The 60,948-nt window shown below is 35.8% G+C and overlaps 11 protein-coding genes across 16 annotated transcripts; 4 read left to right on the top strand and 7 right to left on the bottom strand.

The window, feature by feature from the left end:
* Positions 1-2,586: 2,586 nt before the first annotated feature.
* LOC106365749 (F-box/kelch-repeat protein At5g60570) lies at positions 2,587-4,776 on the bottom strand. Of its 3 annotated transcripts, none has more exons than XM_013805225.3 (2): positions 4,523-4,776; positions 2,587-4,212 (listed from the first exon to the last, which is right to left on the bottom strand). In XM_013805225.3, exon 2 carries the CDS (start codon positions 3,941-3,943, stop codon positions 2,804-2,806), a length of 1,140 nt encoding a protein of 379 aa, XP_013660679.1. In that variant the 5' UTR covers positions 3,944-4,212; positions 4,523-4,776; the 3' UTR covers positions 2,587-2,803. The 3 variants fall into 3 exon arrangements, with proteins under 3 accessions (XP_013660679.1, XP_013660680.1, XP_013660681.1); XM_013805226.3 differs by having other exon boundaries at positions 2,587-4,186; positions 4,523-4,757; XM_013805227.3 differs by having other exon boundaries at positions 2,587-4,183; positions 4,523-4,757.
* Positions 4,777-5,144: 368 nt separating this feature from the next.
* LOC106365748 (serine/threonine-protein kinase GRIK2) lies at positions 5,145-8,395 on the bottom strand. 2 transcript variants are annotated; one of them, XM_013805224.3, is made up of 13 exons: positions 8,248-8,395; positions 7,651-7,929; positions 7,191-7,565; positions 7,029-7,103; positions 6,888-6,932; positions 6,733-6,807; positions 6,567-6,654; positions 6,337-6,461; positions 6,160-6,255; positions 6,029-6,095; positions 5,808-5,929; positions 5,634-5,712; positions 5,145-5,536 (listed from the first exon to the last, which is right to left on the bottom strand). In XM_013805224.3, exons 3-13 carry the CDS (start codon positions 7,482-7,484, stop codon positions 5,358-5,360), a joined length of 1,245 nt encoding a protein of 414 aa, XP_013660678.1. In that variant the 5' UTR covers positions 7,485-7,565; positions 7,651-7,929; positions 8,248-8,395; the 3' UTR covers positions 5,145-5,357. The 2 variants fall into 2 exon arrangements, with proteins under 2 accessions (XP_013660678.1, XP_048623287.1); XM_048767330.1 differs by having other exon boundaries at positions 7,658-7,929.
* A 4,557-nt stretch (positions 8,396-12,952) lies between these two features.
* Positions 12,953-14,947, top strand: LOC106365747 (probable pyridoxal 5'-phosphate synthase subunit PDX2). Of its 2 annotated transcripts, none has more exons than XM_013805223.3 (6): positions 12,953-13,281; positions 13,793-13,880; positions 13,983-14,056; positions 14,129-14,320; positions 14,413-14,510; positions 14,618-14,947. In XM_013805223.3, the coding sequence occupies exons 1-6, from the start codon at positions 13,102-13,104 to the stop codon at positions 14,751-14,753; spliced, it is 768 nt and encodes a 255-aa protein (XP_013660677.1). In that variant the 5' UTR covers positions 12,953-13,101; the 3' UTR covers positions 14,754-14,947. The 2 variants fall into 2 exon arrangements, with proteins under 2 accessions (XP_013660677.1, XP_048623288.1); XM_048767331.1 differs by having other exon boundaries at positions 12,956-13,281; positions 13,962-14,056.
* Positions 14,948-19,598: 4,651 nt separating this feature from the next.
* On the top strand, positions 19,599-21,395 carry LOC106363952. Its single transcript, XM_013803603.3, has 2 exons — positions 19,599-20,252; positions 20,381-21,395. Exons 1-2 carry the CDS (start codon positions 19,700-19,702, stop codon positions 21,103-21,105), a joined length of 1,278 nt encoding a protein of 425 aa, XP_013659057.3. The 5' UTR covers positions 19,599-19,699; the 3' UTR covers positions 21,106-21,395.
* A 576-nt stretch (positions 21,396-21,971) lies between these two features.
* On the top strand, positions 21,972-23,772 carry BNAC09G35810D. Its single transcript, XM_013803602.3, has 2 exons — positions 21,972-22,820; positions 22,904-23,772. Exons 1-2 carry the CDS (start codon positions 22,547-22,549, stop codon positions 23,626-23,628), a joined length of 999 nt encoding a protein of 332 aa, XP_013659056.1. The 5' UTR covers positions 21,972-22,546; the 3' UTR covers positions 23,629-23,772.
* Positions 23,773-23,874: 102 nt separating this feature from the next.
* LOC106363950 (dehydrodolichyl diphosphate synthase 8-like) lies at positions 23,875-24,920 on the bottom strand. Its single transcript, XM_013803601.3, has one exon. It carries the CDS (start codon positions 24,845-24,847, stop codon positions 24,032-24,034), a length of 816 nt encoding a protein of 271 aa, XP_013659055.2. The 5' UTR covers positions 24,848-24,920; the 3' UTR covers positions 23,875-24,031.
* Positions 24,921-26,497: 1,577 nt separating this feature from the next.
* Positions 26,498-30,142, bottom strand: LOC111198155. 2 transcript variants are annotated; one of them, XM_048767328.1, is made up of 9 exons: positions 29,817-30,142; positions 29,523-29,725; positions 28,335-28,614; positions 28,123-28,237; positions 27,911-28,035; positions 27,490-27,782; positions 27,257-27,414; positions 27,062-27,182; positions 26,498-26,990 (listed from the first exon to the last, which is right to left on the bottom strand). In XM_048767328.1, exons 2-9 carry the CDS (start codon positions 29,712-29,714, stop codon positions 26,658-26,660), a joined length of 1,617 nt encoding a protein of 538 aa, XP_048623285.1. In that variant the 5' UTR covers positions 29,715-29,725; positions 29,817-30,142; the 3' UTR covers positions 26,498-26,657. The 2 variants fall into 2 exon arrangements, with proteins under 2 accessions (XP_048623285.1, XP_048623286.1); XM_048767329.1 differs by having other exon boundaries at positions 27,490-27,601; positions 27,701-27,782; positions 29,523-30,137.
* A 1,625-nt stretch (positions 30,143-31,767) lies between these two features.
* On the bottom strand, positions 31,768-37,734 carry LOC106363949 (dehydrodolichyl diphosphate synthase 8-like). Its single transcript, XM_048767327.1, has 5 exons — positions 35,013-37,734; positions 34,344-34,407; positions 33,024-33,123; positions 32,448-32,846; positions 31,768-32,260 (listed from the first exon to the last, which is right to left on the bottom strand). Exon 1 carries the CDS (start codon positions 37,649-37,651, stop codon positions 36,839-36,841), a length of 813 nt encoding a protein of 270 aa, XP_048623284.1. The 5' UTR covers positions 37,652-37,734; the 3' UTR covers positions 31,768-32,260; positions 32,448-32,846; positions 33,024-33,123; positions 34,344-34,407; positions 35,013-36,838.
* LOC106365746 lies at positions 32,060-33,035 on the bottom strand. The gene is made up of 3 exons (XM_022709506.2): positions 33,024-33,035; positions 32,511-32,846; positions 32,060-32,260 (listed from the first exon to the last, which is right to left on the bottom strand). The coding sequence occupies exons 1-3, from the start codon at positions 33,033-33,035 to the stop codon at positions 32,060-32,062; spliced, it is 549 nt and encodes a 182-aa protein (XP_022565227.2).
* On the bottom strand, positions 33,177-35,094 carry LOC106365745. The gene is made up of 4 exons (XM_048767326.1): positions 35,013-35,094; positions 34,344-34,407; positions 33,956-34,252; positions 33,177-33,873 (listed from the first exon to the last, which is right to left on the bottom strand). The coding sequence occupies exons 2-4, from the start codon at positions 34,365-34,367 to the stop codon at positions 33,313-33,315; spliced, it is 882 nt and encodes a 293-aa protein (XP_048623283.1). The 5' UTR covers positions 34,368-34,407; positions 35,013-35,094; the 3' UTR covers positions 33,177-33,312.
* A 3,095-nt stretch (positions 37,735-40,829) lies between the features above and the next one.
* Positions 40,830-41,471, top strand: LOC106363947 (protein transport protein Sec61 subunit beta-like). The gene has a single exon (XM_048767325.1). The coding sequence runs from the start codon at positions 40,990-40,992 to the stop codon at positions 41,317-41,319; it is 330 nt and encodes a 109-aa protein (XP_048623282.1). The 5' UTR covers positions 40,830-40,989; the 3' UTR covers positions 41,320-41,471.
* Positions 41,472-60,948: the final 19,477 nt, after the last annotated feature.

Genomic DNA, 60,948 nt, shown 5'->3' with positions numbered 1-60,948 from the left:
GAGTTATTGATGACTTTTTGACAAACTATATAAGTTTCTGTATAATACAAATGATAAGTGTGTATTCGATCTAATCTTTTTTTTTTTTGCTAAGAATTTGAATTGCATTACTTGAATGGGCAGTTTGCATATTACAAAGAGTTTAAGACAGGTCAGGAACAAGCTTCATGGCAAAAAAGATAAAACATGGAGATAACCTGAGAAAATAGTGCTAATTGATCACCTTGCTGTTAGGCAAAAGTTAACCATTTAGCAAGAAGGTTTTTGAACTTCTTACGGTTCCTACGAGTGAGAATGGCGTCTCTGATTCTGCGATCAAGTAGTTTAAAGATGACTTCTGAAGAGGAGGAGATGTTGTTATGCAGCCTATTGTTCCTCTCATGCCACAAAGAGTAGATAACTGCTTGAGCAACAAGTCTTCTTAGAGTTGTTGGACAGATTGAATCCTTTGATCCCAACCAATCAGAAAAAGCATTCCAAGAGTGAAAGGAGAGAGTTTTGTACCGTAGCCTTCTGATGATCATGGCCCATAGATGCTGGCTAACTTCACACCTGAGGAAGATGTGATCTTTATTTTCTTCAAACCGATCACAAAGGCAGCAACTTGTTTGAATCTGTAAACCCCACGCCTTGAGTCTTGATCTAGTAGGGAGCCTGTTCAAGTGGGTAACCCATAAGTGAAAGGCGTGGCGTGGAATAGCTCCCTTATACCAAACATTACTTGTCCAAAGTTGGATAGGGGCTCTTGGTCTCAATGACTCCCACGTGAGCTTTGTGGAAAAAGCATCTAGTTTTACATTATCAACTCGCCACAAAAATTCATCATCATGAGCAGAAGCACATGGGAGACTAACAGAGGCAAGGTCATGCCGTGGAAAGTCATTGGTCGCAGTTTATTATCGATGTGAGCGATTGGATGGGGTTCAGAAAGAAAAAAGATAGCTTCGTATAGTATAAGTGATAGTTAAAACAAAGTAACAAGCCGAGACAGAATAGCCTAGTGGTAAAACACTAGAGTGAACTGGATCCCAAGGCACACGGATTCGACTCCTCCGGGATTCCAGAGAGCGTCCAGTGACAAAAAAAAAAAAAAAAAAAAAAACAAAGTAACAAGGAATAATAAACAATAATACAAACAAAGTGTGAGTAAACGTAACATGGGTAGACTAATTATGTACATAGACGCGAGTACGTATCATGCTCGACGACCCACATTGTTTGGGAGAAAGCACCCACTACAAGATTCTATAAAATAAGACTTAAATAAAGCCTGCATTAAAATGACCTTAGTGGGATTTTGACGAACCCATAAAATTTTGTCTTTTCCGAAAATTTTAAATATGTATTCTTATCTTTTAACAAAATTATTATTTCAAAGGTAACTTTGTTGGACTGTATTAAGCATTTTGGTCTTTTTTTTTTTTTTTTTTTTTTTAACCTAGGGTATCCCGGACCTATGGAAGGGCCCAGACTAATCCCCAAGGGGAGGTGCAGCCCACGGATAGACCCTTTCTCCGGGTATGCAAATGAGCCCTACAGCATGGACCCATATCCGTGTGGGGTGTCCAGAGACATCATGAGGTAGTTCCCTCCGGCAGGGTTCGAACTCGCAACCTGAATGCAGGAAGGAGCTCGTCCTTACCATTGGGCCATATGTTCCGGACATCATTTTGGTCTTTCATTAGAGTTTTTAAAATAGGTTGGATAATAAACTCTAACATAATTAATAGTTTGTTTATTTACTTTAAAGCTATTATATATTTGTTCACTTTTAATTAGCAAAAATCCCATGTAAAATTCATCAACCTACCACAAATTTCAATTCTTTTTCTTAGCCATGGCAATACATAACATTTGAAATTCCCCCATTAATTATTTTTCATACGTAAACTCATCATGTGCTGAATTACTTACAAGTATGTTCAAATTCAGTTTAGCAAAAAAAAAAAAAGTATGTTCAAATTCGTATCACACGTTAAGTTTTCTCACGCATGCAAAAAGCAAATGTTATAAACTAAAAAAGTTTAGCAAATACAAGGCATGTATGTAAACACGAAAATCAAATTCAATAGATCATGTAAACACGAAAATCAAATTGATTAACCAGATCCCACACGTCATTGTCTTAACTTTGGGACTACTGAGAAGTTCGGACATGAAAACGATATCTACATCATACTTTGTCGCTTGTACGTCTGCTGACCTGTCGATGAGCAAGTACTTTAGATGTACAGAATTCTAAATGATATCAAATCTTAAAAGTATTCTTTATACTGCCGACAAAAGAAAACTTACTTCGATCGTGTAGACTGTAGACTGTAGATGTTATTAATTAAAACCAGTTTTAAACGTCCAATATGGCTAGTGATAGATAACTCACAAAGCCCGTTGTTGATGGGCTAAACATGTGAATCATGAAGCTAGTAGTTTCAGAGAGTTCATATTATTTTGTAGCAAACACTAAACAGTTTTTACATATATAGTTTTATTTTTTCACCAAAAACAATTACATCAATATACATACTGGGGAATTTTCTCCCTTTTTATTCAAGTAAAATGATAAAATAAGCTTAAAAAGGAGGTACATTTTGAAGAGTAATGAATTTTCTTTCTTTTTTCCAGTTTACACAAATAAAATTAAAAACAGAATCAAACGCAAAAGCATGTTAATCCCAAGCAGAAGAAAATAAAACAACAAAAACTTCCAAGTTGAAGACCGAACCAGAGACAAGATCTGATGTTGTAATACAAAGAACCGAACTTCCAAGTTGAAGAAACCAAAAGAGATTTGATTTCTTTTACTTTAACAACCCATCACCGCGCAGTTATAAACAAAGACACCAACATTCTCTTTAACACCAATCACTTTCCAATCCAAGTTCCCATCTCTAGCTCCCGTCTTCGGACACCAAGCATTCACAACAACACCCTCACCGTTACTCCCTCTCTGCCCACAAACAACCAACAACCGATCACCGCACGGCTTAAACGCCAACCCCCAACCGTTAGACGAGTCCACCATCGGCGGCAATCTTCCCATCACTTCCCACTTGTTCCTCTCCTTATCATACCTCTTCACCATGTTGGTCAAGTACTCCAGCGTGAACAGCTCGTTGTTCACCACCACAACGAGAGGTGGAGCCTGCGCCGCTCTGTTCACGTTCGGATACATCCCTTCGATCTTCCTCCACTTCCTCGTCTCAAGATCAAACTCTTCTCCGCAAGTAACCGATACATTAGGGCTCGACATCCCTCCAACCACATAGAATCTCCCGTCCATGAAGAACCCTGAGCACAGTCTCCGAGGCGAATGCATGTTGGGAAGCATCTCCCATCTCCCAGAAGAAGAATCGTAAAGCTCAGCAGACGCTAATATATTCCCGTTCATATCAGTCCCTCCGGCGACTATCGCAATCCCTCCTAAGCTTCCGGAGGCAAACAAGCAGCGAGGACGGTGCATCCCTTCGCATTTGACCCAGCGCCGAGACCTCAGACCGTACTTCCATATAGCGAACTGGAACAGCTCTCTCCCGAAGACGAGAAGCTCGTCGTCCACGGCCAAAGACTCTTTGTCGGCGTGGTTGAAGCACTCGTCGCAGGGCATTTTGGGAAGGACCATCCATTTTTTCTTCGTGGGAGAGAACATTAGCCAGCCTCTAGGGTCGCAGACCATGAAGACGAGATACTCCACTATCCCCAGCTCCTTTCTGAGGCCAAAGAGGTGACCAGACTTGATCAGGTTGTTGTACTTTTTGCTCACGCAGGAGAGGGAAGGGTAGTCTGTTCTTGGAACCCAAGCGAGACAGTTTAGAGCGACGTCGTCGATGAGACCGGGGAGAAGCGAGTCGCTTGATCCCAACCGAAGGCGTTGAGCATCATTCTCTATAACAGAAGCAGAAGCAGAGACTTGGCTTCTCTGAGGAGAATGTTCCTCAGCCGCCATTATTGGATAAGAAACCTAAAGAATCCAACCAAAACCCCAAAAGACCAAAAAAAAAAAAAAGAAGGGAAAAATACAAACAACAAATCTTTGGCAAGAGTCTTATTCAGGTATCATTACAGGTGATTCTCAGTTGGGAAACTAGTGTCCCAGTATCAATAGACAGATTGCGACAGTTGCTCCAAAACAATCTCCATCTCTTTACTTGTTCCATTAAATCCTCAAACAATCTCCATCTCTTTACTTCTGACCAATGCAAAACCCAAATTAATCTGTAGTAATAATCAATAAAACACACACAAACTCAGAATCTGGAAAGCTGTTTAATCAAACAAAAAGTAGAAAGAAATGTCAAAAATCGAATATTTTTATTCGGATTTAGCACAAGTTCGATCCTTAAAACTCCGAAAAATAAATGAACAAGAAGAGAAAGCAGATCCGAATCAGAGACTTGAAAACTCAATAAAAAAAAAATCCGAGATTGGGAAATGCGCCCCGCCCAGATCCGAAATTAAGGATCTCAGCAACGGAGCACCGAAAAGAGGATTGAAAAAATCAAACCGGTTACTTCCACATGCTTACCCGAATAAAAGTTCCAATTCGTTGAATTAGATCTCGTTGTCCCGTCTTATTCCGGGGAAACTATTTACCCGTTCAAATTTTCGCCGGCGACCGTCATGGAGTCAATAAAAAAGAAAAGGTAGAGAGAAACTGAAAACTTGGTTTTGGAGAAGAAGGTTTGCGTTGTAAACAAGTGTGTGGTGTGACCAAGCCGAAAATAAAAAAAAGAGACAGAACTGCTGTACCTAAAGCAAGCAAACAGCTTATGTTTATGTCTTTTATTCTAATCCTTAAACTTTTTTGATATTTCTATTTTGACCCCCCCAAAAGATTTGTTATGCCTTTTTTCTTTCTAAATCAAGAATTTATACCCCCCCCCCCCCCGTTTTTTTTATGAAAGGATTTGGTGGAAACTTTGAGATACATTTGTAGTTAATAAAATACGAACAAACAACTGACACTAAAACGCCTCACTCAAGAAACGGAAGGAAGGAAGGAGCCAAGGTGTTTTCCCTTGGATTCTTTGCAAGAGTTTAAACCATCTCCATAACTAAATCTCTGTAGCAAGTGATCTTACCTTTGCGTCTTTTTGATCCATACATAAAAGCAGTTTTTTACCAAGAGAGTTGCATTCTTTATTACGTGGTGCAAATGAATCTTTGTATATATATATATCAAACCCGTCCATGGAAACAAAAATTCAGAGCCTTAAAAATCAAAGTATCACTCGTAATTCATTTTAAAACTTATAAAACAACACATAAGACGAACATGACACTTATCTATAGTAGTATATTAAAGAAAGGAAAAAACAATAAGTGCAAAGTTTTACGTTGACATTCTCTGCATCTATTCTTTAGCTAGCATCTGAGATGTTAGAGATCCCATTAGCTTCTTCTTCTTCTTCTTCTTGCTCAATCTTTAAGGCAGAATTACGTCGTTTGCAGAAACAAATATACTCAGGGACATGCCCTTCTTCTTCCATGACCCATGGATGCTCCAACACATTCTTCAGTGTCATTCTCTCACTCGGATCTGCAACAACAACCAGGTGATATTCCACCATTAATCCACTAGCATAAATTCAGGGTATTATTAGTTAACTACACCAATAATGATGAAAACAACTCACTCTTGCAAAGGAGACCTTCGATCAAATCTCTTAGGAGAGGATTCAATCCATCCGGGATGGTCAAAGGGTTGTTAACAATCTGTTTAATAGATTAATAGTAGGACGTTTAGGGTTCTATTCAAAAACATTCCTTGAGACTCAAGAAAAGCATTGGTCAGGGGCAAAAACCCTTACCTTGTCGTAGGTGTCCTGAAGAGTATCAGCAAGAAACGGGTATTGTCCCAATATCATATGATACAAAGTTACTCCCACTGCCCATGTGTCCGCAGCTCTCCCACTATACGTTACCCCTGACACTGGAAACAAAAAAAAAAAAGATATTCGCTTATACTCTCTCTCTATACACAAATAATGACTTAGGACCAAGCTTTAAAGAGATTAGAAATGAAGCTGACCTAAACAACATTCTGGAGCAGTGAAGACCGGAGTCCCCGGGGATCGACGCAGTTGATCATCATCATCCTGTAATAACAACCAATTGGATTATACATATCATGTATCAATGATTAAAATGACATTTAATTACCTTGAATACTTGGCTGACACTGAAATCTCCTATCTTCACTGTACCACTACTAGTAACCAGCAGATTGTCGGGTTTAATGTCCCCGTGAATCACATTCTGTTTATATAATAGTATTAAGACATATTAGGTGATGAACCATGAATCGAGAGAAGAATTGCTAAACAAAGAAGATCATACATGAGCATGAAGGTACATGAGGCCAGCAACTATGTCCCGCAAATACTTTCTAGCAGTTTTCTCCCCGAGTGCACCCGGCGGTCCAGAGCCGTCATAAACCCATTTTCCATCAATGTATTCGAGAACTGTGTGAAACCAGAAAGATAAACATTACAATATAAAGAGGCTCTTTCCATGAAGAGTTAAAAGTAGCCAAAAAGGCAGAAAAGAGAAGAGGAAGATGAGCGTACCCATGTAAAAATGATCTGTTTCTGGGTCATCTATCACCTCAATGAGATTAACAATGTTAGGATGCTCCAAAATTTTCATAATCATAACCTGAAAGTTATTGAGATGAAAAGGAGTCTAAACACAACTTCTCTAAAATGGAACTTTGATGCAGAAAACGCATGATACCTCACGAAGAACATCACTCATAGCAGTCTCTGAAGGTGCAACCCTTAGCCTTACTAAATGCGACTTGTGAAACGCCTAGAACACAAGTATTAAAACAAAATACGTCAGAGATCTTTAACCCCTATAAGTGATCAAACTAAACAAATTAAACTTACTTTGATAGCATAATGCTGGCCATCTACGGTGCTTCGATATAAAACCTGAGTGCCAAAAAAAAAAAGATAACGTTATCGAATGCTTTGGGAGGATAGACTTCAAAACGATTCGACAGAACAGTAAATGAGTTTCACACTTACCACTTTACCATAGCTACCGGATCCAATTTTACACACGCGAACATACTCATTGATCATCTTGTTACCATCTTCATCCTGAAAACAAATCAAACAATAAAGATAAATGCGAACCCTTGCTAGGCAAAGAATATGAGAGAGAGAGGCAAGAGAAGTCACATTTACCTCTCCACGGATAAGTTCATTAGTTTCTTTGACAGGAACTTGCCTGCAGATTAATCCATTATCTAATCTATATTTCAAAATCTCCTCAGATCGTTGAGAGCGGCTCTTCTGCTCAACTTCCTCATCATCTTCCTCGTCTTCTCCTCTCACAATGCTAGTTACATCACTATCACATGAGTACGAATATGCATCATCATCGTAGGGCTCTGGAGATTGTCGGGTTCTAGTAGAGGAAGTACCAAAGCATCCAAAGCAACCCATGGTACGGGCAAACCAAAAATTATCACGAAACATGATCCACTCTCCTCCCCCAAAATTAAAACAATATGTGTTCTTGATTAAAAGATATAAAGTGCTGAAATTTAATAGAAGAACCTGTACACAAAAAGTGACATTAAATTAACATAATGACAACTTGAACATCGATAATAATATAATCAAACACACAAAAGCCTCTTACCAGTTACCCCAAGAGATGAAAAGGGGTATAGATGAAGTTTAGCTATTCCAAAGGATGCCACTCAGCGAGATGAACAGAAGAACTTGAGAGATCATAACCACTGCATTCGAAACGCGACATGTGTGATGAAACTGCAACCTTATGAAGAAATTTTTTGTTTTTTTAAATATCCTTCTTCACGTTCAGGAGCAGCAACAACAACTCGTTGACCCCACAGTTAATTAAGAGCTACAGAGCTTCAACAACCGCCAATAAAGTCAAGATGAGAAATAAAGTCTTCTGCAGAAAAAAAAAGAGAGAGGTCAACCAATAAGACGGCTTCTTTTATTAAAAAAAAATTATAACTTTGTGATTGATTAGTCAGTAAATCCATGATCCCAGACGAAGAAAGGTGTAAACTTGTTCAATCCAAGCGATCGAAATCAACTGTCTAGATGTAAATCGAATAATGCGAGAGCATATAACAAACCCAGAATCTCCCTGAGGAAACCCCTAATCTCGGAATCTCGATTGTAGCAGAAGAAGAAAAACTTAAAAATCCCTGAAGCAGATTACGAAGGAGATTGAGAATATCCGGAGATAAAGATTGAATCTTACATTCAGACTGGCTTTGGGGATTCGATCGGAGAAGAAGAAAATGAGCGTCGTCGTGAGATATTCTCTCTCTCTCCCCTTCTGTGTCTTTTTTATTTTCCCTTTTTTGGGTTTATATATTTTTTACATTAAATTTTTAGAAAAGGAGGAGTTATATATATTCAAACTTTACCAGCTAACGTGACAAATATTTTATGAACAGTTTTTTTTTTTTTTTTTGTTCTAAAAGTAAAAAGTACCACCTGCTAGGCTGCTACCTACCTGGAGTAGTTTTTTTCTTTACAGATCCAGCAACTATAAAGTAAAAAGTAGGTTGTTTAAAGAGATTTATATCATCTTCTTAACCAAAAGAAGAAGAATTAAATAAATTTCTCTCTATATATACTTCAGTTTCACTAATGTTTTTGTGTTTGTTTTTGAACATTAACAGAATAATTTAATTCAAAATTTGATTATCTTTAATTCTTTAGTAGTAATGGTCTATCTCACACTCACAAATGAAGTAAAGAGTGGAAAACTGGAAATTATTATACTTTCAATTTTTTTCATTTATATTTAATTTTTTTGTGAGGTTTTTAATACACTTTTCTCATATTTTAATTGGATATCTGAGACTACAATTTGTAAGATTGATTGACCGAACATTCACAAACAAACCATAACTGAAACTGAAATATTTATGTTCTAATACCATATAAATAATAAATTTAATTTACACTTATAAATTCTCTTAAAATGAAGCATTGCTTATTTTACAAAATTCACGATTTTCTTGTAAGGCATATATATATATGTAATGAAATATTTTTTTATAAATATTTTCAAATATACCACTATATAATAAAAATTGTAAGTTACATTCTATTTTTTTAATTTTCTAAATTATGAGAAATCATGTTTTACAAGCTTGTTAACTTAGAATTTTTCACGAATTGATTTAGTGTGTGAAACATGATAGTTTAAAACCAGTGTTTTGAAAACTGGATCGACCGGTCGGACTGGTTGGACTGTGACTCGTTCATCTAACCAATTTCGGATTGTGTTAAAAGTTGGATTTGAGTTAAACTGGCAAACCTGGTAAAACTCGGTGATCTGGTTTGATATTAAAATTCTGTTTTTCTCAAATTCAAGTTAAAAATGAAAAAGTTACAAATTTTAAAAATATTACATAAAAATCACACTTTTTTAAAAATATATATATATAAAAATAAACTAGTTTTATTATATTTTTATATTATTTATGAAGTTTTCATTTTATTTTTATATCACTTTTAGATACTAATAATGATATGAAGTTTTATCAAAAATAATTTTATAGTTATATATATTTATTTAATTTAAAATTAGATTAATATTTGAAATCCGGTCTGATTTTCAAAATACTGCCTAAAACTATACTTACAACTAATTAAGCTTTTCATGTGAATAAGATTGTAAAACTTGTGTTTATTTTACAAATCACAATAAGGAGAATACCATTAGCAGGGAGAGCGTCCACGTCATCAGTTTTATTTCACCAATCATAAAGTTCTATGATGCCACATCATGCTCTCATTAATCGATAGCAGATTAATAATGGGTCATTTTTTTAGGGATGCTATGCTAATTTTTAAACCAAAAAAATCACTCTAAAGGGCCCATACGAAACCCAAACCTCGGTCGAAACCTGATTTCCAGAGCACTGCGATTCTTCTACTACGTCTTCTTCGTTCCAAATTCCTCTCCAACCGTTTGTCCGTTTCTGAGTAGTAATCAAAATCCACTCTTAATTGTTCATTTATGTTCATTACTATTATCTTCATTAGCGATGAAATCCTTCCACCTCCCTCTCCTGCTCCTCCTATATTAACCATCTACAAGGCTTTCACGGAATCATATTCAACAACTTCAATCGATGACCTTTCAATTCTCCAGCAAGTCTCCTCTTGCATTGTATTTCAACGACATCCTTTTTGGGAGACCATAAATGCTGCAAAATTGAATTCCTATTAGAGTTTTGATTCTTCTCCGAAGCTTCAGAGAAAATTCAAACGTCCTCAGCCATGGTGATTACATAATTCCAGCGGATTATGAACAGCCAATCGTATGTTTCCCTGGATTTTTCTCTGTTTCATCTATTTGTTGTTTCATCTACTTACTCTCTATTTTCTGACAGAATTCAATTTGTTTTCCGTTGGTTTTGCAGCGGCTCCATAACTCCATTTTAGGTTTCTTCAAGTGTAAGCTCCAAAATCATAAATTTCCATTTTAAGTTATCGGTCTTTTTCATTCGTCTTCTTCTCTGTACTTGTGGTGCAGAAAGATTGATCCAGGTTTGCCTATTTGAGAATAGATATCTTATGATTGAGGAATAATTAACGTAAGTGATCATATATTATTTTTCGCTATGCATTCTTTAGCTATGAATCTGTTGCTCACGGAGCTCCATAAGCATGAACTATGTAATTCTTAGCTTACTTTTCTTATAAAATCGAATTTGAATACATCTGTGACCATCTCTCTAATTTAGTTTCTAGAAAATAATAGGTCAGTTAATTGACCTATCTTGCCAGATCAGTAAAAATATTAAGCATTGATTGTTTTAATTTTTGGTATTCTTTATAGTTTATGTGGAAGTTTGAAGAGAATGTAGATCCTTCCGATCACCATGATTCTTTGCTTTGGTAAGTCTATTCTGACTCCCTTTCTGTGTGTGTGTTTATAATAATTTAGTCATTTCCATAATATTTGAAGATATTTTTGATGTATTTTTTCAGGTACCAGTTTATAAGAGTACCTTCTAAGATATGCTTTAAGACGTTTTGTGTTTGTTGTTTAGATGAGCAACTACGACCGCGGTACGCGTGGAGTTCTGGTGATTCTAATTCCAGTTCATGTAAACTTAGCGGAGGACAAAGATTTGGAGAAAGTGATGTCTACGATGGTGTCACATGGCAGGAGAAGTTGAGGAGGGGTTTGTTCAACTCACTCCTCCGAGTTGGGGCTATGTCTGTCATCCACATCCTCTTCCCAACTCATATATTCGTCGCTTATTGCAAAAATCCATAACCTTTCTTTAACATGGAAAACTGTGCCCCTTTGTTCACTGGCCATAAAGTAAGCATATACACTCATACATATATGTGTTATCTATAGTCTTTATATGTGAATTATATGATGAAACATTTTTTTTTTGCAAGCCAAAGCCCTGGAGTGTGTAACAATCATCATTACAAACAAAGGTCAATGTATTTTCTTTTTTTTTTCCTTGCAAAAAAAAAAAATACAATTATACAAGTTCAAACTTACTTTTTTTTGCTAAGTAGTTCAAACTTTTGCTATATTCGCAAGTTTTATGTCTAAATGTAGAAGAATCTGAGAGTAGAGGAATATGGGATCTGAGTGTCAAGAGTTTCACCTATGCCAGCGATGGGCACAGTGTACAGCCATGTGCTGAAATGGCTACGCTGTCTGCATTTTATTTTAAGAAATAGATTAAGAGACGGATGAGGAGAAGAGTGGACAGCAGAGATGTCTGAGGCTCCAAGGGTTCCATTAACACATTCAAAAACTAAACGTACATAATGTATTTGTCTTTCTTTCTTATTCTTTTCTCTTTACTATATGAGTTTGCTGTTCTTACGATTAGGGTTCGTGGTCTACAGTAAGTGTATTGATGGAGTGATGGAATCTTTCAGTGACTAAAAGAGCAATAAGATAGTCATGACCAGTTCATCTCTATGTTTGTTAGTTATATTGACTTACCATTCAATGATATTGTAAAATTTTTTAGCCAACTTCTTGTGTTTTCTTTCCTGATGTTCGAGTCACAAAGAGTCAGAACGAGACTGCTCAAAAATCAATGAATCTGTTTTTAGGCTTCAGATATCAAATGTGTTACTTTGATTCAGGGGAAGTGTTTTAAGCATCCACTTTAGTTTCTTAAATGCAGTGTTTGTTTAGCACACACTTTAGTTTCTTAAACGCAGAAACGAAGTGATAGGGCACCTACGAGTAAGATTTGGATTTGTTCCACATGGACTTTGTGATAGAGTTTGCAATTTCCTCAGTTTCCACGTCTATAGATATATATTTGGTATCTATCACTTTGGTAAGTGGAAGCTTAAGATCACGAAAGGATATCTTGATGGGGCTCAAACTTCTGAACCAGATGACTTACCTTAAAATTGTACTGGTAATAGTGGCAGTTGTATCCAATCACATTTGTACACATGAAATGTCAATGCTGGGTTTTAAACTTAAGAAAACTCTTTTATTATATGCACGGAACAAATGGAATAAAACAATACACTCCGTAAAGAAATTACGTGGGTTGAGCATTACTTATAACATTCCACCAGTTCAGATATTTATTTTGTCTCAATGTGCTCTTGCTTCCCCCTTCCCCTCCACCCTCCCCTTCTTTAAACCATTTAATCTAATAGGTAAAAGTTTGAAATGTAAAATTGTATTAAAAATAACGCGGTAATGCATATAAAAATAATTTGAAGAATAGTGAATACATATTTATAAAAACAATTAAGATATTTTTTTAATTAAGATTATAAATTTTATAGACAAACAAACCGCGCTACGCGCGGTAAAATCTCTAGTATATATAAAAAGGATTTGCTTACATTTTTAATTTGTGTTTCAAAAAAAAAATTACATTTTTTAATATATTTTCCGGAGAAAATATTAATATAGTGGGCGGCGAAAGAAACACAACAAATGGGGCAAACAAATTGTCGCCACTCACAACAAAAACCTTGCCTTTGTCTGAGTCCATACACACAAGAGCTCTATTTAGTGGTGTTCATCTGACACACACACACTCTCTCTCTCTCTCTCTCTCTCTCTCATCACGACGCCGCCGCAATGACCGTGGGAGTATTAGCTTTACAAGGCTCTTTCAACGAGCACATCGCGGCTCTGCGGCGGCTAGGCGTCCAAGGAATCGAGATTAGGAAGGCGGAGCAGCTTCTCACCGTTTCATCTCTCATAATCCCTGGCGGCGAGAGCACCACCATGGCCAAACTGGCCGAGTACCACAACCTGGTCCTCTCTCTCTCTCTCCAGAATCTTACGTTGTTTTTTTTTCAGTAATCCAATAGTCTGGGATTGAAATATATATTTGGTTTAACGAGGACCCACTTTGCTGAAACAAGGAAAGGTTTCTCCTTTATGCGTCTGTTGAAACGAATCTGGCGTTTATCGCTAATCAGGCAATTTAGAATTTGAGATTTTGTATCAATTAAACTTGTTTTGTTCCAAAGTTCTGATCTTTTTGCAGAAATGATTTCTTTTTGATCGTCTCTGATTACTGAAGAAGAACTCAGTTTGGCTTTGAGATTTAAAAACGAGGACTTTTAATTTGCAAGTACATAACTGATGTGTCAATTTGTGGTTTCTCTGTTTTTTTTTTTTTTTATGTTCCATTCCAATGTGATGTCTCTGTGACCCATATGGCTCAGTCGATGAAACTAATCTGAAGGAGTTAGTCCTGAGGACAAGTAGTTGTGCAAGTCTCTAATGTGTTCTGATGGTCTTTCATTTTGCTGCTTTGAAGTTCCCGGCTCTACGTGAGTTTGTCAAGACGGGGAAACCTGTTTGGGGGACATGCGCTGGTCTTATCTTCTTGGCAGACAGAGCAGTTGGTGGGTACTCAATGGACTCATCTTTCCATCAACTTGTGTTGGGACATGATTAAAAAAAAAAAAAAAAAAAAAAAAAACAAGAAAATGTTGAAAACTTTTCAGGTCAGAAAGAGGGAGGTCAAGAACTAGTTGGTGGCCTTGACTGCACCGTACACAGGAACTTCTTTGGCAGCCAGGTAAAAACAAATCTCAAGACTGTTCTTCAACAATAAAGAGCTTGGTATCAACGTTTCCTTGTTTATGTGTAGATTCAAAGTTTTGAAGCTGATATCTCTGTACCTATTCTAACATCTAAAGAAGGTGGGCCGGAGACATACCGAGGAGTCTTCATACGCGCTCCAGCTGTTCTCGATGTTGGCCCTGATGTCGAAGTCTTAGCGCATTATCCCGTCCCATCAAACAAGGTCTTGTATTCAAGCTCTACTGTCCAAATCCAAGAGGTTTGCTTAGTTTCTGCACCGATGCTCATTAAAACGATTACGTTTCATTTTTATGAGAGGACATGTATCTATCTCGTTTTCTGTCTTTTCAGGAAGATGCTCTTCTAGAGACGAACGTCATTGTTGCGGTGAAGCAAAGAAACTTGTTAGCGACTGCGTTTCATCCCGAGTTAACCGCAGACACGCGATGGTATTTACTTTAATTCTATTTCCTGTCTTTTAAATTTCTTGGCTGTTGTTTATTATGATCTGGTACGCTTTGATTTTTACGCTTTTATGGTCAATATTTTTTCACAGGCACAGTTATTTCATGAAAATGGCGAAAGAGATGGAACAAGGAGCTTCTTCAAGCAGTGGTGGAACTATTGTTTCTGTTGGAGAAACCAGCGTTGGTACCGAGCAAACTAAGCCTGATATTCCTATATATCAGTAATTAAAATAGAGAGAAGACACTCACTTCTCTTGAAATAAAATAGAAAAGTGTCAGATTCTTTTTGATGTTTTGGAAAGAAAATGTCAATCTAGTTTGCATTTGTCACACAAGAAAATTTCACAACGAGTCATCATCTACTTGTTTTCTTGACACAACTTTGTATACCGTTTAATAAAACCGGTTTACTTGGTTCAGTTTTGTTTGTGCCTTGTGAAATTGTGACTGTTTATTTGGCCAAGACCTCCGATTCAACTGGCAGCTTCTCAGACAGAAGAAACAGGACAGGACTTTGATGGTATTATTCGGTTTTGGTGTTTGGTTCAAGAGTTTAGATGCTAAATGGTTGATTATAAACCGGTCAACTGTTATGGCGTGTTTGACTTTTCTTTGGTATCTTGGAAAGGTGCATGCTTGTTGGAGTGGGCGGTTTGTGGACCAATAAAAGTGAATAACAGTTTCTTGGAATACACACATTTACAGACATGTAGGGCTTTCTTCTTCATTTAAGGCATCCTCACGTGCTAGCTTACTCGTTTCTTGGACAGAAAGGCATCAAGAACAAACAATTATGTTATCTTTCATAAAAGGTTATAGATATTGATGTCAATCTTTATTGTAAATAGAGAATGCAGTGCAAATCTGTAGCAAGGTTTTTTTTTATTGGAATAAAATTTAAAATTCTTTCAAAAATATATATATATATATATATATATATATATATATATCTATATATATAAAAATATGTTCGCCTCACTCCTGCTTTGCCACGTGGAAAGTCGATGCCTGACAGGCCGACACGTGTCCCGGCTGTATTAAACGCAGCACTTCATTTAATCTGAGAATTTGTTGGTCTTTTATCGTTAGGGGAATATCTATAGTGTTTTTGGCTACTACTTTATGATTATGTATGCGGTCCGTCGGCCCGACCTCGATAACCCTAAATCTAATGAAGCAAAGAAACGTAGGTCGTCTCTCTCCTTCTTTCTACGGCGTTTGGAAACGTCTGAGCTTCTTCCAAATCTCTGAAACGGTTCGAGTTGAATTTTTACATATGCAATTGTTATATCGGCTCTTTGAATCACTTTTGCATCTGTTTTGTTTTGTGAGGCATAAAGAATCAATCTTGAGGAATGTCGTCAATGGATTCCGACATGGTGGAGATCGCTCCTCCTGCGTTTTCTTCGGGTTCGACAACTCTAGAAATCCAAAAAGGTTAAATCTTTATATCCTTTTTTGTAGTTTATGTACCCATTTTCGTTGACTTCCTTAACAAGAAGATCCAAAGTCGTACTTGAGCAGTATCTTATAAATCTTATCAACTCCAATGATTGTGCTCCAGAAACAGCGCTCTTACAATGTAACTTTTGGAGTACAAGCTCCTTCTTGACTAGGTAATATGAGAGAGAATCCTCATTTGGTTCATAACTAATTTGACAACTTTATGAATCGTGGTTATGTAAAATATAGTATTATAGATGATCTTTGGTCAATACAATTTAAGTGACTTGACTTTCATTATGCTAATTACATATTTAAATTGTTATCTTAAAGCATTGGATATGTATCTTATGCATTCATGTGTCTGTTGTGAGTTTTCTAGGCTGGTGATATTTTTGCTTCAGCCTATAAAAGTGTTACCACTCAACAGAGGTAGATAGAATCATAACAAGTGGGTGAAGACGCTCTCGAGGCTCTTTCTGCAGAAAGTACGAGATTTGCTACTGTTTTACCATTTAAGTTGTGTTTTCTGCAAATAGCTTTACAAGCTGTTGTGTTTCAAAAAAAAAAAAAAAAAACCTTTACAAGCTGTCCTTCTTAACAGGAGAAGTCTATTGATCCAACAAAGCAAATAAAGCTTCCTCACTGTGTTGGAGCCTCACGAAAAGTCTATGGTGTTCAAGAGGATCATATTTTTCGTAACTAGGGAGATATCTTAACACGATAGTTTGTCATTGAGGAGTTTGTTGTTGATCCCAACTATAGGGAGAAGGTTAACTTCTTATTTTCTACTCTTAGTTTCTTAGACATTAAAAGTGCAGCCTTTTTTCTATTGCAGGAGTTTGACTGCTTTCTTAATGTATATAAATTTCCTCGCCATAAACGCTTGCAAGTTAGAGTCTAAATTCTATATGTAGTTTATACGTTCTCATCTGCATATGTTTATATTTGACGTTGGTTATGCCTCTATTGTTTTATTTTGTTTTGTTGATCTACCTAGCCAAGAATATTTCTACATGGAATGATTTGAAGAAAAATATATATTTATACTAAAGTTTGGATTGTGATCTAAAATAATACTCATGGCGAAGATACATGTATTTTATTATCTTCTATTTTGGTGAAAGATTAAAAAGTAATTTTCTTAAGATATGTGAAGCTTTTGAGTTCAATTGCTATCCTTTCAGTTGAGATCTTGGCGGAGAAGCTCAATGATGACTGAAGTGTTCATTATTTTTTGATATATGATTGATTCTGGTGTTTTTCCTTCTGTCTCATCATCATGAATTCTATGTATTCTTTTATAAATGATAACCACATGGAGCTGTAGCCAGTTCTTCTGTATAATAACCAACAACAAATGAATTATTTATGAATTTCCTATCTCAACTAAAGAACTTCTCTAAGTATGCATATATTAACCTGGCTAATTTTATATGCCATAAATCAACTTCGCAATCTTGCATACTCACTGCAAAACATCAAATTCTTCAAATAACAATGAAATAATGTCCGCTAGCGTGGATAGACCACCAGAAACAAAGTCATTTTTTTTATTGAAAATAAACTAAATATTTACAAATTTGTATAGAAATTTAAAATAATTTAGCAGAAAAAGGTTAAACGATTTTTCTATATGATCTCAAACCTGTTAACGATATGAGATCTTAACCATTTTAATTGGCCCGTTTGCAGGCTCTCCAATTCTTTTCGACAATTGGTTTTAATTTATAAGCTGTAACCGCATTGTTTGGGACAAACTTTCCTAATATTTTTGACATCACCATTAAATACAAGGAGAGGCATTATGATTTTCTTTAAACATTTTTTGTAATGTTCTTATCTCTAATCACGAGTCTTTGTCCATGTAAAATAGCTAATGTGTATGAATCATGGATATGTAAAAGGCTAAGAATTCTCTCCAAAAGTAGCACTAAATTAAGTTGTTGATTCTGATTCCCTTTAATGATATTGACTCTGAAGAATTCTTCTGTGAAGCTGTTGAATCCACCTTCCTTACGACTGGAACCGGGGACTCTACCATTGGATTTGCATATTAACAATCATATATCCGTAATGAAAAATATAAATGTAACACATCCCGCCCGTAGGACGGGCCGACCCTAATATATATATATATATATATATATATATATATATATATATATATATATATATATATATTTATGTCGTAACCTTAGCAAGAAAATTTTGAACAAAAAACAGTGAAAATGTTGAATTTTAAACAAAAGTAACACATAATAGAAATGAATTTTGGATTGTTACCAACCTTATTATAGTGGATCAATTTATAAATTTTATCAGGAAAAGTGAATAAATATGAAATAACGTTTTGATCATGAAGCTTAAAGAAATGGGTGGGTGAACGATCTATTTCCCCACAAAAACTATCGTATAGCATCAGATTTCCACCAAACTATGACCCCATATTAAAACTCCATGAATTTAAAGTTGTCAACTTATTTCTTTCCAAATTATAAGTTGTAAATTGATTTTTCCCCAAATTTATAATTCGAAACTAAATTGTCCAATGGTTTTAATCGGTTTACTATTAACCCACCAATTTTAAACTAATTTAACCGAAGAAAAACTTATTTTTAATTTTATTTTATTTTAAACTGATTCATCAAAAAATTGAATTAAAATTGCCAAAAAAATTGTTTGTCTAAATCGTGTCCATATCTCTCTCAATACCGATCAGACATAGCTTCCGGGCAACACCAACGACTTCTTAATTTTGCTTAGTCTCACAGTCACCACTCGCCCTCCTCCCTCCACAATCTGCGAGGAATAACTCACATGTAGCAGTTCGCCACTCATCCACCGCCTTCAAACTCACCTCCTCCCACAGTTCACAGAAGCTTAAGAAAGTAGTGATGTTTTGTTTAGAAAACACAAGTACACAACTTTAATACGTGTGATTGAGATCGAAGGAGAATGTACAAATGCTGGTATAAAAAATTTTTTGGGAATCGCTTTTTTTTTGTGTGTGAATCAGTTTTTTTTTTAAATAAAAAATTAGTTTGAGATCATTGGTTTAATTGGTTGGTTAATAGTTAACCGATTAAAACTTATAATTTGGAGAGAAATAAGTTTACAACTTTAAATTCATGTAGTTTTAGCAAGGGGTTATAGTTTGGTGGAGATCTGATGCTATACGAGAGTTCTTGTCAGGAAATAGATTGTTCACCCGGAATGGGTTAAAAACAATGTGAACATATAAATACGCAAGTGTCAGTAACTAAAATTAGAGAGAAGACACTCACTTCTCTTGAAATAAAAAAAAACTATAGAAAAGTGTCAGATTCTTTAGATGTTTTGGAAAGAAAATGTCAGTCTAGTTTGCTTGTCAGTAATTTGAAATAACGTTTTGATCATGGAGCTTAAAGAAATGGGTAAAGAACAATGTGAACATATAAATACGTAAGTTTTTGATAAAATTAAATTAATCTTCTAGCTAATAGTTTTGATGTTGACGCTTTCATCAAGCAGGGCTTTTTGACTTGAGATGAACTCAAAGGAGTCGGCTTCTTTCTTAAGATGAAGCAAGAGATATATTATCATATGAGGTTTTAAAATGTCAACTCAATTCTCTCTTCACTCTATAAAATCCCTTCTTCCTGCAACAACATTCCATCACACAAAAAAAAAACATCTTAAGAAACTCAAGAAGAAGAATCCAAAGAAGAAGACTTAAAATTTGAGAGATGGAGCACAGAAAGTCATATGTGCTTGTCGCTCTCTTCGCATTTCTCCTCTTGACCGACATTGTCATTGCTGCCAGCGATGGCGGCAAAGGCAACGGTAACAACGGGCAAGGTGGACAAGTAGACAAGGGTAACGGAGGTTATGATGGTAAAGGCAAAGGTAATGGTAATGGTAACGGTAACGGTAACGGCCCAAAGGACAAGGAGAAGAAGGATAAGGACAAGAAGGACAAGGAAAGGAAGGAGAAAGAGAAGAAGGATAAGGAGGAAAAAGCAAAGAAGGACAAGGAGAGGAAGGAAAAGGAGAAGAAGGAAAAAGAGAGGAAGGAGAAAGAGAAGAGGGACAAGGAGCAGAGCGAAGCAGCTGCTAGATACAGGATGCTTCCACCATATCCTACAGGACAAGAGCAGGCCATGTGTCAAGGTCGGGGTGCATGTTATTACAAGACTCTCGTTTGTCCTGGTGAATGTCCCAAGAGGAAGCCCACCAAGAACAGAAACACTAAAGGTTGCTTCATTGATTGCACCAGCAAATGCGAAGCTACATGCAAATGTAAGTGCATTCTATTACAATTAGTCTCCTTTGCTTCTCACACAAGTAACAAGAACATATATAAATATAGATTACTTGTGGTACAAGGAAGGGGTTAGCTTACACACCAAGTAACTTCTTTTTTACAGGGAGAAAAACTAACTGTAACGGCTACGGTTCTCTCTGCTACGACCCTAGATTTGTTGGAGGAGACGGTAGAATGTTCTATTTCCATGGATCCAAAGGAGGAAACTTTGCGATCGTTTCAGACAACAACCTCCATATCAACGCTCATTTCATCGGTACAAGACCCGTTGGAAGAACCAGAGACTTCACATGGGTTCAAGCCCTAAACGTCATGTTCGAAAGCCACAAGCTCGTGATCACAGCCAATAAAGTGACTCAATGGGATGAAAACACCGACGCCTTTACCATCAGATACAACGACCAACTCATCACACTACCTGAAGATGAACAATCCGAATGGAGGGCAAATTCAGGACAGAGAGAGATCGTCATCGAAAGAACCGACGAGAGAAACAGCGTGAGAGTACTTGTCTCTGGTCTTGTTCAGATGGACATCAAAGTGAGGCCTATAGGGAAAGAAGAAGACAGAGTTCACAACTACCAGTTGCCTCAGGATGATGCTTTTGCCCATCTTGAGACTCAGTTCAAGTTCTTAGACCTAAGCGAGCTCGTTGAGGGTGTTTTGGGGAAAACCTACCGTCCTGATTACGTTAGCACGGCCAAGACTGGTGTCCCAATGCCTGTGATGGGAGGAGAAGACAAGTACCAAACGCCTTCTCTGTTCTCACCTACTTGCAGACTCTGCAGGTTTAAGCCTCAAGAACAACCACTCTCTGCTGATATCTAATGAGAAGAAAGATAAGTATGGAAAACTTCTATCATTTTTATTAAGTTCATGCAAAATTCATATTTTATATGTTTTGTTTGAAAAATATTTATATTCATGAAAAGTAATGTAATAAAGAGCCAAGAAAATACTTGGCTAGTTTCCGATGTGTTTTTGAGGGTTTAAGAAATGTAAGACGTTTCTTGCGCCAGAAGCAAACCCTTGATTTCTGAATTTTCCCTTGTTGCTTTGTTGTGTGCGTGTTTCAATACGAATACGTTTAAATATATATAATAAGTACAAAATAACTATATTGTGTGTATATTCAGGCATTTGAATATGAGATTGTATTTCTTGGATCCAGTTTTTTTTTGTATCTTCTTCACTTTGGAAGCAAGTGTATTTCTGGGGGTTTTCAAGAACAACTGGAGATGCTTAAAGGACACTATTCGTTTCGTTTGAACTTATAAACCAAAAACAAAAATCAGATTTAAATAATCAAATAAGTCAGTACTAATAAAAATAAGGTTGCAATTTTCTAGGCATAGATATTCATGTGATCCAAGTAAATTAAATTATGTTACAGGTCACATGAGTACATGACTTCAAATAACAATCTACTTATAAAATTATAATCAAATGAAATAATATGTAATGTCAACTCCGCAATGATGATTACTCCGCAACCACTCTTGGCATCATGAATAAATTGCATGTGTAGATCCGTCTTCAATGGCTCTCACTAGCTTCTCAGCCCCTTGATCTACGAATAGATTTTATGGCGAAATATATAGTATATCCATGACACGCAGATATGGTGAAAATGTTAAATGCGCCTATACATTTACACGAACACCATGACATATTAGTATTGTTTTGTCTACAAGTATACAACTATACATCGACGTAAAAAATGATGTAGACGCATTTCAAGTTCAAACGTGTGTTTCTAAAGCGTTTCAGTGACTTGAAAATAAATCATATCACTTGTAGTTATCTACTAACACAACATTCTATAAATGCATCAACTTTTTGACGTTACATTTCTCTAAACTACCAAGTACCAACCCTTTTTTATTTTATGGTTCGCCAAATCTCATGATGAATAGCAAACCGTACGTCCTCGTATAAACAAGGTCTAATGGATTCACAGTTTCACACTTTGTAGTTGCCAAACTTATCTTCTTCTTTTTCTCGAGTAATTAAAATATTCAGGTCAAGGTTTTGAATCGAGTAGTGGTTCTCCCAAAGGATTTAATAAACAAAAGGTCGAAGCTGTTTCTTCATGTGGTTTGATCAAATCAGGACCTTTAATTAAGCCGCTCTCTGCTGCTTACTTTCAGCCTCTCTTCTCTATAAGAACACTCCCTCCACTTCTCTCAAATCAAAATACAAATAAATCTAAAAAAACAAAATACTCTTTTCTTTTCTCAAGAGGTTAGCATCTTGAAGAACAAGAAACATGTCACGAGTCCTAGTGATTTTCATCGTTCTTGTCTCTGTTTCCGCGGTTTCAGCAGCAAAGAAAGGTGCTTATGATGCAGCTTCAACGAACTACAAGGTGTTGTCTCCACTTGGCTCGGGCCAAGAGCGAGTTCGATGCTTGGCCAGAGGATACTGTAACGATAAGATCCTCACTTGTCCCAAGGAATGCCCCCAAAGGAAACCTCAGATGAACAAGAAGGAAAAAGCCTGTTTCATCGATTGTAGCAGCAAATGTGAAGTCACATGCAAATGTAAGTGTCCCAAAATGTATTTTGTAACTCTTATGGATGTGAGATTCCTAACACATCTTGATTGGTTTGTGTTGTTTGAGCAGGGAGGATAGCAAACTGCAATGGATATGGTTCTTTATGTTACGATCCAAGATTTGTAGGAGGAGACGGAACGATGTTCTACTTCCACGGAAACAAAGACGGGAACTTCGCCATCGTCTCTGACGAGAATCTTCAAATCAATGCACATTTTATCGGTACAAGACCTGCTGGTAGAACCAGAGACTTCACATGGGTTCAAGCCTTCTCAGTCATGTTCGATACTCACAACCTAGTCATCGCTTCCAAGAAGGTTTCCTCTTGGGACGACTCTGTAGACTCTCTTGTCGTGAGATGGAACGGGGAAGAAGTTGAAGTTCCGACAGGAGGTGAAGCAGAGTGGAGAATCAATCTTGAAGAAAGGGAAGTTGTTGTTGAGAGAACAGATGTGAGGAATAACGTGAGAGTCACGGTATCTGGGATTGTTCAGATGGATATTAAGGTTAGACCAATAGGGAAAGAGGAAGACAGAGTTCATAACTATCAGTTGCCTGAAGGTGATGTCTTTGCTCATCTTGAGACTCAGTTCAAGTTCTTTAGCTTGAGTGATCTCGTTGAGGGTGTTTTGGGAAAAACATATCGGCCTGGATACGTTAGTCCGGTTAAGATTGGAGTCCCTATGCCAATGATGGGTGGAGAAGACAAGTATCAGACTCCTTCTCTGTTCTCACCTCTCTGTAATGTCTGCAGGTTCCAAGGCAAACCTGGTCCTGGTGTGGCTAAGTACTAAATGTTCAAAGATCTGTTTGTTTTTTGTTAATCGAAATGTGTTTACATTGTAGTGTTTAAGCATCGTTAAATCGAGATGTTCTGTGTCTTTTTGTTTTTATTTGGATTCAATACCTAATAAGAATGATTTTCTTCTGTTTTGTTTTCTTGTTCATATTCAACCTTTCTTGTACCACAAGAAACATGTAACTCCAACGTAGATATTAATAGTTCATGCTAGGGCTCAGGACGGGTTATGGACAAAGCGTAATGAAACACTAATCTAAATTTTCCAAATTTTAAAGAACTAATATACATTGGTTTTATGCATCTACTTTGTAAAAACAATTTTTTATTAATACTTAATTTAAAATGTTTATTGTGTCCTATAATCTCAAGTTCATTCTACTATGGTTTAACTTTATCTAGTCGAGTTTTTGCTTCTTCTTCTTCTGCAAGTAATCGTGCATCCTCTGGAATTTAAGAATGGCCCAAACCAAATGCCAAAGACCTAACTCCGGCCAAAGAGCTGCCGTGGTATGAAGAAGAGACCTTGAACTCTGCCAAGTCATGAAGTTACTCAGCCGATCTATTCCTCCTGATCTTATTACAAGATCCGGATCAGGAACAATTGATGTATACATACACTCTTCAACATCACTCATCTCCAAAACCAGAGGGCTATCTCCATCCACACACTTCCTTACACAAGATTCTCTAATAGCCTGAACAATCTCGTGACTTGTGCTGTACGCAACGATAACCACAGCCACTAAACCTCTATTCTGCTCAGTGAGTTCCATCAGGCTCTGAGCTGCGACTTTAAGACGCTCGTTTAGCAAATTCAAATCACCAGCAAAGATCACTTTCAAATCCTTTAGATTCCCGGAGATAGCTTGATCGATTGTGAGCTCGATTTTCTCAAGCATCAGATCCATCATACACTTGACTTCTTCAGGTTCTCTCTTGAAATTATCGATACCAAAGGCGTAGAGTGTGACGTACGGCACACCAATCTCTTGGCAGTACTGAAGAACATAGGTTACGGATACGAAACCGGCTCTGTGTCCTGCGTCTGGGCCTTGAAGATTATGTTTCTTGGCGAATCTGCGGTTACCATCCATGATGAATGAGATGTGGTTAGGGATTGGACCGACGCATAGAACTTTGAATATGAATCTTCTCATTATACTCGTGAAACCATTGAAGAGTTTAGAGGATTTACCTACGTGTTCTCTCATCTCGGAAACTAGGCTTATATGGCTATGGGAATGGAGAATTGGAGAACACTTAGGATTTTTTTTTTATATAGTTGCTGTGAGTGAAATATAAACAAGAGATTTGTAGTTTGTTTTTGGGAGGGAATGTAAATGGAATGAGCATATGATATGGCTGATTTCTTGGAACGGGAGAAAATGGCTGATCAATGACTCTTCTTAGTTTAACAAATATGTAATGTCTCCGCTTAAAACAATACTCCCTCCGTTTCATATTGAGTGTCGTTTTAGAAAAAAAATTTGTTACAAAATAAGTGTCGTTTTCGATTTTCAAAGCAAAATTTATTAATTTTATGCAAAATTTATTTTTCTATTGGTTGAAATATGGTTAGGTGTATAAGTAATAGTATTTTTTTAATTATAATTGTCGTTTTAGGTTTCGGCACACGGATTAAGGAAATATAATTAAACAGAGGGAGTATAACTTAATTCAGTAAGTAGAATTTTTATTACTGAAAAACATAATGTAAGAGCATGGACCAATGGGTAATATATCTTGGGAAAGAGTATCTAGTTGTTTTAATATTACTAGGGGTTTGCCGGCGCTACGCGCCGGTTTTCTATAATTTTTCAGTTATTTTAATATATAATTTAAATATGCAGTTTGGTTGTTTATTTGGATTTTATGTGGTTTCATAAATTTAGAAAATAATTTCACTATATCTTAGAAAATAAACTATTTATCGAAGATATGAAGCTAAATTGATTTGACTATTGCAAAAGAAATTAAAGAAATATATACATGATAATTTATTTAAAATTTACTTTAATATTTTTAATTTTGTATTAAAATATGTTATATTTGAAAGATTTTGGGATAAATTAGATATGTTTTATATTTTAAATGAAGATACATATGGATAGTCTACAACTACATCTTCTTTTTTTTTTTCAACGAAATTGCATTAGGAAATAAAATAGAGTTTAGCCCGTGGGCCGGCCCGTTACATGGTTTGGATTTCAAAAATAGAAAAGTGGATTTTGTTTTGTCAAATTAAATTTCTAATGGAACCTAAACCAAGCAAATATTATTAAACATATTATAATCACATACTTAAGTAAACTATTGTACTTCAATATCATTAAGAGGAATGTATTAGAATCGATAGAAAAACATAGTTGTTTACGGTTTACAAAACATGATGAACAATCTAATATGCAAAAGAATGATTTATATTTTAAAAAAATATGATTTATATTTTGCTTATACCATTGGCAGAACATGTAATTTTCACATAGTATGGATTTGCCACTTACTCTTAACGTACACCTACATTGGCCAAATTTTAGTTTTTTTTGTTGCTAAAACACGGTAAAGTTAAGAGAATATGGCTCTTATATGATCAAAACTCATATGCTATCTGATATCTCAAAACTATCTGAGTTTAGATACTCTCTTGAGACTCCTTTCTGTCTAGGAAATAGTATAATACATTGCTTTAATGTTATATATGACGGTGGACTATTTGGATGTGTTCGTTTTTTTTTCCTCGGTCGTTTTTTTTTTACATTGCTTTAATGTTATATAGCTTTGTTTATTCTAACTTGAATTGACATTAGTAAGCAAGATATGTCTGTGTTATGTATATAATGGAAAGTATATGAGTCATAATATGAAATAACATTTGTTTCTTTTGAAAGCTGAAAACCATCATACATTCAAACGAAGTCAAAGACTAAACAAATAATGAAACTGTTTGCAAAAATATTAAACCAAAACAAAGTTTTAAATAAGGGAAAAAACACTCAAGCTGAAAATAAAGAAGACGACCACTCAGCATGCATGGCGTTTAGGACGCTTAGCCTTCTGTGATTCATCCATGTCACTGGTACCTTCAGTCCCACCTTCAGCATTGAATCCAGAGCCATCAAAGACACTTGCAGTAGGCAAAGCTACTTCATCTTCCGCAGCAAGTGGGATTTCAGTAGGATTTGGCACAGGTGGCAGATCCTCTGCTGAGACAATCCTAGTAACAGTTATAGACTGAACCTTGCCTGTGAAGTTGAGTTTAGACACCTTGACCCTGAACTTATGTGTATGCCCAATAGTGTCGATTAAAGCTTGGGGGGCAGGCATCTGATGGCCAGCACTAAGTTCTTGATTAGCCTAAATAATTAAAGGAGGAACTAAGTGAGTTTCAATGAACTGGAAGGGGGTTTGAGTTGATGTCTAGGTACCTCAAAGTAGTTGGCAACCAATTCTGCTGCTTGCTTCCCTGTCAACTCACTTCCTGCATCACCAAGTAGGACGAAAACAGCCTGGTCATTACTGTCATAGACAGAGATCTCTGCACGATACCTGTCACAATAAACGTATACAAAAATCAAATTCTAGAAAGATGAAACAGGAAGCTGCGAGGTTAGAATGAATACTTTGCTTCACCAGAAACGTTAGTGTTGCCACACTTGGCGCACATCAACGAAGAAGGACCTCGGGTGGCCTTAGTGTGACAACCACCGCAAGAAATATAGTACCATGGACTGTCATGCTTAACATCACCAATTGTGGCTATGCAGTTGAAAGAAGCTTCCTGCAATAGGGTTGAAGCTAGTGATGACATGAATATGTTTTGTTTTTGACAGAGGTATCTTAAAGTTGTATTTACCTTGGCATATTCCTGCTTGATGTAAGCAAAGATCTGCCCAATTGTCATTGTCTCAACCCTAGTAACCTCATCTGCATTAACCTGCTTTCCAATCTCTGGGTTAGAACTCAACCTGAGACAATATACAAAACATAAGTTTAGTAAGGCCCACTCAAAAAATACTAAACAGAACACTACTTGGAATTGACATGCTGTATCTAGAATTACTAACCAGCTGAAGTAATCAATCGTGGGCTGGATATCTTTGTCTATGAAGACACGTGAGGATGACATCGAACTGAGAGCTAAGTTACCTGTTTTAGGTTACCGCATATAAACAAACTAATAAGGAAACAGTAGAAACCGATAACAAACAGCATGGCAAAACATTAAACGTTTGTATTAGCAGTTGGTTGGTTATGGTAATGGGAAAATTGATTACCTGCTACAGTTTTTGGGTTCACAGTTGTGACCAAAAGAACGGTGGGAGTGTCTTCACTGGATGTGAATTTCTTGTAAAAGTCTTTTGCAGCTTGGTCCCAAAGGTAGAGCTTCATAACTGGTCCACTGCAAAAATTTATTAAAAACATGGTATGTTTTAATAGGCTATCCTAGACATATGAGAATGTGATCATAAAATCAGTAAACACATACTCTTTTGTCTGCAAATGCACCAAAATATGACGCATGCTGATCATTTCGGACTCGTCAAGGATGGGGCGGTCACTGAGGGACTGTCCATTCACCAGCCTCAAGTGGCCGACGACATCTACAACATTGGTCATGAAGATCAGTAGAGAAATCAATTAAAAATTATTAAGCTAAAATCATTGAGCTACGCTGATTTTTAAATTCAGATAGATTACCGTAGAGGTCACCCCTGAGTCCACGGTTAGCTTGGAAATCCTCATGTGTATGGAACCTGAACCTGTCTGGGGGAAAAGAGACAGAGACAGGGATGTCGTCAAGGGGAGAGAGAACAGAGCCGTTGGAGAACGAAACTGTTAAACTCTGATCAGCAACGCGATAAATTTCCTTGCTTGTGGCAGCGTAAAAATTCTGGAGGGTGTAAGTTGCTCCTGCTTTAAGATGACGCCGGTATGTTGGAGCACGATAAGAGGATATGAAACCTTGCATCACAGTCCCCTGCAGGGGTTCAAATAATCCAAGTTTAAGGATGCTGGTTTAGAATACATGTAGTAGTCAGTCATAGTTCATGTTTAAAATCACTCAATACATTGTATCAAGAAAAAATCTCATAGAATAAAAATCTACTATTCGTTTTCATAGATTAAAAAGTCTCACTGATGCCAAAAAATATCTCTTAAAGTGTATATTAGATACACATTATACATATGTATTGTAAATCTCACTCAAAGTATACCCTTTGTTTCCTTCTGCAAATTATAGTGAAGCTCTGTTACAAATTTACGGTTCAGACTTACGATACTCTTTTACCAAAAAAAAAAAAAAATTACAACACTCTAAGTATACATCACATAGACAATGTGCCTTTATTTTATAAATCATAAATAAGTTCCTACGAATGTTACCAAAACTATCTAATAAATCCACATGTTACATCTACTTTTTCCTTTTTTCAACACCGTTACAGCTAGCATGCATATAGGTAGATCACAAGTGAAGAAAATTAAGTAAAAAACAAAACAAAAACCCAATAAATAAATCGCATACAAATTGGGGAAAATGTCCCAATACTTCAAATAGCCTACATTGTTGAACATCTTACGTTCTAACAGAGAAACTACGACCATACTTAAATGATGAGATTTGGGACCATGTTGTACAAAACTTAAGACTTCAACTCGGATATTAAATATTTAACCAACTTCGATATATATACTCCATATAAATTACTTGTAATAATACTCCCAGTCCCAACGGAGGAAATTATAAGCTAAAGCTTTTTGTACCCTTAAAGCAAAATAACTAAACAAAGAAGAAGAATATAAAGCAAGGTTAATATAAAAAGCATGGATATGTTGTAACATGTCCGAGATCCGGAATAATAAAAGTTGGGGATTAGAACTCACCTGTTCATCGATGAGTAGAAGTTCTATTCCAATTAAAGTCCCACCTTTGGCGATGTTCTTTGCCTCCCAAAAATGGATCAATCGGAATCGAAGCTGTGACTCAGAAAGTCCCGGCGAGATGTCGTTGAAGTACATGGCGACGGAAGATTTGCCGGTGGCTAGCTGAGACTTCGTGGTGGATTTCATTGCCATGGATATCGTTTCTGCAGATTAAATTTTTTCGATTTAGGATGGATCTAGGTTTAGAAAGAGAGCTTTATATAGGAGAAGTATGAAGGAGAGATAGAACAGAACATTGAAGAATCGCTTTAACATAGTCATTGATGATAAGATAACGGCAAAAAAAAAAATTAGGGATTGGAGAAGATGAAGTGAAATCGTCGGGAGAGAGACTTCCGAAGCTTGAAGACTAAGAAGTAGGAGCTGGGTGGGCCAATATTTTTTTTAGAGAGAGCCCATACAGAAGTCTACCTTGACTATTAGAGAGAGCCCATACGTACAATCATAAACCAAAAAAAGTACATGGTGATGTGGCAAAACGAAATGTTCTGATTGGACTATTTTCCTGTCCGACGTGGACACTCTAAAAAGCCTCCCTCAGCCCCTTTTAATATAGTATAGATTAGTTGTAAAATAATTAGCAAACGTATGAAAAGAGTATCTCCTACTTTTTTGTTGAGCTTCGCCTGCGATACCATTTTCTTCTTCTCTCTTCTTTCTTTTTAATTTTAAATACCTTCTTAGCTACCATCGATAAGGGTGCCCTAAGTGCTTCTACCACCCTGACCACCCAGACGAAATCATCACCAGCGATCCGATCACTGCATACAACCCAGTGTGTCAGACCTCCGCATACCCGATACATTTTTCACCCGACCACGATTCACCCACCCACACTTCACCCAACCACACTTCTCCACAACACAACTCTCCTGGCCAGGCCTCCCCTGCACACATGTCCGCTGACCACAACTCGCCCAACCACACTTTCCATCTCTTGACCACGCGGACCTGCACACCGAACAAGGAATTGGCAGAGACCAATAGCAAAATTACTTAGAGATACCAGTTTCTGTTGAATCTAGGTTTCGAATCCTTACCACACCTTCACTGAACATATATTGTATTCTTCCACAACAAGAAAAAAGGCCAGCAATTACTTCATCTAAGTTATCACTTTTAGTAGGTTTGTACTTGATGTAATGCCAGCTGTCCGATTCGTTTTAAAATAAATCTAACAATTTATTGCAAGCGGAGGAGTAATGTAAGTATGGTCACTTTTATACTTTAAACTTGACCGGACTATGTGAGATTTGGTTGAAAAGTAAACATGATATTTAGTACAAATTTGTTCACTAGAAGGGTATTTATAGAAGAGAAAAACCAAAAGTAAGTCAAATAGTACACCTCGGCCCTGTTTGTTTCTTCATTTAGATGAATTCATCCAGCTGATCCATTTATGTGCTCCATCTAAATGATCCATTCAAATTTTTGGTCATGTTTGTTTCTCCATTTGGATGAGTCATTTGAATGAACCATTTGAATGAATTTTATGTTTGTTTCTCCATTTAGATGAATCATTCAAATGAGTTTAATAACCAAATTACATATATATCCATGTTTTGATTTAATCATATATTTGATATCAATTTTAACTACAGAAAATTTTATTATTCATTCTAAAATATATTTACACTGAAATTATTTTAAAATTAGCATTTTGACATTTATAAATTTTTATTTCATATAAATTTCATATAACTTTATTTATAAAATAGACTCAAATTTTAATAATTTTTTAATAAACTTTCAAACAACTCTAAGTAGATATTCAAATTTTAATAAACTTTCAAACAGTTCAAAGTAGACATTCAAATAAAGTAGATATTCAAATGCCAACAATAATGTTTATAAAACTGAAATTTAAAAAATGTATAGTATGGAAGTCTAGTTCCTCTTGCCATCTCCATAGTAATACAGTGACGCACACTCTCCATCAGTCTATCACCCTGCGGAATGTATCCAACATGCTCTTCTTGATCATCACCATGCTGTTCATATGATTCCACTCCTTCCCAATAAGAAAAATCAGTATCTCCATGTTGTGAATCTCGAATAAAGTTGTGGAGGGCCATGGTTGATGTCACAATCTTTATCCATTTCTTCAACTCATACTTGGGATGCTTTCTGTCTAAAACTCTCCACTTGGCTTTCCAAACACCAAAAGTCCTCTCAATCATTGATCTTAAACCGGAGTGCTTGCGGTTGAACAATTCCCTAGTGTTTGATGGTGGACCTTCTCTGTTGAACTGATCTATATGGTATCTAGTCTTGCGATGAGGACCTAAGTAACCAGTTCTGGTTGGGTAGCCTGAGTCGACCAAGTAGTATTTTCCAGCTGGTGGGTGAGGAAAAGAAGCTTCTTCAGTAGCACAGTATGTTAGCACCTTCGTGTCATGTGCTCTCCCGGGAACTCCAACATAAGCGTAGATGAACCTCATGTCAAAATTACAAATAGCCAGCACATTCATGGTTGGTTAACCTTTTCTACCTCTAAATGGCTCACTATTCCCAGATGGTGGACGGACAGCAATATGAGTTCCATCTAAAGCACCTATGCAGTTCTTAAAGTAAGGCCAATACTGTGGTTTACCTTCTAGAAAAGGACTAGCAGTTGCAAACTCATTCCTAGTCGGTTTCACAATGTCTGATGCAAGCTTCAAGAGAGAACTTAATACCTGTAACAGAACATAATACCAACGTTAAAATGCAATTCTAGAACAAGGCGCCTACAACAACAAACACCATATTAATAAGAACAAGGCCACTCTTTATCAAATCCCATAATAACGTTGGTATTCTGTTCATATTAATAAGAACTATAGGATTTGAACAAACACCAAGCTTCAAGAGAGAACTTAATACCTCTTCTAGCTTCCTTTACATAGTGTTAGTTGAATGCTGATAACGCTCTGATATATCCCGTACAGTTACGTCTTGTCCAACCGTCTCTAAGAACATTGAAACACTCTCCTCAACGTAGACATTAAGAGTCTCCTTTAACCCATACTTTTCTGATAGCATCTTACACAAACTCTTAAATGTTTCCTGGTTCATGCGCATAATCTCATAGCATTGTACCTCGGACCCGTTCATGAAACGCTGCACACGTCGCCAACCTTCACCTCGGTTTGTCCTGACTGATTGCCTATTAGTATCAGCTTCTGGCACTCCAAACATTTCCTCTACAAGAGTATACATGTGCTGATTCTCATCAAACAACAAATCCAGCTCATCATCTTCAACGAGAAGTCTTAATATTTCCTGCAAAATTACAATTGATCTTTAGTTAGATCCTGACTACTAGTCGCTCTTCACCGTATATAACGTAGGCTCTGGCTCGATTTGCAACATTGTCAACTTAATGAAAATCAGTGATCACAACAGTGAAACTACTGATCAACCTACGTAAAAACTAAATAAAAGACACAGCAAGCTTACATTATTGTCCATCACAGCAAGCTTCTACTTCACCAAACAGACACCAAACAATCACAGCAAGCTTCTACTTCACCAAACAGTATCCTCTACTTCACCAAACCTAAAAAATCAGAACCAGTACCAAACCTGAAGTGTCAGAACCACTACACCAAATAAAACAAAAGATGATTCTCATAAAACAAAAGATGATTCTCACAAAACAAAAGATGGTTCTCATAAAACTAAAAGACATAAACTCCAAGTAGGATAATATAGAACTAGAAGACATAAACTCGAAGTAGGATAGTCTTCAAGCATCTCTGCTTTCACCAGTAGCAAACTCCAAGTAGAGAACCTTGTTCTCATCATCTTTAAAGAACAAGAAGGTCTGACGATTGGTTGGGTCCTGCTTGAGATGGTTGATAGCTGCTTTGTACAAAGGAGACCAATGCCTGATAGCAGACAGCGAGTGTAAGGCTTCCATAGCTGTAAGCTGGTTGCAACTGAACTCAGGGTGGCTCCTTATCATCTTGTTCTTGTCAGAAAGAACATCTGCTACAGCCTGTCCTACTTGCGTGGCCCTTGATCTTTTCCTGCTACCTTTTGATCTACTAGAAGATGAAGGGCCAACAGTTCTTGATTCAGCTGGAGCATCCTGAGTAGGAGGAATTTGCATATTTGTCGCATCTGTCTCTTCAGCATCACCATCATCATGATCCTGATGGTCTACGCTTTGCTGATCCAAATGGTCTTCACCTTGTTGAGCAGCCCATCCTTCAGCTCCACTAATGTGAACTAATCCAAACACTTTTTCCAACAAGTCAATATTTGCTATTGGCTTCTCTTTAAGCTTTCTTGCTGCTGGCCATTCCTGAAAAACCAATACAAGAGTTCAGAAAATTGTATACACACAAACAAATTGTATACAGATAGAACAAAGTAACTGATTATACCTTAAAAAGTTCATTCCACCAGTCATCTGACATTTCTATGAACCCATATGCATCAAAGCCAAGGCCAGTTCTCTTGTTAATCAACCGCTTGTATTTAGTATACTGAGTCTTGCAAGTGGTGTGCTTGATCCCAAACTTTCTCCAAGGGTGCCTTTCTCCATAAGCATCAAAGAATTTTTCGATGATGGACTGTCTCCCAGCTTCATTCACATTTTGTTTTCTATCATTTCCTTTCAGCTTCTCCTCAATTCTCAGTTGGAGATAGAACCGGGTTTGTTCATCAGTCCATGCGAGAGACTTTATTTTGAAAATAGAACTTTTAAAGTCTGGAACCACAAAGCAGTTATGAACCTATGCTACACAAAACTAAGAGTAAAAATAAACTTACATCGGTGCCAGGAACAGATGTCATTGAAATTGGAAACAGGTCACTGAATATGAGACAAGATCACCTGCAGATATTACAAGCATCAAGAATGAGATGGAAATACATTTTCAGAGATATGAAACCACAAACAAGAAGATAAAAAAACGTAGTAAAAGATCCCATAAACTCTCTAGGGAGACAGTGAGCAATGGTTGTCACTGAAGCATACTAAAACCCACATGAGACTTAAAGCTAACATCTTAAGTAATCTCATGACTCAAACCCATCATTCATAATTCACAAGCTATCAGATTCTACTAGTTCAGATAGTTCCTTTACAAACTATGACTCAAACCCATCATTCATAATTCTTCAGATAGTTCCTTCACAAGCTATGACTCAAACCCATCATTCATAATTCACAAGCTATGAGATTCTACTAGTTCATATAGTTCCTTCAAAAAACTTAGTAAAAAGCCCTTCAAAAATGGAAATAAAGGAACAACATCAGTGAACTAGCAAGCTATGAGATTCAGAATCAAACCCATCACGAGATCTCTTGCTTAAGCACAAGCTATGAGATTCACAATAAAACCCATCAATGAACAACATCAGTGAACTAGCAAACCAAGCAAACCCATTAATAGTATGCGAGAGATATACTTGAGAGAGAGAGGCGGAGAGATATACTTGAGAGAGAGAGACGGAGAGGAGACGCGGCGGAGAGAGAGAGAGAGAGAGAGACGGAGAAGAGACGCGGCAGAGAGAGAGAGACGGAGAGGAGACGCGGCGGAGAGAGAGACGGAGAGGAGACGCGGCGGAGAGAGAGAGACGGAGAGGAGACGCGGCGGAGAGAGAGAGACAGAGAGGAGACGCGGCGGAGAGAGAGACGGAGAGGAGACGCGGCGGAGAGAGAGAGAGCTCAAGCTATGGTGATTTCATGGTGATCTTCGCAGACTGCAAAGAGAGATACGAGAGAGAGATCTTTCACGCTTTAGATTTTAGGTTTGTAATTTTAGGATTTGGCGAGGGGCAAAATTGACATTTTGATATTTTGACTGAACCAATTCCAGCCAAATGATCCAATTCGGTTCAGTCAACTGGTTTTTGAAATTAAACCTAATTTTTCGAAAATCATTCAAATGAGCTATTTGAATGAGTTGTACTTTTTGTGTATAAACAAACAAGAAGCTCATTTCCATTTGAATGGATCATTTGAATGGAGAAACAAACAGCGCCCTCAAGTGTAAAGTACCTAAATGTGTTAAAGGTCAATGACAAAGTAACCCATCATGTAAACATCATGTAACTCTCTCCTGTATGATGATCCATGTATTAACTTTTGGAATGCCAAAGACTTATTTATTATTCTTACGGTTACCTCATAATCTTTTTATGTACTCTGGCTTCCCTCCCACCGTATAAGAATCATTTTCTAATATATCATGATTCTTACTCTAATTTAAGCACGTTTAATTTTGGAATTCTCACCAAATTGATTCTCCACTCTCTGGTTGTGAGATGGAACGTCCCAACAGGAGGTGAAGCAGAAGGGAGAATCAATCTTGAAGAAAGAGAAATTGTTGTTGAGAGAACAGATGAGAGGAATAACGTGAGAGTCGCGTATCTGGTATTTTCAGATGGATATTAAGGTTATAGACCAATAGGGAAAGAAGAAGACAGAGTTCGTAACTATCAGTTGCCTGAAGATGATGTTTTTGCTCATCTGGAAAGGTCATTAATTTGCTTATCTAGAAAGGTGATTAGCTCAATTAGAAAATATTATGTCGATTGTGTCAGAGGTCTCCCAGTTTGAGTGACCCCGATGGGACGAAACTAATACTACATGTTGTGATATTGGGTTTGGCGGAAATTGTGGGCTTCGGCCCCAAACTTCATGGTATTCGAAACAAAAAAAATGATGTTTTTGCTCATCTTGAGACTCAGTTTAAGTTCTTTAACCTGAGTGATCTCCTGGAGGGAGTTTTGGGAAAACCTATCTGCCTGGATACGTTAGTCTGGTTAAGATTGGAGTCCTGATGCCCACTATGGGTGGAGAAGACAATTATCAGATTCTTTCTCTGTTCTTACCTCTCTGTAATGTCTGCAGGTTCCAAGGCAAACCTGGTCAAGGTGTGGCTAGGTTCTAAAATTTTCAAATGTTTATTTGTTTTTATTTATCGAAATATGTTTAAATTTTAGTGTTTTAGCATCGTTGAATCGCGATCATCTGTCTTTAGGTTTTTGTTTGGATCCAATGCATAATAAGGATGATTTCTTCTGTTTTCTCGTTCCTATCTATCATTTCTTGTGCCACAAAAAACATGCAACTCCGACATAAGTGTTAAGAGTTCATGGGACCGGTTTTGGACAAAGCATAATGAGACATTCGTGCTGGCTCCCAAAATTTTAAAAACTAATACATAGGTTCTCTACTTTGTAAGTAAATTAATTATTACTATGTTTTATGTCCTCATAAATCTGTCCGACCATGCTAGTATTTAAGTTAAACCTATTTAGTCGAGTTTTTGCTTCTTCTGCAAGTAATTTTGCATCCTCTGGAATTTAAGAATAGCCCAAACCAAATGCCAAAGACCTAACTCCGGCCAAAGAGCCACCGTGGTATGAAGGAGAGACTTTGAAGTCTGCCAAGTCATGAAGTTACTCAGCCGATCTCGTCCTCCTGTTCTTATTACAAGAGCAGGATCAGGAACAATTGATGTATACATACACTCTTCAATGTCACTCACCTCCAAAACCTGACTATCTCCATCACCACACTTCTTTACACAAGATTCTCTAATAGCGTGAACAATCTCGTGACTTGTGCTGTAAGCAACGCAAACCACAACCATTAAACCTCTATTCTCCTCGGTAACTTCCATCAGTCTCTGCGCTGCGGCTTTAAGACGCTCGTTTAACATATTCAAATCACCAATAAAGATCACTTTCAAATTGTTTAGATTCCCGGAGATAGCTTGATCGATTGTGAGCTCGATTTTCTCAAGCATCAGATCCATCACACACTTGACTTCTTCAGGTTCTCTCCTGAAATTATCGTGGCCAAAGGCGTAGAGTGTGACGTACGGTACACCAATCTCTTGGCAGTACTGAAGAACATGTGTTACGGATACAAAACCAGCTCTGTGTCCTGCGTCTAGGTCTTGAAGATTGTGTTTCTTGGCGAATCTGCGGTTTCCATCCATGATGAATGAGATGTGGTTAGGGATTGGACCGACGCATAGAACTTTGAATATGAATCTCCTCATTAGAGTCATGAAACCATTGAAGAGTTTAGAGAATTCACCTACTTCTTCTCGGGTATTCATCTCGGCTTATATGGTTATGGGAATGGAGAATGGCAAGAACACGTAAGTTTTATTTTTGTATACTTGATGTGATTGAAATATAAACAAGAGAGATATGAAGTTTGTTTTTGAGAGGGAATGCAAATGGCATGAGCATATGATATGGCTGATTTTTAGGGGACTGGAGAAAATGGGTGATCAATGACTCTTGATATGATTAAAACAAGTTAGCCAATAGGATTTTATTATTTCAAATTCGATATATTTAAAAAAGAAAACAAAATATTATTAATTTATATTATTTTTTTAAAATTAAAAAAATTAAAAGAAAATAGCAGCTACAGAAAAAAGAATTAAAAAAATATTTTTAACGTCATCAGCAAAACACTAAACCCTAAATACTAATCCCTAAACCCTAAATCCTAAACCCTAAACCCTTGGCTAAACCCTAAACCCTTGGGTAAACTCTAAACCCTTGGGTAAACCCTAAACCATTGGATAAATCCTAAACTCTAAATAAAAACACTAAACCCTAAATCCTAAACCCTAAACCCTTGAGTGTTTTAGTGTTTAGTGATTTTGATCATTTAGAGTTTAAGATTTATCCTAGAGTTTAAAATTTATCCTAGAGTTTAAAATTTATCCTAGAGTTTAGAGTTTACCCAAGGGTTTAGGGTTTAGGGTTTAGGGTTTAGGGTTTAGGGTTTAGGGTTTAGAGATTAGGATTTAGGGTTTAATGTTTTGCTGACGACGTCAAAAATATTTTTTTTTTGTAGTTATTACTATTTTTTATTTTTTACCTTTTATTATAAAAAGATAATATAATTTGGCAATATTTTGTTTTCTTTTTTTAAAGATATCGAATATGAAATAACACAATCCTATTGGTTGGTGAACCTAGAGGTTCACTCTAGGAGGTGAACACAAGAATAAGTCTTAAAACAATATAAATTTTTTTTTTATGATATACGCTATTGGTTTATGTGGTCAAATTTTATAGGAACACGCTTAGTAATACAGTGTGGACCTTTCAAAATACTTTCTAATTCGGGTATGTAATACTTTCCTTTGATATCTAGATCGTCTGTTATCGATTTACGATTTACCATGTAAATTGTCTGGAAGAAAACACATACCCAAATTTCTCATATATGTGTATTTTTTTTAAATGACTGTTCAAACCTTAATGAGAAAGTTTTTTTACACATTTTCAGATTTCGCTTAGGAAAATTGCCAAAAATACTACATTCATAATACCACTTTTCATGTTTACTTTAACTATTTTTATCCTCGCTTTTAAAAAGAGAAAAATACATTTATAATTCTAGGGTTAATTACTATACTTGAAGTTTAGAGTTGAGAGATGTGGTAGAGATTTTGGAATGTGGAGTTTAAGGTTTTAATAAATATTTAAATAAATATTTAAAAAATAGCTTCAAAAAGAATTTTTGAATTTCATTTTTTTTATAAAAAAGTTTGAATTTGAAAAAGTATAATTCGAAAACAATAAAAATTTACTTTTTTATTTTTATTTTTAATTTATTTAAATATTATTTTTGAAAAATGTATTTTTGAAAATAGCTCTTTATTGATAGTTAACATAAGTAATAATAGGATTTTTAACTTTAAAACCTCTTAACTAAGTTTGTTGTGGATAAAAAAAGCCTCAAACTAAGTATTTAACGAAAAACCCCTAAACTAATTTTATTTAATGAATTAAACCCTAACAGATCATAATTACCACTACTACCGGTAAAACTTTAGTTTAGGAGTTTCTACATTAAGTAAACATAGTTGAGGGGTTTTACCATTAAAAATAAAATTAAAAAAAACAAAATTTTATAATATTATCTAAAAATTAGTAGCTTAAATTTTCAAAATTAGCATTTTAATTTTTTTTTTGTTGTAAATATATGAGTTTAATGTGTTTTTAACATCAACATTATATATGCATATATTAAAAATGTAAAAACCTAAAAAATTTAATAAAATTATATCTTATTTAGGGATGGCAATCAAGGACCTGGACCGCGGGCCTGGCCCGTAAAGGCTTGCTGCGGGGCGGGATTGGGCCTCCATTTGGTAAGCCCGCAAAATTGCGGGCCTCGCGGGACGGGTTCCTAGTGGGACGGGTCGAAAGCGGGACGGGTCGAAAGCGGGATGGGCTTAACCTGCGGGATTTTGAAGACACGCAGCCCTAAATCCCTATTTCTGCTTTCGCCTAAAACATTGAGAGAGAGAGAGAGAGAGAGAGAGAGAGAGAAGGTGATTCGACGTTATGTAGCTCCGGTGATGGTGGTTTTAGGGTCGATGATGCTTCCGGTCTCCCAGGCGCCTTCAATCTGCACCAATGGAGCTTCTTCGAGTCATCATAAGAAGTTTGAAAACTCACTTTCCACCGAAGAAGAAGATCTAGTTTCCGCCATGAGTTCTTCATAGTTTTGCATGTATGTATTTGTTCACATTATCATACATTTGGAGTTTTAGGTTTCAATATATCTTTAACTAACTTCTATTATTCTTATTTGCAGAAGATGAAGTTGATGGTGAAGAAGAGAAATTTCCATCTTTTTGTCGCTTGTTGGTGATAAAGATGAAGAACAAGAAGTGTGATTGGTGTTTTTTTTATCTATTTTTGGGATTCGCATTTTTGATTTGGTGTTTGTTTTATTTAATTTTGGATTCAGAAAACTAAAGCATTTGTTATGAACTTATGAGTTATAATATTTGGATTCAACAACTAAAGTATTGTTTATTTTAAAAATGTTTGCAGTCTAACAAAAGTAAATAAACTAGTGTTTTGATCCAACTAAAATCTTCAACTAACAAGGGTATTGCCTTATCCAGTTCAATCCTCGACTAAACTCACTTACTGATGCGTCATGAAACTGATAAAGCGTCCTGAATCATGTCTTGAAACGTTCAGGAGCCATATGTCTGTTTGTAATTTATGTACCGCGGGTCGATCCGCAAAGGCCTACATGTTTTGCGGTACGGGTTTGGTCAGCCATTTTGAGGACCGCAGCCCGCGCGGACCTGACCCGCCGTGACCCGCTCGAAGACGAGCCCGCTGCGATACGGGACGGGATGGGACGGATCAACCTGTTTCACATTCCTATCCCCAAATCGTATTGTGTAATTATAGAAAACATTCCCTAAATACTATCGAACAAGATTCATCTTCCCGTGACTACCGCCCAAAAAAAGTCGTTGGGAGTATTCTATATAATGTAGTTTTATATACATACTACAACTCCCACGTCTCTTCCTGTTCTTCATCAACATTCTATTATACACCACTACCAAAGATTTGACTTTTGATTTACAATTTTTGTCTCTTTTCCGTCCAACACAAGAACATGGCTAAAGGCTCTTCCCAGTCCCAACAATCAACCTCCACCGCCCCCTCAGCCTCCCGTCCCGGTCTGGCTGCTCCTCGTGGATCCGCCGCCGCTACGGCTGGCATGCGTCGCCGCAAGCTCGGTGGCGGTGGAGGCGCATCGGCAGGGGGAGGATCCGGTGCAGGAGGAGGATCGAACAACATGCTGAGATTCTACACGGATGAAGCTCCAGGTTTGAAGATATCACCGACGGTTGTTCTCATTATGAGTCTCTGTTTCATCGGTTTTGTCACCGCTCTTCACGTCTTTGGAAAGCTCTACCTTCACAAGTCCGGATCCAAAGCTTAGATCTTGTCATCTTGATCTTCTCCAATGTATGTTGCTGAGTTTTCTTTTTTTGTCCGTCTTTTGTTTCCTTTTTTGGTCGATCTTGATCTTGATCTTGATCCATGTAAGTCTTTAAACGTTGAATAAAACATGTTAGTTTTTGTGTGTGAAAATTTGTGTTTGCATAAACTTGAAAATGTCTATAATACGAATTATATTATCTTAATTGTGTAAAGATTCTTCCTAATCAACTGCTCTCTGTTTTTAAACTTAGCCTCGACGTTGGTTCAGATTAATTTTGTATGAAGCTTAAAATAATCCAGAGGTGCATGTGCTAATTCCGGGAACGAGTTATGTTGCGTCCTTCATGAGAGCTTCTAGTTAAATGGTCAAAGCCGATTCTTTCTTTCTTTAAAAAAAAAAAACACTTTCATTCCATTAACCAGTAAACAAAGGTTACAAAAGGGATCTGAATAAATCCAAATTGACAACAAGAGCATAAGACTTTAACAAAAAAAGATATCTTAGCCAAATTGACAACAAGGTCAAAGCCGATTCCACATACGGCAAAATAGGCTGACTAACTTGTCCGTGAGAAATGCCCAATCAAGGAACTCAATTTAGAGAAATCGGCCCGACATCTAGCCTAGTAGGATCCCTAGGCCCATGGGAGATGATGGAGATCACTTCCAAGAACCAAAGTTTTCACACTTGGTTCATGAAAATATGAATATCGTATTTTAACATTACATATTAATGGGGTCAAGCTAGCTACTAGACTGAGATCTTTAGAACAACGAATATAGCAAAAGTGTTTAAAATAACTTCATGTTGGCATGAGAGAGACATGAGGATCCAAACACGAAATGTAATAATTCGATATCGACGACAATCACAATCACTCGTACAAATTAATTAATAATATTACATCAACTCAGTTCAAATGGTTTGTTCCAAAAACCTCATAATACAGTTTATTTTATTTTATTTTCTTTCTGGTTTGTAAAATCTTTTTGGTAAAATAAAATCATCCATGCTAGGAAAGATGGATATTCAAAAGATGACGAGATTTTAGATTCTTATAAAGGGTTATATAACAAGAAACTGGGGATGTAGAGTTTGGTACTAGAAGTTTGAATTTATATTTAAGGTCGAAACTTTCACTCAAATGCACATTTTTTATCTGTTATATATAACCTTTAACTAAAAGCAAAAAAAAAAAACAAGAAGAAAATAGGACCCAACTTTAACGTAGGCTCCAAATTGACAAATTGCTTTCTCCTTATGGGATACCATTTGTCTCTACAATTTTCCTTTTTCTGATGGACCCGCTTTTCTTATCACAAGTTCATATATGAATCCTACCTAACCTGTTTTAGTTTTAACGACTGTCTGTACTGTAAGCTTATCTTATGGTTAATCAACGTTTTTGAGTCAAATTCAACATGTCTACTTCTACAAAGTAGTGCTTTTACTTAGTAATCGACTAAGAAACAAACAAAACATATTATCATTATTCTTATCACATGCTTCAAAAGTTTTTAAGGATCTATACTCATTTTTATATTATGCGTTTGATATAGTAAATACACAAAAGTAAAATCGTTTGCTATAAATATCGTTTCACTTACATGATATGTATATATAATTGTAGAGAGATGATATATGCTATGCTCAAAGCTTAGGTCATTTTTAGGGCTGACTGTATTTTCGTTTATTATAGAGTTAAGCAATCGAGCATAGCTTCGAGAACGGTTGCAAACCACTGCAAGAAAACACAAGCTTAACGAGGAAAGTTAACAAGAAAAAATAATCCTCGTAAATTTACGTCGATTTTACGAGAAACTTACGTGGAAAAATAATGTCATCGTTATTTCCTCGTAAAATAACGATAAAATCGTTTCGTCGTAAAGTCGATGTAACTTGACGTGTCTTTTACGAGGAAATACTATTTCCTCGTAAATATGACGTAAACTTCGCGTGTTATTTACGAGGAAATAATTTACGTGTATTTAGCGAGAAAATTTTGAATCCACTAGCTTTGTAGGTGTTACACGTTTTTTTTTGCCACCTAATTAATCTTTGTCATAAATTCATAGGAAAATTACAACTACCAGATTCGAAATTTCCTATAAATATGGATGTTTGAACATCATTTTAAACACACCAACAACAAAAAACGTGAAAGAAAACAAATGGCTGGCTCCGGGACTATTTACGAGTTGCGGAAGTGGATGTATATGCATAGAGATGCTAACGGGAGAGTGACGAAAGAATACCTTGCGGGGCTGGAGACATTTATGCATCAAGCAGATTCAACACCACTCACCCAAGAAAGTGGTAAGATATTCTGTCCTTGTCGGAAATGCAACAATTCGAAACTGGCAAACCGTGAAAATGTTTGGAAGCATTTAATAAATAGAGGTTTCACGCCAAATTACTATATCTGGTTTCAACATGGAGAAGGTTTTAATTATGATCAGAATGAAGCTAGGAGTAGTAATAGCAATTTTCAGGAAAGAGAACCGGTTGATCATCATTTGCATAATGAACATAGTTACCATCAGGAGGAGATGGTAGATTATGATAGGGTTCATGATATGGTAGTTGATGCATTCGTAGCTCATGATGAAGATGAAGAACCTAATATAGATGCAAAAAAGTTTTACGAAATGTTAAACGCGGTGAATCAACCACTTTACAGTGATTGTAGAGAAGGTATCTCTAAATTGTCGTTGGCTGCTAGAATGATGAATATTAAAACTGATCACAATATACCTGAAAGTTGCATGAACGAATGGGCGGACTTGTTTAAAGAGTATTTGTCAGAAGACAATGTGTCTGCTGATTCTTATTATGAGATTCAGAAACTGGTTTATAGTCTTAGGTTGCCTTCGGAGATGATAGATGTTTGCATCGACAACTGCATGATCTATTGAGGAGATGATGAGAAGCTAGAAGAATATCGATTCTGCTAGAAGCCACGATTCAAGCCGCAAGGACGGGGACGTAATAGGGTACCGTACCAAAGGATGTGGTACCTACCAATTACAGACAGATTGAAAAGATTGTATCAATCAGAGCAGACTGCTGGAAAGATGAGATGGCATGCTGAGCATACTCAGACGGATGGTGAGATGACTCATCCATCAGATGCAAGAGCCTGAAAACATTTCAACAAAGTACATCCGGATTTAGCTAGCAATAGCCGGAATATGTATCTCGGACTATGCACAGATGGATTTAGTCCATTCGGAATGTCAGGGAGACAATATTCATTGTGGCCAATCTTTCTTACACCATACAACCTGCCACCGGAGAAGTGCATGCAACGAGATTTGCTATTCTTGACCATATTAATACCTGGTCCGAACCATCCAAAAAGGTCCCTGGATGTTTTCCTACAACCACAGATAAAAGAGTTGAAGGATTTGTGGTCAACAGGGGTGAGGACGTATGACTGTTCAACGAAGACGAATTTTACGATGCGAGCGATGCTTTTGTGGACCATAAGTGATTTTTCTGCCTATGAGATCTTGTCTGGATGGACTACACATGGGAGATTAGCTTGTCCATATTGTAATGGAACGACAGATGCGTATCAACTGAAGAATGGTAGGAAGGAAAGTTGGTTTGATTGTCACCGTCGATTTCTTCCCATTGGCCATCCTTACCGAAGAAACAAGAATTTGTTTAGGCACAAAAGGGTTGTGAGAGACACTCCTCCTCCATATCTAACTGGAGAACAAATTGAAGCGCAAATCGACTACTACAGAGCTAACGAAACAGTTCGTTGGGGTGGTAATTGGCATGTCCCTCGTAATATATCTGATTCTTACAGTGTTCATCACAACTGGAACAAAAAGAGTATATTTTGGGAGTTGCCATATTGGAAGGATCTTCTTCAGCGCCACAACCTCGATGTGATGCATATAGAAAAGAATTTCTTTGAGAACATCATGAATACAATATTGAATGTCCCAGGGAAGACAAAAGACAACATAAAATCGAGGTTGGACTTGTCGGATATTTGCTCAAGAAGCGAGTTACATATTAAAAGCAATGGACAAGTTTCTATTCCGATATTCAGATTGTCTTCAGAAAAAAAGTCGGTGTTGTTCAACTGGGTGGCATCAGAAGTGAAGTTCCCCGATGGGTATATTTCGAATCTCTCTAGATGTGTTGAAAAGGGTCAAAAGTTCTTCGGGATGAAGAGTCATGATTGTCATGTCTTTATGCAACGACTACTACCCTTTGCATTTGCGGAGCTACTTCCAACAAACGTACATGAAGCACTTGCAGGTACGTAGTGTATTATATCACAATAATTTTATAACGGTCTAATTTGCAAAATAATATATGACTAACAGTGTGTTTAATTGTTTTTGGAATATAAAAGGCATTGGAGCATTTTCAGAGATCTGAGCACACACACTCTTAAAGAAGAAGTTGTGGAACAGCTTTAGGAGAACATTCTCATCTTGTTGTGCAACTTGGAGAAGATATTTCCTCCCGGATTTTTTGACGTCATGGAGCATCTAGCTGTCCACCTCCCATATGAGGCATTGCTTCGTGGACATGTACATTACGGATGAATGTATCAGTATGAACGAGCCATGAAATATTTGAAGGGAAAAGCAAAGAACCTAGCCAAAGTTGAAGGTTTTATAATTGCTGGAAGTTTGACGGAAGAAGTTTCTCACTTCACATCGTACTACTTTACTTCAAAAGTACGTACCCAGAACAGAGCTCCAAGAAGATATGATGATGGTGGTGTTGCGCCAACATATGCAGTTGCTGGTGTTCCAGACATCTTTAGCCAGATTGGGCGACTCGGTGGGAAGTCTAAAGAGGTTTGGTGGTCGAGTGAACAAGACGATCATAGTGCACACACTTGTATTCTACTCAATTGCGAGGATCCATTGACGCGTTATTTTGAAAGGTAACATATATGGACACTTCGAAACACATATAAGTATAATTAATTATATAATTGCGAGAGATTCATTCCTATAAAATGTGATTTTACAGCCTATTTATTTCTCAAGTCGAAGAAACATTTCCTGGTATATCCACAAGTGACGTAGATAAAAGGAAAGATCAACACTTCATTAAGTGGTTGCCGAATCAGGTATTAACTCAAACTTTTTTTTCATACATGATCTGTATTTCAACATTCTCTTTATTTTTGCAGGTTGATTATGACGACGATGCAGATTATCCTAAGTGGTTACACGAAGTAATTCAATCTCCACTTGTAAAGGTCACCACATCACAGATGTATTTCACACGAAGATATACTTTTCACACATATGAGTATGGTAGACAGCAGGCGACCAGTAACTATGGAATATGTGTGAAAGGGGAAACATATTTCTACGGGATCTTGACGGAGATTATTGAAGTCGAATTTCCACGGATACTGAAGCTGAAATGCGTCCTCTTCAAATGTGAATGGTTCGACCCCGTCGTCAGCATAGGTGTTTGGTCTAACAAATTCGGTGTAGTTGATGTCAACGGTGGACGAAGGTACAAAAAATTCGAGCCTTTCATGTTAGCTTCACAAGCAGACCAAGTTAGTTTCCTTTCATACCCTCGGATGAGAGATTCGGGTATAAATTGGTTAGCAGTGATCAAAGTTACACCTCGAGGACAATCATCACTGGAGAAGAAACACCATTGCAAGAAGAACAGATAAATGAAGTCGAGGAACCTGAACAAGAAATTGATGACATCCTTCTCAATGATCCGCATTATCACGAGTACGAAGATCTTACCGATGATGCCACAGACGAAGCTGTTGAAGACGAGTTTAATGAAAATGATGATGTTTCTAGTGATGACGAGAATGTCGATGTATCCGATTGATGTATTTGATTTTGTGTAGGGTGTTTTATGAATAAGATGTGGGAGTCTGTTTTATGAATAAGGTAATGTGGGAGTTTGTTTTATGAATAAGCAAATGTGGGAATTGTGGTTTGGAATGGAAATAAAGATGGGGTTTGGAATATATGAAGTAGAAAATAAGGAATATTGTACTTGACGGATTGCTCGCTATTTCGTCGTAACCTTACGAGGAATTTGCAACGATATTAAAATCTTCGTTAATACCTCGGGCGTTTGTAATTCCTCGATATTTCCTTGTACAATAAAACGCTGGCCTTTGTAATTGCTCGCTATTTCGTCGTAACCTTACGAGGAAATTGCAACGATATGTAATCTTATATATACCCCTGAGCGCTCACTCTTTCTTTCCTCTCTACTTCCTCTCCACTTCCTCTCCATTTCGTGGCAATGGTAAGCCTCTCTAATTCCTCTTCAATTTGGTTAGTGTATGATAGATTAGGTGGTTAGTATAGGGAATTTAGATAGGTTTACGGATTTTATGTTATTTACTGTTGATCAGGTCGATAATGATGGAAAATATACTGTTGATGTTAATTTTAAAAATTAAAATTTTTTTCCAGGTTCGAAAGGGCAGACTTACTGCTCATTACAGAGAGATGTTCGGTGAGCTGGGTAGTCGTTTAGACCCGTCTTCTTCAGCTCTCGGTTCTTCGGGTCAGGAGACTGTCCCGAGACTCAGTACACTCAGAGAGTCTCTGGGTCTCCTTCTTCTAGTGCACCATCGGCTCCTCATGTGCCTTCCCCGATGGCTCATCTAACGATGCCTCCTCCTGTGCCTCCTCCGATGGCACCTCCGATGCCCGCCGAGATTCATCCCGATTTGATGGTGCCTCCGAGTGCTCCTTACTCGCAGTACACTGTAGAGAACATTCTCTGTCTGCCAGGCATAGAAGGTTTACCAGTCATCGACTTCGATCGACCAGACGGAACTTTGTGGTATGTTACATTATTATTATTTTTATTCGTTTTAAATTTTTTTATAACATTAAAAAATAATTTATATTTTAAATTTGTATTTTCCAGGTTTGGGGTTGACGGATGTCTTGCATCAGACGTAACCGAGACGATCAAAGGTTACTTCTCCATGGCACATCCGAACTGGAGTAAGACGCCTCACTACGTCAGAAAGGCGTGGTTCAAAATTTACGCTATAAGTTTCTATTAATTATATATACTTTAATTTTTTCATGATTTATATATATACTTTCTAAAAAACTAATTGTTAATTTATTTTTTCCAACAGCAAAAATATAATTGGGCCTTGGGGATCACTGAGAGGGTGAGGAAGAAGTTTATCGCGAAGGCGAAAGTTCGCTTGTTGGACACGGTCTCCAACTGGAAGGGTGACTGGATCGTGAAGGGGTATGAGCGTGGCAAACCCGCTGAGCTCACCACGGATGTGTGAGATGACCTCATCCGTTATTGGCGTCTTCCTGATTCCATTAGAATCGTCTAGTCTTGCTCTAACTCCTGTAACACGGTCGATGAGCACGGAAACGGGCCGATGCTTCACACTACAGACCAAAACCCTCACGCCGGTGTCCGTTTGAAAATGGTAATTAAATATTTTATTAAATATTTTTTTTAATATATATATTTTTATTCTAACTTTCTTAAATGTTTATTAGGCCAAAGAGACGGGATATCTCCCGTCTCTTATAGAACTTTACGAGAGGACCCACAAAAACAAGGCGGACGTATTTGTAGATGGCAAGTCCGAGCAAATCTACAACGACTGCTCGAGTAGAAGACCGCCAGACTTAGTTGACCCAGCAGTCTACCGACGGATTACCCGTCACCTTATCCACACTTGAAATGGATAAGATTTATGAGGAGATAAATTTTCTAAAATTTTTATTTTTTTATTATTCATTTAATTTAACTTTAAATTTTTACTAACAATATTTATTTTTGTTTTTAAGGTTGTCCCTAAAAAAAAGGGACGGACGTTGGGGATTGGTTCCGTCAACGATGTACCGAGAGCGACATCGTCTTATGGTCGGCGACGGGATGATGAAGTCTCTCAGCTGCGTAGAGAGTCCGATGAGCTGCGTAGAGAGTTGAGCTCGACGCGATCTACGTTCACAGCTCGTGTGGGTGGACTCGAGGTCTTCTTGGACGTTGTAGCGGCCACAAATCCGGAATGGGAGACCTTGTTGAGGACCATGCGACAACGAAATCCTATTCCAGGCGAGTCATCATCCGACACACATACCGAGGCGGATGTAGCAGCGAAGAGTGATGAATACTACCGGGCGATGAACGACTCTTAGTTATTTTTTATTCGGTTCTTGTATTATAAATTCAAAACTTATTTATATATAATTTTTTTTGATTTTTGATCTTTTTAGAATTTTAATTTTATTAAAAAATTAAATAATTTTAATTATTTTTAAGAATATTTTTATATTTCTGTAAAATAATGAAACGAAGTAAATTCATAGCTAATGTTGCGACTTCTTTACGTGGAAGTTTAACGAGTTCTTTACGAGGAATAATTTACAAGGAAATGACGTGGAAAAGTATATGTGTTCTTTACGAGGAAAACTTTCAAGGTATTTACGTGAACTTTACGAGGATATATTTTCGAGTTATTTACGTGAGTTTTACGAGGAACTCGTTTCGAGGTATTTCCGAGGAAACTTAGCGGCGTCCTTACGTGGAAGCTTTACGTGTTTTTTACGACGAATTGCTTTTCTTCGTTTTTACGACGAAATCATTTCCTCGCTATGTTACGACGAATTAGCGAAGAAATATGTGTTATGACAAACGTTTAACGACGAAACGGGTTTCCTCGGTAATTCCTCGTAAACTTGCTTTTACGACGAATTCACGAGGAAAACCGTCCTCGTAAATCTTGTGTTTTTTTGTAGTGAACACACAAAATTCCAATTTACAAATTTCACCTGTGTAGACTCTAGACCTACCACAACCAGTCCTAAAATGCTAAATGTTTGTGTAACGTAAGTTTTACAATTTACATACTATGAGTTCAAATTCACTATTTGCGATGGGTTAATGCGGAACCGCAATTTACTAGAAACATGTAAAAAGGAAAAGTCATAAATTTTTTTACAGAAAATAATTATAAAATGAGTGAGGGAGGAAGAGAGGAGTGTCTTTAATGGTATTGATACAGAGACACTTGTGACTTTAATAAAGTCATTGGCGTTGCTTTGTCGTTTTCACGACAATTTTTTTTGACACGACGTCTCCTAATTATCCACCACTGTCTTTCCTTTTTCTTTATATTTCTCTGTAAAAACATAATAGAGTTTTTTTCTAATATAATAGTTCCTCTGTTCTACAAAGATAGATTTTTTAATATTTTCAGAAATATTAAAAAAATATATTAAATTACCATAATAAATGTATCATTTTCTGTAATTTTCAGTTTTTAATAAATTTTAACCAATAATAATTCAATAAAGTCAATTAATTTTTTTGAAATTTATAATTTTTTCATAGAAAACATAAAAAAATAGATTTTTATAAAATAAACTTTTTTCTAAAAATTTTATTATTAAGGAAGGAAGGGAGTAATCTATATCTTGTGGCACACAAAATTAGCTAGTAATGTATTAGTTGGCGGATTTTTCTATAAGAACACATTAGATTTTGATCCGCGCTTTTGAAGCGCGGATTTTTTTTGGGTTATAAATAAATTTGGATATGAATTAGTACTTTAGGTATTTTTCGTCTTTCGTCTTTTTGTATACTTAAATTTTTTTTCTGCTCCTAAATATCTAAATTGAGCTAGATTATTACATACCTAAATTACATGTATTTTAGAGTTATTTGCATTATAGACTCGAACTGACTCGATTCCAAAAAGAACCAAACTGAACTATACCCGAAAATATTTCAAATACCTAATTGGATCCAAATGTGAAGGACTCGAATAATTCGGATTTAAAAGAAAAAGAAAAATAATTTACCCGACCTAAACTGAAAACCGAATGAGTATTCTAATATATCCGGAATGTAAATATATATTAGTTATATTTTAAAATTAGGCCGGTTCAGGTATTACAAACATGTTTCAGATACATTGGTTATTTGGTTATATTTTCAGATTCATATACATCAGAACCGAACATATCCATATTTGGGAGGACCTATTCGAACCCTACCCAAAAAACTCAAAACTCTAATACGCTAAAGAATTGACTCGTACCCAAATGGGTACCCGAATGCTCATTCATACACTTAGGTCTGGACGTTTGGGTTTTTGGGTTGGATTTGGTCCAATTTTTTCGGATCTGGGCTTTCGGATCCTAGAAATTTGGATCCGATAGGTATTCGTAAAAAAAATTTCTGGTTTGGGTTGGTTCTGGTCTATAATTAAAATACATGTACAATACTCTTAATTTTCAGATCCATATTGAATTCATGTATTTTCGGATCTTAAAAGTACATGGTATACCCAAACCCTATAAAATTTAGTCGAAATTTGTTATATATATTTAAAATTTTACAAAATAACTTAAAATAAACTATTAATAATTAAAATAAAATATTTTTAAACTCTAGATTTTACATTTTAAACTTCATATTACTTGAAAATGTTAGAAAATAATAACAAATATTGTTTGTAAAAAGATATTTTAACTAAATCATAAAATAAATATAGAAAATGGAACACAAAAATCATAGTTTTGAATATTCATGTTTTTAAGTCAGGTATTAATTGGCTTTTATCGGGTCGAGTCTATTCATTTTTTTTTGGGTTCACGTTGTTTCGGATAGAAGAATTTCAGATCCAATAAATACTTTATATTTTCGGTTTGGTTTCGGATCGAATATTTTTGAATCGGTTCCGGTTCGGATTTTTTGGTCTGGGTAAAATGTCCAAGCCTGTTTGATTTTGATGATACAATAACTTCTTTAAATTTTATACTAAACCGTGGTAAATCTTCACTTAATAATTTTAGAAAATTTGTGGTAGTTTAAAGTTTATATGTGGATATTTTGGTCTATTTCATTTATAATGAATATGAGTCTATATTTCACATATATTTTATGCTTCACTATATTGAAAAATAATGAGATCATGCAAGTATATTATTAGAGTTACGTTTTACCAAAGTTGTTAGATATTTGGTAAGATCCAGTAATCTTAGTTTAAGTAAAATCCAAATCATATCTAAAGATCTTAATTAAATTCAAATACTCAATCATCTGAAAATTATAAGAAATTATTTGATCAATTAGGTAATAGTAGATTTTAAGCTTTATATTAAATTATTGTAGTTAAATGGTCTGTTACGATTTGTTCCAATATCATACTAACATGAGTTTTTTTTACAGTTTATTCAAATCATCTCTGTTGATCTCAATTTTTTTTAGAGTTTTTCTTTTTGCTAATTTTTTTTAGAGTTTTATCATCGTTTAGAAAACAAAGTAAACATAGTAATTACTGTAGTTTGTGTTATACCAGATAAACCCATATAGTATGATGATAACATGTTGAAAATATGAAAATAGAAATCTACTTATATAATGAATCAAAATGTGATAACAATGTGATTATATGTATACATTTTCTGAACGTAAATACATTACTCAAGCTGTTAAAATGACGGGTGACATAATAATTTATTGGAAAGCTGATACAATTATTGTTTTGGTTCGTGTTTTAGTCGACCAAACCATTTTGTATAATACGTTAGCAAATTGACTAAAGCAATCTTAGAGAAATATTTGATCAATTATATGATTACTCAAAAAAGGAAAGAAGTAAAAATTTGCAAATCTATGATATAATGTTATTGACTAACTTATTGTTACAAAGATATAAGGTAAGACCAAATATGTATTTAAATCTAAGGAAAAGATACAACAACCTTTTTTAAGTAGATTTTTTCAGAATGATTCCCTTTTAATAGTATAGATGCTAAATCGATTGTATATCTTATATTAGCTTTTCTTTTGGTCAGGTATCTTATATTAGCTTAAACTATACATCTAAGAGCACCCCCGTTGAGGGTTCATGGGGAAAGTTCACACAGAAATCAAGAAAAAATAATAATAAAATAATTCAATCACATGAATCTCTCTCTCCTAAAGCTTTTGGGGTTGAACCCCTCTCTCCTAAAGTTCAACACTGTAACGCTGCGGGCCGCCTTGTTTTTTTTTTCTTTTAAAATAAAAAAAAATAAAATTTAATAATAAAAAAATTGAAAAGATGAACCTGAAAGGGGTTCACTGATGCTCTTGCTCTAGCATCTGCAAAAAAACATTGCATTTAAATCTAACCTGGTAAAATATAAATACAATGACAACACAAAGCAATGGGTACGAATTACGAAGTACCAATAGTAGAAACATGCAGAATCATTTTCACCAATAATGTTTATTTGTAAGTGGTTCGAACCAAATTGTCTTATAGCAGAATATTAGAACATTTCACCGAGAAAACCAATATCGTTGAGAACAATTTACTTGAGAAAAACAATTGTAACGAATTACATTTATTTTCATATTTCAAATAGAATATTATATAAATCTCACAGTCACGTATTTTATGAGTATTTATTATAGATGAGACTAGACTACACATACATATAGAATTACTGTAATCCAATATAAATATTGTTTACTAGAACTAGAATTTAATAGTAATTGTTTCAGTGTTACAAAAAAAAAAATAGTAATTGTTTCTATTTTAAGAAGGAATTAAAAAACAAATTCCATCATATTTGTTTACAGGTAGCATTAAAATATATAAAATCAAATAGAATTAAGTTTATAGAAAGAGAAACGAAATAGATGCACCAAACTATATATATATATATATATATATATATTAATATTAGCCATGTAAGCAATTATAAAAAAAAAACTTTGTAAGCAAATGTGATTGTAGTAAGAAAGAAGCATGGAAATAATATGATCCGATCCCATCTTTTTTCACAAATAAAATGATAATATGTTGACTAGAAAGTTATGAGTAGCAGACAGAATAATATTGTGATCGTATCGCTAAGATTAAGAGAATTACACGTTTCGAACTATGGTGTAATACTGGAATAAATAAGATATATTTGTAATCAAATTAAAATATTAATTAAGTACTAAAGGAAAAGAAAGAACATTGAGCTAATTCTAGAAGGAACAATAAAGAGAATAGCTGTGGTGTGCTATTAGAATAAATAAGATATATTTGAAATCAAATCTATATTATAATAGTTGAGTTTTGATTATTCATCAGTGCTTCACGTCAGCGTTTTGTAAGCTTCACTTTTAAAAAGTGTGAAAAAATGTCAAGTTCATAGTTCGAATTCGGTTTTTGAGATATAAACACCAACATTTATACCACTAAGCTAAATGATGTTTTTTACATTGATGGTCGAACCTAATATATATTTATGAAGATCAGAAGCACTTACTTCTCCGACTTCCTCTGAAGGTCGGGCCTACAAGTGTGTTATGGGTTTCATTTTTACATGATACTTTTTACATTGATGGTCGAACCTAATATATATTTATGAAGGTCGGAAGTCCTTGCTTCTTCGGCTTTCTCTGAGGATCGGGCCTACAAGTGTGTTATGGGTTTCATTTTTAAATGAGATTCATCACGTTATATGAACAAAGCTCAAGTTTGCAACACTTATAGTTTTTTCATATTGTAAACTGTTGTCGGTTAACATGAGTTTTGGTTCTTTTCATCATTGTCTTAAACAAGTCTGAGTTACAAAGTTGCGATGTGTGTCTGTTTATAATCTATTTTTCCACCGGAGAACTCTTTGTGTCCACATCTTAAATCACTTGACCATAAATGTTCCTGATTTGTAGCCCCTCTGTAAACCCTATACATATGATTCTCATCTTTGATGAACCAAATCCGCATCTCCACAAAACTCATTGATTCCTCTTAGATTTAACCATCTTCTAGAAAATGTTTCTCTTTGCCTCTCCAGTTCGTCAAACCGGCGTTCCGGCGTCCGTCACTCAACCTTCGAGTCTCTCCGTCTTGGTCGTAGTAGTCAGAGCATAGCCTCTGACTTCCTTGCTTATGGGATTCCATGAACTTCAAGAAAGACATGTAATTTGTAGGAATCACGGTTTTCTTCCTTGATCAAAAGGTAAGTTAATTTCCGGTCTATCACACTTATTTAACATAATTGTTTTAATTGATTTCCTGATTCTTTGTTGAATAATATTATTTGCAGATTCCGTGATTCATGGGTTACTCCCGTCGGACGTGCTAATCATTACATGTCATCTTTGAAAGCAGGTTCCATTGTGAAAGTCGATCATTTTGAGATTGCTAGGTGCTCAATCATGTAAAAGATAGCCGATCATCCATTTCTCATTCGTTTCATCTCACTAACCATTATTGATGAAGTCATCACAGGTGCTCTTGAGATCAATCTCCAGTCAAGATTAGACTATTCGATAATCTCCAAGTGATTGAGAATACAAACCTAGAACACCCAAGTATATTATCATATTGCATTTGGGTTTATATTATGTTTCGATATCAGAACTGATATTTAAACTCGCAGATGTGGTTGGACAAATCTGTTCTGTCCAGGGCTCTGACCTTACCAAAGAAACAACTCGAGTCGGTATCCGTCTCCTCATTGATCCGTAAGAAACAATCAACACATAATTCCCTTTATATTACTGTCGATATTGTGCTAACATCAATAATCAAAAATATTTCCTACCCAAGATTTGTGGTCGTCTATTTATCTACCTTATTTATCAATCTAATTTTACACAAATCTTTATTTTACAGCTTAAAAGAAACCACAATAACCCAAACAATCAAAACACTAAAAACTAGAATCCCAAAAAGACGAATTATTAATGATCACCTCTCTTTTTGTCTAATCTTACAAATAAACTTCAAAACAAATATACCAAAACCAATCAACTCAACTAAATCTCAACGACACATACATTGAACCAGCTAAACAAATACAAACTACAAGACCAGCTATTTAACAATTTACAAACTTACTTTCGCATATGCTTACGAAGAAGACGAAGACGATAACCAAGATCAGTGAAATTACCTAAACAAAAAAAGCAGAGTAAGTTACAAAATTTGATAAATACAACTAACAATGATTTTTGTTTACATATTATCCATCAAATAAAAGAGAAACAAACACAGCCACACCAGAAGATACAAGAGACAATCCCAACAGACACAAAGTCGACAACAACATCTCCACCTGATCACTCCTCTTGTCTTATTAAAATAGCTTACATGCTCATTGTCAACAGGCCAATGTTATTGTCTTCTTATGAGAAACACATATATTCGTTCAAAACCCATTAAGGCTCAAATGCTAATTGTCACTCGTTTTATAGTTATTTCTACAAGTCTTCATGTATTTGTTTTAAATATCCGGTAAAAGCAAAAAATTTAAAAATAAAAAAAAACATATAACCAACACAATAAGAATAAAACAATTATTACTTAATACACACAGCTTACACAACTAAACTGGAGAAAAAATATCCAGAAACAAAAGGTACTCTCAACAACCTTAATATAATTTATGTAATCTGAACAGTACAAGTAACAAATTAAAAAGACAAACAAACAACAAGTCTCAGTGACACAGCAAGCAACACCACAAACTATATCAATCACATTACTAACACAGTTTAGTCTTTCATGAGTAAGAACAATGCATACACAGTTCATCATCACAACTCTAACCGTAACAAAAATTGATTTGAATAAAGAACTATGTCCACAACCCCGCGCAAGCACGGGGGCAATGCCCCTAGTCTATCTATATTATAATAGTTGAGTTTTTGCTCACTCTTCAATGCGCCACGTCAGCGTTTTGTGGGCTTCGCTTTTAAAAAATGTGAAAAAGTGTCAAGTCCATGGCTCGAACCCGGGTTATTGAGATATAAACACCAACATTTATACCATTAAGCTAAATGATACTTTGTACATTGATGGCCGAACCTAATATATATTTATGAAGGTCGGAAGCCCTTACTTCTTCGGCTTCCTCTGAGGGTTGGGCCTACAAGTGTGTTATGAGTTTCATTTTTAAATGGAATTCATCACGTTATATGAAAAAACTCAAGTTTGCAACAATTATAGTTTTTCCATATTGTAAAGTGTAAACTGTTTTCGTTTAACATGAGTTTGGGTTGTTTTCATCATTGTCTCAAACAAGTCTTAGTTACAGAGTTGCCCGTGTGTTTGTTCGTAATCTATCTTTTCACCGGTGAACTCATCAGATCCACATCTTAAATCGCTTGATCTTATATGTTCCTGATTTGTAGCCCCTATGTAAACCACATATATATGATTTTCATCTTTGATGAACTCAATCTGGATCTCCACAAAACTCATTGATTCCTCTTAGATTCAACCATCTTCTAGAAAATGTTTCTCTCTGCCTCTCCAGTTCGTCAAACCGGCGTCCCGGCGTCCGTCACTCAACCTTCGAGTCTCTCCGTCATGGCTGTAGTAGTCAGAGCATAGCCTCTAGCTTCCTCGCTTCTAGGATTCCCTGAACTTCAAGAAAGACAAGGAGTTTGTGGGAATCACGGTTCTCTTCCTTGATTGAAAGGTAAGTTAATCTTCGATCTATCAATGAAAAGGTAAGTTAATCTTCGATCTATCACACATATTTAACATATTGTTTTAATTGATTTTCTGATTCTTTGTTGAATAATATTATTTACAGATTCTGTGATTCATGGGTTTATTCTCGTCTGACATGCTAATCATTACATGCAATTTTTGAAAGCAGGTTCCATTGTGAAAGTCGATCGTTTTGAAGTTGCTAGATTCTCAAGCATGTACAAGATAACTGATCATCCACTCCTCATTCGTTTCATCTCACTTCCATTATTGATGAAGTCATCACATGTGCTCCTGAGATCAATCTCCAGTCAAGATTAGACTGTTCGACAATCTCCAAGTGATTGCGAACACAAACCTAATACTCCCAGGTATATTATCATATTGCATTTGGGTTTATATTATGTTTTGATATCATAACTGATATTTAAACTCGCAGATGTAGTTGGGCAAATCCGTTCTGTCCGGGGCTCTGACCTCATCAAAGAAACAACTCGAGTCGTTATCCGTCTCCTCATTGATCCGTAAGAAACTATCAACATATAATTCTCTTTATATTACTGTTTATATTGTGCTAACATTAGTAATCAAAAATATTTTCTACCCAAGATTTGTGGTCGTCTATTTATCTCCCTTACTTATCAATCTAATTTTATACAGATCTTTATTTTTCAGCTTAAAAGAAACCACAATAACCCAAACAATCAAAATGCCAAAAACTAGAATCCCAAAAAAGACAGAATCATTAATGATCACTTCTCTTTTTGTCTAATCTTACAAATAAACTTCAAAACAAATATACCAAACCAATCAACTCAATTAAAACTCAACGACACATACATTGAGCCAGATAAACAAATACAAACTACACAGCCAGCTATTTAACAATTTACAAACTTATATACTTTCACAGATGCTTGCGAAGAAGACGAAGACGACAACCAATATCAGTGAAATTACCTAAACAAAAAAGCAGAGTAAGTTACAAACTCTGATAAATAGAACTAACAATGATTTTTGTTTACATATTACCCAGCAAATAAAAGAGAAACAAACACAACCACACCATGAGATACAAGAGATAATCCCAACATACACAAAGGCGGCAACAACATCTCCACCTACTCACTCCTCTTGTCTTATGAAAATAGCTTACATGCTCAATGTCAACAGGCCAATACTATTGTCTTTAGAAATACATATATTCATTTAAACCCCATTAATGCTCAAATACTAATTGTCACTCATTTTATAGTTATTTCTACAAGTCTTCGTGTTTTTGTTTTAAAGGTCCGGTAAAAGCAACAAGTTTAAAATAAAAAAAAACATATAACCAACATAATAAGAATTAAAAAATTATTACTTAATACACATAACTTACACAACTAAACTGGAGAAAATATATCCAGAAACAAAAGGTACTCTCAACAACCTTAATATAATTTAGGTAAAGAATACAAGTAACAAATTAAAAAGACAAACAAAGAATAAGTCTCAGTGAGACAGCAAACAACACCACAAACTATATCAATCATATTACTAACACAGTTTAGTCTTTCATGAGTGGAGAACTGTGCATACACAGTTCATCATCACAACTGTAACCCTATAACAATAAAAAACTTGAAAAACAATGGTCAACCCAAAACGCAAAATTCACAACTACAATAAACCTAACAAATATTGAGATGAAACAAGAACTATGTCTACAACTCCGCGGAGGCAATGCGCCTAGTTAGAATAGTAATTAAGTACTAAAGAAAAAAGAAAGAACATTAAGCTAATTTTAGAAGGCTTGATAAAGAGAATTACACGTTTCGAGTTGTGATGTAATATTAGAATAAATAAGATATATTTCTAATCAAATTAGAATAATAATTAAGTACTAAAGAAAAATAGAGATATTAAGCTAATTTGAGAATTAGTTGCCCAACAACAAAAAGAAGAGGAGAAAATGAGAAAATGTGGGACCAAAGGGCAGCAAATATCAAGGGGGGGGGGGGGGGGGTTATAGTTAGTTGTTGGGACTCACTCAGTCATTCAGAACTCAGAAGAGACTCATTCTTCCTCCCTCTCCCATCCCATCATGCTTTTTGTTTTTGTTATTTTCTTATCAACAAAGCAACTAAAAACACTAAATAAGTTAAACCATTTGTCAGTGACAAAAAAAAAAGGTTAAACCATTTGTTTGATCAGAAAAAAAGTTAAACCATTTGCTAACCAATCCTATATGATAGCTCCCAATACCCCCCGCATTAAAAATAAGCAAAAGTCCATCCAAAATGGCTTAAAGAAATTTTAATATTCCATCTTTTTCCTTTCAAATTATAATATTGTTAAATAAACTACTAAACAAACTTATATTTCAGTTCCAAATTTTCTCCCAACAAATCGTAGTATATTAGTAGAAATTACTGAGCAAGTCGGTGTGCTTATTTGATATATATTTTAACACTCTGAAAAGTTTTCTTTTGTATTGTTTAATTAATAACAAAATGCTGATTTTCATATTATTTGTCTCACAAAAAGAGAGAGAAAAGTGCTTTTGTTACAAAATTGAAAGGAGCCTAGTCTTCTGTCTTTAGCTGGTTGGTTGGCTCTTGACAACGCAATTAAAAAGAACAAAAAAGTAATAGCAAAAGTTGATCAAAATTTTAGAATAAAAAAAAATTCAATACATAATCAGTAAAGAAAGAACAAAGATAGATTCCAAAGAGATACTGTTTCCTTTGTAAGAGTATACAAAAGAAAAAAGTTAAATCAATTGTGTGTTTTTTTTTATTATTCTTGAGAAGCTAAGCATTTAAAAAACGCTAAAATCAATTAAGATGTCATAATATTAAACAGTTAAATTAAACGATTTGTGGATAATATCTAGAGAGATGATTAATAGAGTAGATTCATCCACAAAATTTGAAGCAGAAAAAATCAGACGATTAGTGGAATAGGTTAAGCTAATCTCAAGCTTCTTTTTTTTTTTGTCAGCAGCAAAACAGATTCATATAGACTCTGCGAACCATCCCGGTAACTCTGCATCCATATGAACGACAAACGACGGTTGTTTCCTTGCACTGCGTGCTAGACTATCCGCCTTTGAGTTATGTGTCCGTGGTATATGAATGATCTCTGAGCTGTTGAAACTTCTCTTCAAGAACTTTATGTCTTCCAAATAA

Source organism: Brassica napus, chromosome C9 (genome assembly GCF_020379485.1).
Source record: "Brassica napus cultivar Da-Ae chromosome C9, Da-Ae, whole genome shotgun sequence".
NCBI lineage: Eukaryota > Viridiplantae > Streptophyta > Magnoliopsida > Brassicales > Brassicaceae > Brassica > Brassica napus.
This window is presented reverse-complemented; position numbering and strand designations above follow the sequence as displayed.

What these genes read in the sequence shown, in the direction of transcription:
- LOC106365746 (XM_022709506.2), bottom strand. An exon ending in CGGTTGGACAAGACGTAACT is followed by an intron (nt 32,261 to 32,510) that starts GTACGGGATATA and finishes GTTCTGTTACAG; the next exon opens with GTATTAAGTTCTCTCTTGAA.
- LOC111198155 (XM_048767328.1), bottom strand. Translation starts at nt 29,714, where the DNA reads ATGGCAATGAAATCCACCACGAAGTCTCAGCTAGCCACCGGCAAATCT. An exon ending in TCAAGCAGGAATATGCCAAG is followed by an intron (nt 27,415 to 27,489) that starts GTAAATACAACT and finishes ACCCTATTGCAG; the next exon opens with GAAGCTTCTTTCAACTGCAT. An exon ending in TGGTTGCCAACTACTTTGAG is followed by an intron (nt 26,991 to 27,061) that starts GTACCTAGACAT and finishes TTAATTATTTAG; the next exon opens with GCTAATCAAGAACTTAGTGC.
- LOC106363952 (XM_013803603.3), top strand. Translation starts at nt 19,700, where the DNA reads ATGGAGCACAGAAAGTCATATGTGCTTGTCGCTCTCTTCGCATTTCTC. An exon ending in ATGCGAAGCTACATGCAAAT is followed by an intron (nt 20,253 to 20,380) that starts GTAAGTGCATTC and finishes TCTTTTTTACAG; the next exon opens with GGAGAAAAACTAACTGTAAC.
- LOC106363947 (XM_048767325.1), top strand. Translation starts at nt 40,990, where the DNA reads ATGGCTAAAGGCTCTTCCCAGTCCCAACAATCAACCTCCACCGCCCCC.
- LOC106363950 (XM_013803601.3), bottom strand. Translation starts at nt 24,847, where the DNA reads ATGAGAGAACACGTAGGTAAATCCTCTAAACTCTTCAATGGTTTCACG.
- LOC106365749 (XM_013805225.3), bottom strand. Translation starts at nt 3,943, where the DNA reads ATGGCGGCTGAGGAACATTCTCCTCAGAGAAGCCAAGTCTCTGCTTCT.
- LOC106365747 (XM_048767331.1), top strand. Translation starts at nt 13,102, where the DNA reads ATGACCGTGGGAGTATTAGCTTTACAAGGCTCTTTCAACGAGCACATC. An exon ending in GGAACTTCTTTGGCAGCCAG is followed by an intron (nt 14,057 to 14,128) that starts GTAAAAACAAAT and finishes GTTTATGTGTAG; the next exon opens with ATTCAAAGTTTTGAAGCTGA. An exon ending in CTACTGTCCAAATCCAAGAG is followed by an intron (nt 14,321 to 14,412) that starts GTTTGCTTAGTT and finishes CTGTCTTTTCAG; the next exon opens with GAAGATGCTCTTCTAGAGAC.
- LOC106365748 (XM_013805224.3), bottom strand. Translation starts at nt 7,484, where the DNA reads ATGTTTCGTGATAATTTTTGGTTTGCCCGTACCATGGGTTGCTTTGGA. An exon ending in CCGGTAGCTATGGTAAAGTG is followed by an intron (nt 6,933 to 7,028) that starts GTAAGTGTGAAA and finishes TTTGGCACTCAG; the next exon opens with GTTTTATATCGAAGCACCGT. An exon ending in TGAGTGATGTTCTTCGTGAG is followed by an intron (nt 6,655 to 6,732) that starts GTATCATGCGTT and finishes AATAACTTTCAG; the next exon opens with GTTATGATTATGAAAATTTT.
- LOC106365745 (XM_048767326.1), bottom strand. Translation starts at nt 34,367, where the DNA reads ATGACATCTGTTCCTGGCACCGAT. An exon ending in CATCTGTTCCTGGCACCGAT is followed by an intron (nt 34,253 to 34,343) that starts GTAAGTTTATTT and finishes TTCAAAATAAAG; the next exon opens with TCTCTCGCATGGACTGATGA. An exon ending in GGTGGAATGAACTTTTTAAG is followed by an intron (nt 33,874 to 33,955) that starts GTATAATCAGTT and finishes TTGGTTTTTCAG; the next exon opens with GAATGGCCAGCAGCAAGAAA.
- LOC106363949 (XM_048767327.1), bottom strand. Translation starts at nt 37,651, where the DNA reads ATGAATACCCGAGAAGAAGTAGGTGAATTCTCTAAACTCTTCAATGGT.
- BNAC09G35810D (XM_013803602.3), top strand. Translation starts at nt 22,547, where the DNA reads ATGTCACGAGTCCTAGTGATTTTCATCGTTCTTGTCTCTGTTTCCGCG. An exon ending in ATGTGAAGTCACATGCAAAT is followed by an intron (nt 22,821 to 22,903) that starts GTAAGTGTCCCA and finishes TTGTTTGAGCAG; the next exon opens with GGAGGATAGCAAACTGCAAT.